This window comes from Anopheles funestus, unplaced genomic scaffold (genome assembly GCF_943734845.2).
Source record: "Anopheles funestus unplaced genomic scaffold, idAnoFuneDA-416_04 scaffold_15_ctg1, whole genome shotgun sequence".
In the NCBI taxonomy this organism is placed as follows: domain Eukaryota; kingdom Metazoa; phylum Arthropoda; class Insecta; order Diptera; family Culicidae; genus Anopheles; species Anopheles funestus.
In genome coordinates, this window is record NW_026045320.1 from 499599 (window position 1) to 571687 (window position 72089).

General features: G+C 45.9%; 3 long non-coding RNA genes across 6 annotated transcripts; all 3 read right to left on the reverse strand.

Moving 5' to 3' along the window:
- Nucleotides 1-295: 295 nt before the first annotated feature.
- On the reverse strand, nt 296-37171 carry LOC125774373 (uncharacterized). Of its 2 annotated transcripts, none has more exons than XR_007420858.1 (3): nt 36896-37171; nt 11570-11793; nt 296-1153 (listed from the first exon to the last, which is right to left on the reverse strand). It is a non-coding gene; the product is annotated as an uncharacterized LOC125774373 (long non-coding RNA). The 2 variants fall into 2 exon arrangements; XR_007420859.1 differs by lacking the exon at nt 11570-11793 and adding an exon at nt 15378-15601.
- LOC125774372 (uncharacterized) lies at nt 9350-10549 on the reverse strand. Of its 3 annotated transcripts, XR_007420856.1 has the most exons (5): nt 10349-10549; nt 10170-10283; nt 9944-10083; nt 9566-9870; nt 9350-9498 (listed from the first exon to the last, which is right to left on the reverse strand). It is a non-coding gene; the product is annotated as an uncharacterized LOC125774372 (long non-coding RNA). The 3 variants fall into 3 exon arrangements; XR_007420855.1 differs by having other exon boundaries at nt 10170-10549; XR_007420857.1 differs by having other exon boundaries at nt 9944-10110; nt 10170-10549.
- An 11560-nt stretch (nt 37172-48731) lies between the features above and the next one.
- On the reverse strand, nt 48732-59639 carry LOC125774374 (uncharacterized). Its single transcript, XR_007420860.1, has 3 exons — nt 58876-59639; nt 57854-57895; nt 48732-49229 (listed from the first exon to the last, which is right to left on the reverse strand). It is a non-coding gene; the product is annotated as an uncharacterized LOC125774374 (long non-coding RNA).
- Between the last annotated feature and the right edge of the window lie 12450 nt (nt 59640-72089).

The window sequence follows — 72089 nt, forward strand, 5'->3', positions numbered from 1 at the left end:
GACACATTAGCCAAGACACCTTAGCCAAGACACCTTAGCCAAGACACATTAGCCAAAACACATTAGCCAAGACACATTAGCCAAGACACCTTAGCCAAGACACCTTAGCCAAGACACCTTAGCCAAGACACCTTAGCCAAGACACATTAGCCAAGACACCTTAGCCAAGACACCTTAGCCAAGACACATTAGCCAAGACACATTAGCCAAAAAACATTAGCCGAGACACCTTAGCCAAGACACATTAGCCGAGACGCCTTGGCCAAGACACATTAGCCAAGACACATTAGCCAAGACACATTAGCCAAGACACCTTAGCCAAGACACCTTAGCCAAGAGACATTAGCCAAGACACCTTAGCCAAGACACATTAGCCAAGACACATTAGCCAAGACACATTAGCCAAGACACATTAGCCAAGACACATTAGCCAAAACACATTAGCCAAGACACCTTAGCCAAGACACCTTAGCCAAGACACATTAGCCAAGACACATTAGCCAAGACACCTTAGCCAAGACACCTTAGCCAAGACACATTAGCCAAGACACATTAGCCAAGACACATTAGCCAAGACACATTAACCAAGACACATTAGCCAAGACACATTAGCCAAGACACATTAGCCAAGACACATTAGCCAAGACACCTTAGCCAAGACACCTTAGCCAAGACACATTAGCCAAGACACATTAGCCAAGACACATTAGCCAAGACACATTAGCCAAGACACATTAGCCAAGACACATTAGCCAAGACACATTAGCCGAGACACCTTAGCCAAGACACATTAGCCAAGACACATTAGCCAAGACACATTAGCCAAGACACCTTAGCCAAGACACATTAGCCAAGACACATTAGCCAAGACACATTAGCCAAGACACATTAGCCAAGACACATTAGCCAAGACACATTAGCCAAGACACCTTAGCCAAGACACCTTAGCCAAGACACCTTAGCCAAGACACATTAGCCAAGACACATTAGCCGAGACACATGAGCCAAGACACATTAGCCGAGACACATAAGCCAAGACATCTTAGCCAAGACACATTAGCCAAGACACATTAGCCAAGACACATTAGCCAAGACACATTAGCCAAGACACCTTAGCCAAGACACATTAGCCAAGACACATTAGCCAAGACATCTTAGCAAAGACACATTAGCCAAGACACCTTAGCCAAGACACCTTAGCCAAGACACATTAGCCAAGACACATTAGCCAAGACACATTAGCCAAGACACATTAGCCAAGACACATTAGCCAAGACACATTAGCCGAGACACCTTAGCCAAGACACATTAGCCAAGACACATTAGCCAAGACACATTAGCCAAGACACCTTAGCCAAGACACATTAGCCAAGACACATTAGCCAAGACACATTAGCCAAGACACATTAGCCAAGACACATTAGCCAAGACACATTAGCCAAGACACCTTAGCCAAGACACCTTAGCCAAGACACCTTAGCCAAGACACATTAGCCAAGACACATTAGCCGAGACACATGAGCCAAGACACATTAGCCGAGACACATAAGCCAAGACATCTTAGCCAAGACACATTAGCCAAGACACATTAGCCAAGACACATTAGCCGAGACACATTAGCCAAGACACCTTAGCCAAGACACATTAGCCAAGACACCTTAGCCAAGACACCTTAGCCAAGACACCTTAGCCAAGACACATAAGCCAAGACACATTAGCCAAGACACATTAGCCAAGATACATTAGCCGAGACACCTTAGCCAAGACACATTAGCCAAGACACATTAGCCAAGACACCTTAGCCAAGACACCTTAGCCAAGACACATTAGCCAAGTCACATTAGCCAAGACACATTAGCCAAGACACATTAGCCAAGACACATTAGCCAAGACACCTTAGCCAAGACACCTTAGCCAAGACACATTAGCCAAGACACATTAGCCAAGACACATTAGCCAAGACACCTTAGCCAAGACACATTAGCCAAGACACATTAGCCAAGACACATTAGCCAAGACACATTAGCCAAGACACATTAGCCAAGACACCTTTGCCAAGACACCTTAGCCAAGACACCTTAGCCAAGACACATTAGCCGAAACACATTAGCCAAGACACATTAGCCAAGACACCTTAGCCAAGACACCTTAGCCAAGACACATTAGCCGAAACACATTAGCCGAAACACATTAGCCAAGACACATTAGCCAAGACACATTAGCCAAGACAACTTAGCCAAGACACCTTAGCCAAGACACCTTAGCCAAGACACCTTAGCCAAGACACATTAGCCAAGACACATTAGCCGAGACACATGAGCCAAGACACATTAGCCGAGACACATAAGCCAAGACACCTTAGCCAAGACACCTTAGCCAAGACACATTAGCCAAGACACATTAGCCAAGACACATTAGCCAAGACACCTTAGCCAAGACACCTTAGCCAAGACACATTAGCCAAGACACCTTAGCCAAGACTCCTTAGCCAAGACACATTAGCCAAGACACATTAGCCGAGACACCTTAGCCAAGACACATTAGCCGAGACACCTTAGCCAAGACACATTAGCCAAGACACATTAGCCAAGACACCTTAGCCAAGACACATTAGCCAAGACACATTAGCCAAGACACATTAGCCAAGACACATTAGCCAAGACACCTTAGCCAAGACACATAAGCCAAGACACATTAGCCAAGACACATTAGCCAAGATACATTAGCCGAGACACCTTAGCCAAGACACATTAGCCAAGACACATTAGCCAAGACACATTAGCCAAGACACCTTAGCAAAGACACATTAGCCAAGACACCTTAGCCAAGACACATTAGCCAAGACACATTAGCCAAGACACATTAGCCAAGACACATTAGCCAAGACACCTTAGCCAAGACACATTAGCCAAGACACATTAGCCAAGACACATTAGCCAAGACACATTAGCCAAGACACCTTAGCCAAGACACCTTAGCCAAGACACATTAGCCAAGACACATTAGCCAAGACACATTAGCCAAGTCACATTAGCCAAGACACATTAGCCAAGACACATTAGCCAAGACACATTAGCCAAGACACCTTAGCCAAGACACCTTAGCCAAGACACATTAGCCAAGACACATTAGCCAAGACACCTTAGCCAAGACACCTTAGCCAAGACACATTAGCCAAGACACATTAGCCAAGACACATTAGCCAAGACACCTTAGCCAAGACACCTTAGCCAAGACACCTTAGCCAAGACACCTTAGCAAAGACACCTTAGCCAAGACACCTTAGCCAAGACACATAAGCCAAGACACATTAGCCAAGACACCTTAGCCAAGACACCTTAGCCAAGACACATTAGCCAAGACCCCTTAGCCAAGACACCTTAGCCAAGACACATTAGCCAAGACACCTTAGCCAAGACACATTAGCCGAGACACCTTAGCCAAGACACATTAGCCGAGACACCTTGGCCAAGACACATTAGCCAAGACACATTAGCCAAGACACATTAGCCAAGACACATTAGCCAAGACACATTAGCCAAGACACATTAGCCAAGACACATAAGCCAAGACACCTTAGCCAAGACACCTTAGCCAAGACACATAAGCCAAGACACATTAGCCAAGACACATTAGCCAAGACACCTCAGCCAAGACACCTTAGCCAAGACACATAAGCCAAGACACATTAGCCAAGACACCTTAGCCAAGACACCTTAGCCAAGACACATTAGCCAAGACACATTAGCCAAGACACATTAGCCAAGACACATTAGCCAAGACACATTAGCCAAGACACCTTAACCAAGACACCTTAGCCAAGACACATTAGCAAAGACACATTAGCCAAGACACCTTAGCCAAGACACCTTAGCCAAAGACACCTTAGCCAAGACACATTAGCCAAGACACCTTAGCCAAGACACATTAGCCAAGACACATTTGCCGAGACACCTTAGCCAAGACACATTAGCCGAGACACCTTAGCCAAGACACATTAGCCAAGACACATTAGCCAAGACACCTTAGCCAAGACACATTAGCCAAGACACATTAGCCAAGACACATAAGCCAAGACACCTTAGCCAAGACACCTTAGCCAAGACACATAAGCCAAGACACATTAGCCAAGACACATTAGCCAAGACACCTCAGCCAAGACACCTTAGCCAAGACACATTAGCCAAGACACATTAGCCAAGACACATTAGCCGAGACACCTTAGCCAAGACACATTAGCCAAGACACATTAGCCAAGACACATTAGCCAAGACACATTAGCCAAGACACCTTAGCCAAGACACCTTAACCAAGACACCTTAGCCAAGACACATTAGCCAAGACACATTAGCCAAGACACCTTAGCCAAGACACCTTAGCCAAGACACCTTAGCCAAGACACATTAGCCAAGACACCTTAGCCAAGACACATTAGCCAAGACACCTTAGCCAAGACACCTTAGCCAAGACACCTTAGCCAAGACACATTAGCCAAGACACATTAGCCAAGACACCTCAGCCAAGACACCTTAGCCAAGACACATAAGCCAAGACACATTAGCCAAGACACCTTAGCCAAGACACCTTAGCCAAGACACCTTAGCAAAGAGACAAAAGTTGAGACACCTTAGCCAAGACACCTTAGCCAAAACACATTAGCCAAGACACCTTAGCCAAGACACCTTAGCAAAGACACAAAAGTTGAGACACCTTAGCCAAGACACCTTAGCCAAGACACATTAGCCAAGACACATTAGCCAAGACACATTAGCCAAGACACATTAGCCAAGACACATTAGCCAAGACACATTAGCCAAGACACCTTAGCCAAGACACATTAGCCAAGACACCTTAGCCAAGACACCTTAGCCAAGACACCTTAGCCAAGACACATTAGCCGAAACACATTAGCCAAGACACATTAGCCAAGACACCTTAGCCAAGACACCTTAGCCAAGACACATTAGCCGAAACACATTAGCCGAAACACATTAGCCAAGACACATTAGCCAAGACACCTTGGATAAGATACCTTAGCCAAGACAACTTAGCCAAGACACCTTAGCCAAGACACCTTAGCCAAGACACCTTAGCCAAGACACCTTAGCCAAGACACATTAGCCAAGACACATTAGCCGAGACACATGAGCCAAGACACATTAGCCGAGACACATTAGCCAAGACACCTTAGCCAAGACACATTAGCCAAGACACATTAGCCAAGACACATTAGCCGAGACACCTTAACCAAGACACCTTAGCCAAGACACCTTCGCCAAGACACATTAGCCAAGACACCTTAGCCAAGACACCTTAGCCAAGACACATTAGCCAAGACACATTAGCCAAGACACATTAGCCAAGACACATTAGCCAAGACACCTTAGCCAAGACACATTAGCCAAGACACATTAGCCGAGACACATTAGCCAAGACACATTATCCGAGACACATAAGCCAAGACACCTTAGCCAAGACACATTAGCCAAGACACATTAGCCAAGACACATTAGCCAAGACACATTAGCCAAGACACCTTAGCCAAGACACCTTAGCCAAGACACCTTAGCCAAGACACATTAGCCAAGTCACATTAGCCAAGACACATTAGCCAAGACACATTAGCCAAGACACATTAGCCAAGACACCTTAGCCAAGACACCTTAGCCAAGACACATTAGCCAAGACACATTAGCCAAGACACCTTAGCCAAGACACATTAGCCAAGACACATTAGCCAAGACACATTAGCCAAGACACATTAGCCAAGACACATTAGCCAAGACACCTTAGCCAAGACACATTAGCCAAGACACATAAGCCAAGACACATTAGCCAAGACACCTTAGCCAAGACACCTTAGCCAAGACACCTTAGCCAAGACACATAAGTCAAGTCACATTAGCCAAGACACATTAGCCAAGACACCTTAGCCAAGACACATTAGCCAAGACACCTTAGCCAAGACACCTTAGCCAAGACACATTAGCCAAGACACATTAGCCAAGACACATTAGCCAAGACACCTTAGCCAAGACACATTAGCCAAGACACCTTAGCCAAGACACATTAGCCAAGACACATTAGCCAAGACACATTAGCCAAGACACCTTAGCCAAGACACCTTAGCCAAGACACCTTAGCCAAGACACCTTAGCCAAGACACCTTAGCCAAGACACATTAGCCAAGACACCTTAGCCAAGACACCTTAGCCAAGACACATTAGCCAAGACACCTTAGCCAAGACACCTTAGCCAAGACACCTTAGCCAAGACACCTTAGCCAAGACACCTTAGCCAAGACACATTAGCCAAGACACCTTAGCCAAGACACATTAGCCAAGACACCTTAGCCAAGACACATTAGCCAAGACACATTAGCCAAGACACATTAGCCAAGACACATTAGCCAAGACACATTAGCCAAGACATATTAGCCAAGACACCTTAGCCAAGACACCTTAGCCAAGACACCTTAGCCAAGACACATTAGCCAAGACACATTAGCCAAGACACCTTAGCCAAGACACATTAGCCAAGACACCTTAGCCAAGACACCTTAGCCAAGACACATTAGCCAAGACACATTAGCCAAGACACCTTAGCCAAGACACCTTAGCCAAGACACCTTAGCCAAGACACCTTAGCCAAGACACCTTAGCCAAGACACCTTAGCCAAGACACCTTAGCCAAGACACATTAGCCAAGACACCTTAGCCAAGACACATTAGCCAAGACACCTTAGCCAAGACACCTTAGCCAAGACACATTAGCCAAGACACCTTAGCCAAGACACCTTAGCCAAGACACATTAGCCAAGACACATTAGCCAAGACACCTTAGCCAAGACACATTAGCCAAGACACCTTAGCCAAGACACATTAGCCAAGATACCTTAGGCAAGACACATTAGCCAAGACACATTAGCCAAGACACCTTAGCCAAGACACCTTAGCCAAGACACCTTAGCCAAGACACCTTAGCCAAGACACCTTAGCCAAGACACATTAGCCAAGACACCTTAGCCAAGACACATTAGCCAAGACACCTTAGCCAAGACACCTTAGCCAAGACACATTACCCAAGACACCTTAGCCAAGACACCTTAGCCAAGACACATTAGCCAAGACACATTAGCCAAGACACATTAGCCGAGACACCTTAGCCAAGACACATTAGCCGAGACACCTTAGCCAAGACTCATTAGCCAAGACACATTAGCCAAGACACCTTAGCCAAGACACATTAGCCAAGACACATTAGCCAAGACACCTTAGCCAAGACACCTTAGCCAAGACACATTAGCCAAGACACATTAGCCAAGACACATTAGCCAAGACACATTAGCCAAGACACATTAGCCAAGACACATTAGCCGAGACACATTAGCCAAGACACATTAGCCGAGACACATAAGCCAAGACACCTTAGCCAAGACACATTAGCCAAGACACATTAGCCAAGACACATTAGCCGAGACACCTTAGCCAAGACACCTTAGCCAAGACACCTTAGCCAAGACACCTTAGCCAAGACACATTAACCAAGACACATTAGCCAAGACACATTAGCCAAGACACATAAGCCAAGACACATTAGCCAAGACACATTAGCCAAGACACATTAGCCAAGACACCTTAGCCAAGACACCTTAGCCAAGACACATTAGCCAAGCCACATTAGCAAAGACACCTTAGCCAAGACACCATAGCCAAGACACATTAGCCAAGACACATTAGCCAAGACACATTAGCCAAGACACATTAGCCAAGACACATTAGCCAAGACACATTAGCAAAGACACATTAGCCAAGACACATTATCCAAGACACATAAGCCAAGACACATTAGCCAAGACACATAAGCCAAGACACATTAGCCAAGACACATAAGCCAAGACACATTAGCCAAGACACATTAGCCAAGACACATGAGCCAAGACACATTAGCAAAGACACATTAGCCAAGACACATTAGCCAAGACACATTAGCCAAGACACATTAGGCAAGACACATTAGCCAAGACACATTAGCCAAGACACATTAGCCAAGACACCTTAGCCAAGACACATTAGCCAAGACACCTTAGCCAAGACACCTTAGCCAAGACAATTTAGCCAAGACACCTTAGCCAAGACACATTAGCCAAGACACATTAGCCAAGACACCTTAGCCAAGACACCTTAGCCAAGACACATTAGCCAAGACACATTAGCCAAGACACCGTAGCCAAGACACATTAGCCAAGACACATTAGCCAATACACATTAGCCAAGACACATTAGCCGAGACACAAAAGTTGAGACACATTAGCCAAGACACATTAGCCAAGACACATTAGCCAAGACACCTTAGCCAAGACACATTAGCCAAGACACATTAACCAAGACACCTTAGCCAAGACACCTTAGCCAAGACACATTAGCCGAGACACATTAGCCAAGACACCTTAGCCAAGACACCTTAGCCAAGACACATTAGCCAAGACACCTTAGCCAAGACACCTTAGCATAGACACAAAAGTTGAGACACCTTAGCCAAGACACCTTAGCCAAAACACATTTGCCAAGACACATTAGCCGAGACACATTAGCCGAGACACATTAGCCAAGACACCTTAGCCAAGACACCTTAGCCAAGACACATTGGCCAAGACACATTACCCTGGCGGCACAAAATCGTTAAAAGTACTACGATTAGGACAATTACAAGGTATACGTTTAGGGGTACTGATAAGAAGACCTATTCGTACAATTCCAGCTGTCAAAATGCATTGCGACGGTTGTCATTATTTTTCACGGTGTATAGTTGCAATAAATGTGACAAGATATATAATTATTTTTTGAAAAAATATATATATATCTTTTTAGACATTTGTTTCACATGTATCTATTGTAGAGCTCCTTTAATGTGCTTTTGTAGAGCTCTTAGCACCGTTTCACTGGTGTGCTATTTATATCCTGTCTTATCTGAGTTGTATTTGATCCGCGGTCTTCTGAGGTAAAGATTCATGGTCCTTCGCGTACGGGCATTGGTCTGTTGTTTGATGACCAATAATTTTCTCGGTTTTAACTACTTGCAGGTGGTTTGGAAAATGAAACGCATGTCGATCGATCTGAATGATAAATCCAACAGCAAACGCTTGTTAGTTGATGGACCAAAAGCCACAAATATCATATAATCAAATAAAAGTGCAAATATCATCCGCTAATCAGCAACAAAAATCGGCATCAAATCGTTCACGCAACCTCTTGATAAGTTTACGAAAAGGACGGGAACACATTAGAACTGTAAGAGTTTACAGCATATTCTTGAGTTAATTTCTTTCACAACCTTTTGATAAATACGCTTTTTTTAAGAATATTAACAATTTTTTAATAAACGAGATATAGATGCAGGCGATCTGCTACCACAATATCTTCTATCTATTCTTAGATCTGTGTTCGCCGACGGTGCAACATTTCAAACATCCATGTTTTGCGTTGAAATACATGACACCTAAAATTAGAAATATGATTCAACAATAATTATGCTGTAAGTTAAATAAAGCAACGAAACAACTTACCTTGATAGTAAGCTCTTGCCGGGACATCGCATATAAATGCGCGCAAGGTCACACTAACTACTGTGTTGTTAATTTGGATACCATTTTCGATAACATCATTCATCTCTTTAACAAACGGTCCTAGAAATTCCTGTAGCTGAGAATGTTTAGTGATGCCGTGGAACATTGCTGCAATCATAGGCGACAGCATCGGAATCTCATGAAAGTTGATCAATATTGACCAAAATGAAGAAGGAGATCCTTTGAACAATGGCAATCAATCGATGGATACATTAATATTAATCCTTTCTGAAACTTTCACATGCCTGTAAAGGAAAACGAATGGCTATTAAATAAAAATAATTGATCGTGTAGCCGTTTATGGCAAACAAAACTCACTCAATCAGCTTGACTCAGCCAATCATAATCTTCGTCGAGATACGATGCTTCAAACGTGTTGTCGGTATAACCATCCAGTGTTTCAATAATCGGAACAACATCGATTGTTTGGTTGCCTTCTGTGTCTTCTGTATGGTTGTCTGAAACGGACGGCATGAAATTGTATTCTTTAACACAGTGAAGAGCTATGAAATCATTCGTTTCTTTCGTTCCTGTAATTTCTTACCGACATGTAAACAATCAACCGTAGAATCAGGGTCAGCATTTTCGGATTCTTGTTCAGCAGACTTTTCCAAAGCTTCCCTTCGAGCCGACATTTTGTACAGTTGACCCGTAACACCTAATTTATGAAAATGCGAAGAGTTACGTTTCATTTTCATATATTTTGTTTCAAAAAACACTAACCAAACCAGATTGTTCACAACGATTGCAGAATGTTTATTTAGTTTTGTACGCCAAATCACGCTAGGTACAAAACCACACAAGGCAGATATACGATGACAACATGTCGACAAACACACTCGTGGCGACGCACATATCCACACACGAGAAGCATAGGCTGATCAGTTTGACAGCTAGCCTATTCGTACAATCTGGTCGCCAGGGTAGCCAAGACACATTAGCCAAGACACATTAGCCAAGACACCTTAGTCAAGACACCTTAGCCAAGACACCTTAGCCAAGACACATTAGCCAAGACACCTTAGCCAAGACACCTTAGCCAAGACACATTAGCCGAAACACATTAGCCAAGACACATTAGCCAAGACACCTTAGCCAAGACACCTTAGCCAAGACACATTAGCCGAGACACATTAGCCAAGACACCTCAGCCAAGACACATTAGCCAAGACACATTAGCCAAGACACCTTAGCCAAGACACATTAGCCAAGACACCTTAGCCAAGACACCTTAGACAAGACACCTTAGCCAAGACACATAAGCCAAGACACATTAGCCAAGACACCTTAGCCAAGACACATTAGCCAAGACACCTTAGCCGAGACACAAAAGTTGAGACACATTAGCCAAGACACATTAGCCAAGACACATTAGCCAAGACACCTTAGCCAAGACACATTAGCCAAGACACCTTAGCCAAGACACCTTAGCCAAGACACCTTAGCCAAGACACAAAAGTTGAGACACCTTAGCCAAGACACCTTAGCCAAAACACATTAGCCAAGACACATTAGCCGAGACGCATTAGCCAAGACACATTAGCCAAGACACCTTAGCCAAGACACCTTAGCCAAGACACATTAGCCAAGACACATTAGCCAAGACACATTAGCCAAGACACATTAGCCAAGACACCTTAGCCAAGACACCTTAGCCAAGACACCTTAGCCAAGACACCTTTGCCAAGACACCTTAGCCAAGACACATTAGCCGAAACACATAAGCCAAGACACATTAGCCAAGACACCTTAGCCATGACACCTTAGCCAAGACACATTAGCCGAAACACATTAGCCGAAACACATTAGCCAAGACACATTAGCCAAGACACCTTGGATAAGATACCTTAGCCAAGACACCTTAGCCAAGACACCTTAGCCAAGACACATTAGCCAAGACACATTAGCCGAGACACATTAGCCAAGACACATTGGCCGAGACACATAAGCCAAGACACCTTAGCCAAGACACATTAGCCAAGACACATCAGCCAAGACACATAAGCCGAGACACCTTAGCCAAGACACCTTAGCCAAGACACCTTAGCCAAGACACATTAGCCAAGACACATTAGCCAAGACACATTAGCCAAGACACATTAGCCAAGACACATTAGCCAAGACACATTAGCCAAGACACCTTAGCCAAGACACCTTAGCCGAGACACCTTAGCCAAGACACATTAGCCAAGACACATTAGCCAAGACACCTTAGCCAAAACACCTTAGCCAAGACACCTTAGCCAAGACACATTAGCCAAGACACCTTAGCCAAGACACCTTAGCCAAGACACATTAGCCAAGACACATTAGCCAAGACACCTTAGCCAAGACACATTAGCCAAGACACATTAGCCAAGACACATTAGCCGAGACACAAAAGTTGAGACACCTTAGCCGAGACACATTAGCCAAGACACATTAGCCGAGACACATAAGCCAAGACACCTTAGCCAAGACACATTAGCCAAGACACATTAGCCAAGACACATTAGCCGAGACACCTTAGCCAAGACACCTTAGCCAAGACACCTTAGCCAAGACACCTTAGCCAAGACACATTAGCCAAGACACATTAGCCAAGACACATAAGCCAAGACACATTAGCCAAGACACATTAGCCAAGACACCTTAGCCAAGACACCTTAGCCAAGACACATTAGCCAAGACACACTAGCAAAGACACCTTAGCCAAGACACCTTAGCCAAGACACATTAGCCAAGACACAATAGCAAAGACACATTAGCCAAGACACATTAGCCAAGACACATTAGCCAAGACACATTAGCCAAGACACATTAGCCAAGACACATTAGCCAAGACACATTAGCAAAGACACATTAGCCAAGACACATTAGCCAAGACACATAAGCCAAGACACATTAGCCAAGACACATTAGCCAAGACACATTAGCCAAGACACATAAGCCAAGACACATTAGCCAAGACACATTAGCCGAGACACATTAGCCAAGACACATTAGCAAAGACACATTAGCCAAGACACATTAGCCAAGACACATTAGCCAAGACACATTAGCCAAGACACATTAGCCAAGACACATAAGCCAAGACACATTAGCCAAGACACCTTAGCCAAGACACATTAGCCAAGACACCTTAGCCAAGACACCTTAGCCAAGACAATTTAGCCAAGACACCTTAGCCAAGACACATTAGCCAAGACACATTAGCCAAGACACCTTAGCCAAGACACCTTAGCCAGGACACATTAGCCAAGACACATTAGCCAAGACACATTAGCCAAGACACATTAGCCAAGACACATTAGCCAAGACACATTAGCCGAGACACAAAAGTTGAGACACATTAGCCAAGACACATTAGCCAAGACACATTAGCCAAGACACATTAGCCAAGACACCTTAGCCAAGACACATTAGCCAAGACACCTTAGCCAAGACACCTTAGCCAAGACACCTTAGCCAAGACACATTAGCCAAGACACATTAGCCAAGACACATTAGCCAAGACACCTTAGCCAAGACACCTTAGCCAAGACACATTAGCCAAGACACCTTAGCCAAGACACCTTAGCCAAGACACCTTAGCAAAGACACAAAAGTTGAGACACCTTAGCCAAGACACCTTAGCCAAGACACCTTAGCCAAGACACCTTAGCCAAGACACATTAGCCAAGACACCTTAGCCAAGACACCTTAGCCAAGACACATTAGCCAAGACACATTAGCCAAGACACATTAGCCAAGACACATTAGCCAAGACACCTTAGCCAAGACACCTTAGCCAAGACACCTTAGCCAAGACCCCTCAGCCAAAACACCTTAGCCAAGACACATTAGCCGAAACACATTAGCCAAGACACCTTAGCCAAGACACCTTAGCCAAGACACCTTAGCCAAGACACATTAGCCAAGACACATTAGCCAAGACTCCTTAGCCAAGACACATTAGCCAAGACACATTAGCCAAGACACCTTAGCCAAGACACATTAGCCAAGACACCTTAGCCAAGACACCTTAGACAAGACACCTTAGCGAAGACACATAAGCCAAGATACATTAGCCAAGACACCTTAGCCAAGACACATTAGCCAAGACACATTAGCCGAGACACAAAAGTTGAGACACATTAGCCAAGACACATTAGCCAAGACACATTAGCCAAGACACCCTAGCCAAGACACATTAGCCAAGACACCTTAGCCAAGACACCTTAGCCAAGACACCTTAGCCGAGACACAAAAGTTGAGACACCTTAGCCAAGACACCTTAGCCAAAACACCTTAGCCAAGACACATTAGCCGAGACGCATTAGCCAAGACACATTAGCCAAGACACCTTAGCCAAGACACCTTAGCCAAGACACATTAGCCAAGACACATAAGCCAAGACGCATTAGCCAAAACACATTAGCCAAGACACCTTAGCCAAGACACCTTAGCCAAGACACCTGAGCCAAGACACATTAGCCGAAACACATTAGCCAAGACACATTAGCCAAGACACCTTAGCCAAGACACCTTAGCCAAGACACATTAGCCAAGACACATTAGCCGAAACACATTAGCCAAGACACATTAGCCAAGACACCTTGGATAAGATACCTTAGCCAAGACACCTTAGCCAAGACACCTTAGCCAAGACACCTTAGCCAAGACACCTTAGCCAAGACACATTAGCCAAGACACATTAGCCGAGACACATGAGCCAAGACACATTAGCCGAGACACATAAGCCAAGACACCTTAGCCAAGACACATTAGCCAAGACACATTAGCCAAGACACCTTAGCCAAGACACCTTAGCCGAGACACCTTAGCCAAGACACATTAGCCAAGACACCTTAGCCAAGACACCTTAGCCAAGACACCTTAGCCAAGACACCTTAGCCAAGACACATTAGCCAAGACACATTAGCCAAGACACCTTAGCCAAGACACATTAGCCAAGACACATTAGCCGAGACACATTAGCCAAGACACTTTAGCCAAGACACATTAGCCAAGACACATTAGCCAAGACACATTAGCCAAGACACATTAGCCAAGACACATTAGCCAAGACACATTAGCCAAGACACCTTAGCCAAGACACCTTAGCCAAGACACCTTAGCCAAGACACATTAGCAAAGTCACATTAGCCAAGACACATTAGCCAAGACACATTAGCCAAGACACCTTAGCCAAGACACCTTAGCCAAGACACCTTAGCCAAGACACATTAGCCAAGTCACATTAGCCAAGACACATTAGCCAAGACACATTAGCCAAGACACATTAGCCAAGACACATTAGCCAAGACACCTTAGCCAAGACATCTTAGCCAAGACACCTTAGCCAAGACACATTAGCCAAGACACATTAGCCAAGACACATTAGCCAAGACACATTAGCCAAGACACATGAGCCAAGACACCTTAGCCAAGACACATTAGCCAAGACACATTAGCCAAGACACCTTAGCCAAGACACCTTAGCCAAGACACCTTAGCCAAGACACCTTTGTCAAGACACCTTAGCCAAGACACATTAGCCGAAACACATAAGCCAAGACACCTTAGCCAAGACACCTTAGCCAAGACACCTTAGCCAAGACACATTAGCCGAAACACATTAGCCGAAACACATTAGCCAAGACACATTAGCCAAGACACCTTGGATAAGATACCTTAGCCAAGACACCTTAGCCAAGACACCTTAGCCAAGACACATTAGCCAAGACACATTAGCCGAGACACATTAGCCAAGACACATTGGCCGAGACACATAAGCCAAGACACCTTAGCCAAGACACATTAGCCAAGACACATCAGCCAAGACACATAAGCCGAGACACCTTAGCCAAGACACCTTAGCCAAGACACCTTAGCCAAGACACATTAGCCAAGACACATTAGCCAAGACACATTAGCCAAGACACATTAGCCAAGACACATTAGCCAAGACACATTAGCCAAGACACCTTAGCCAAGACACCTTAGCCGAGACACCTTAGCCAAGACACATTAGCCAAGACACATTAGCCAAGACACCTTAGCCAAGACACCTTAGCCAAGACACCTTAGCCAAGACACATTAGCCAAGACACCTTAGCCAAGACACCTTAGCCAAGACACATTAGCCAAGACACATTAGCCAAGACACCTTAGCCAAGACACATTAGCCAAGACACATTAGCCGAGACACATTAGCCAAGACACATTAGCCGAGACACATAAGCCAAGACACCTTAGCCAAGACACATTAGCCAAGACACATTAGCCAAGACACATTAGCCGAGACACCTTAGCCAAGACACCTTAGCCAAGACACATTAGCCAAGACACATTAGCCAAGACACATTAGACAAGACACATAAGCCAAGACACATTAGCCAAGACACATTAGCCAAGACACCTTAGCCAAGACACCTTAGCCAAGACACATTAGCCAAGACACACTAGCAAAGACACCTTAGCCAAGACACCTTAGCCAAGACACATTAGCCAAGACACATTAGCAAAGACACATTAGCCAAGACACATTAGCCAAGACACATTAGCCAAGACACATTAGCCAAGACACATTAGCCAAGACACATTAGCAAAGACACATTAGCCAAGACACATTAGCCAAGACACATAAGCCAAGACACATTAGCCAAGACACATTAGCCAAGACACATTAGCCAAGACACATTAGCCAAGACACATTAGCCAAGACACATTAGCCGAGACACATTAGCCAAGACACATTAGCAAAGACACATTAGCCAAGACACATTAGCCAAGACACATTAGCCAAGACACATTAGCCAAGACACATTAGCCAAGACACATAAGCCAAGACACATTAGCCAAGACACCTTAGCCAAGACACATTAGCCAAGACACCTTAGCCAAGACACCTTAGCCAAGACAATTTAGCCAAGACACCTTAGCCAAGACACATTAGCCAAGACACATTAGCCAAGACACCTTAGCCAAGACACATTAGCCAAGACACCTTAGCCAAGACACATTAGCCAAGACACCTTAGCCAAGACACCTTAGCCGAGACACAAAAGTTGAGAAACCTTAGCCAAGACACCTTAGCCAAAACACCTTAGCCCTGACACATTAGCCGAGACGCATTAGCCAAGACACATTAGCCAAGACACCTTAGCCAAGACACCTTAGCCAAGACACATTAGCCAAGACACATAAGCCAAGACGCATTAGCCAAAACACATTAGCCAAGACACCTTAGCCAAGACACCTTAGCCAAGACACCTGAGCCAAGACACATTAGCCGAAACACATTAGCCAAGACACATTAGCCAAGACACCTTAGCCAAGACACCTTAGCCAAGACACATTAGCCAAGACACATTAGCCGAAACACATTAGCCAAGACACATTAGCCAAGACTCCTTGGATAAGATACCTTAGCCAAGACACATTAGCCAAGACACCTTAGCCAAGACACCTTAGCCAAGACACATTAGCCAAGACACATTAGCCGAGACACATGAGCCAAGACACATTAGCCGAGACACATAAGCCAAGACACCTTAGCCAAGACACATTAGCCAAGACACATTAGCCAAGACACATTAGCCGAGACACGTTAGCCAAGACACCTTAGCCAAGACACATTAGCCAAGACACCTTAGCCAAGACACCTTAGCCAAGACACATTAGCCAAGACACATTAGCCAAGACACATTAGCCAAGACACATTAGCCAAGACACCTTAGCCAAGACACATTAGCCAAGACACATTAGCCGAGACACATTAGCCAAGACACATTAGCCAAGACACATTAGCCAAGACACATTAGCCAAGACACATTAGCCAAGACACATTAGCCAAGACACATTAGCCAAGACACCTTAGCCAAGACACCTTAGCCAAGACACCTTAGCCAAGACACATTAGCAAAGTCACATTAGCCAAGACACATTAGCCAAGACACATTAGCCAAGACACCTTAGCCAAGACACCTTAGCCAAGACACCTTAGCCAAGACACATTAGCCAAGTCACATTAGCCAAGACACATTAGCCAAGACACATTAGCCAAGACACATTAGCCAAGACACATTAGCCAAGACACCTTAGCCAAGACATCTTAGCCAAGACACCTTAGCCAAGACACATTAGCCAAGACACCTTAGCCAAGACACATTAGCCAAGACACATTAGCCAAGACACATGAGCCAAGACACCTTAGCCAAGACACATTAGCCAAGACACATTAGCCGAGACACATTAGCCAAGACACATTAGCCAAGACACATAAGCCAAGACACCTTAGCCAAGACACATTAGCCAAGACACATTAGCCGAGACACATTAGCCAAGACACATAAGCCGAGACACAGAAGCCAAGACACCTTAGCCAAGACACATTAGCCAAGACACATTAGCCAAGACACATTAGCCAAGACACATTAGCCAAGACACATTAGCCAAGACACCTTAGCCAAGACACCTTAGCCAAGACACCTTAGCCAAGACACATTAGCCAAGTCACATTAGCCAAGACACATTAGCCAAGACACATTAGCCAAGACACCTTAGCCAAGACACCTTAGCCAAGACACATTAGCCAAGACACATTAGCAGAGACACCTTAGCCAAGACACATTAGCCAAGACACATTAGCCAAGACACCTCAGCCAAGACACCTTAGCCAAGACACATTAGCCAAGACACATTAGCCAAGACACCTTAGCCAAGACACATTAGCCAAGACACATTAGCCAATACACATTAGCCAAGACACATTAGCCGAGACACAAAAGTTGAGACACATTAGCCAAGACACATTAGCCAAGACACCTCAGCCAAGACACATTAGCCAAGACACATTAGCCGAGACACATTAGCCAAGACACATTAGCAAAGACACATTAGCCAAGACACATTAGCCAAGACACATTAGCCAAGACAAATTAGCCAAGACACATTAGCCAAGACACATTAGCCAAGACACATTAGCCAAAACACCTTAGCCAAGACACATTAGCCAAGACACCTTAGCCAAGACACCTTAGCCAAGACAATTTAGCCAAGACACCTTAGCCAAGACACATTAGCCAAGACACATTAGCCAAGACACCTTAGCCAAGACACCTTAGCCAAGACACATTAGCCAAGACACATTAGCCAAGACACCTTAGCCAAGACACATTAGCCAAGACACATTAGCCAAGACACATTAGCCAAGACACCTTAGCCAAGACACCTTAGCCAAGACACATTAGCCAAGACGCCTTAGCCAAGACACCTTAGCCAAGACACCTTAGCAAAGACACAAAAGTTGAGACACCTTAGCCAAGACACCTTAGCCAAAACACCTTAGCCAAGACACATTAGCCGAGACGCATTAGCCAAGACACATTAGCCAAGACACCTTAGCCAAGACACATTAGCCAAGACACATTTGCCAAGACACATTAGCCGAGACACATTAGCCAAGACACCTTAGCCAAGACACCTTAGCCAAGACACATTGGCCAAGACACATTAGCCAAGACACATTAGCCAAGACACATTAGCCAAGACACCTTAGCCAAGACACCTTAGCCAAGACACCTTAGCCAAGACACCTTAGCCAAGACACATTAGCCGAAACACATTAGCCAAGACACATTAGCCAAGACACCTTAGCCAAGACACCTTAGCCAAGACACATTAGCCAAGACACCTTAGCCAAGACACCTTAGCCAAGACACATTAGCCAAGACACATTAGCCAAGACACCTTAGCCAAGACACATTAGCCAAGACACCTTAGCCAAGACACCTTAGACAAGACACCTTAGCCAAGACACATAAGCCAAGATTCATTAGCCAAGACACCTTAGCCAAGACACATTAGCCAAGGCACATTAGCCGAGACACAAAAGTTGAGACACATTAGCCAAGACACATTAGCCAAGACACATTAGCCAAGACACCTTAGCCAAGACACATTAGCCAAGACACCTTAGCCAAGACACCTTAGCCAAGACACCTTAGCCGAGACACAAAAGTTGAGACACCTTAGCCAAGACACCTTAGCCAAAACACCTTAGCCAAGACACATTAGCCGAGACGCATTAGCCAAGACACATTAGCCAAGACACCTTAGCCAAGACACCTTAGCCAAGACACATTAGCCAAGACACATTAGCCAAGACACATTAGCCAAGACACATTAGCCAAGACACCTTAGCCAAGACACCTTAGCCAAGACACCTTAGCCAAGACACCTTAGCCAAGACACCTTAGCCAAGACACATTAGCCGAAACACATTAGCCAAGACACCTTAGCCAAGACACCTTAGCCAAGACACATTAGCCAAGACACATTAGCCGAAACACATTAGCCAAGACACATTAGCCAAGACACCTTGGATAAGATACCTTAGCCAAGACAACTTAGCCAAGACACATTAGCCAAGACACCTTAGCCAAGACACCTTAGCCAAGACACATTAGCCAAGACACATTAGCCGAGACACATGAACCAAGACACATTAGCCGAGACACATAAGCCAAGACACCTTAGCCAAGACACATTAGCCAAGACACCTTAGCCAAGACACATTAGCCGAGACACCTTAGCCAAGACACCTTAGCCAAGACACATTAGCCAACACACCTTAGCCAAGACACCTTAGCCAAGACACATTAGCCAAGACACATTAGCCAAGACACATTAGCCAAGACACATTAGCCAAGACACCTTAGCCAAGACACATTAGCCAAGACACATTAGCCGAGACACATTAGCCAAGACACATTAGCCGAGACACATAAGCCAAGACACCTTAGCCAAGACACATTAGCCAAGACACATTAGCCAAGACACATTAGCCAAGACACATTAGCAAAGACACCTTAGCCAAGACACCTTAGCCAAGACACCTTAGCCAAGACACATTAGCCAAGTCACATTAGCCAAGACACATTAGCCAAGACACATTAGCCAAGACACATTAGCCAAGACACCTTAGCCAAGACACCTTAGCCGAGACACATTAGCCAAGACACATTAGCCAAGACACATTAGCCAAGACACATTAGCCAAGACACATTAGCCAAGACACCTTAGCCAAGACACATTAGCCAAGACACATTAGCCGAGACACATTAGCCAAGACACATTAGCCAAGACACATAAGCCAAGACACCTTAGCCAAGACACATTAGCCAAGACACATTAGCCGAGACACATTAGCCAAGACACATTAGCCGAGACACATAAGCCAAGACACCTTAGCCAAGACACATTAGCCAAGACACATTAGCCAAGACACATTAGCCAAGACACATTAGCCAAGACACATTAGCCAAGACACCTTAGCCAAGACACATTAGCCAAGACACATTAGCCAAGACACATTAGCCAAGACACCTTAGCCAAGACACCTTAGCCAAGACACCTTAGCCAAGACACATTAGCCATGTCACATTAGCCAAGACACATTAGCCAAGACACATTAGCCAAGACACATTAGCCAAGACACCTTAGCCAAGACACATTAGCCAAGACACATTAGCCAAGACACATTAGCCAAGACACATTAGCCAAGACACCTTAGCCAAGACACATTAGCCAAGACACATTAGCCAAGACACATTAGCCAAGACACCTTAGCCAAGACACCTTAGCCAAGACACCTTAGCCAAGACACATTGGCCAAGACACATTAGCCAAGACACATTAGCCAAGACACATTAGCCAAGACACCTTAGCCAAGACACCTTAGCCAAGACACATTAGCCAAGACACATTAGCCAAGACACCTTAGCCAAGACACCTTAGCCAAGACACCTTAGCCAAGACACCTTAGCCAAGACACCTTAGCCAAGACACCTTAGCCAAGACACATTAGCCAAGACACCTTAGCCAAGACACCTTAGCCAAGACACATTAGCCAAGACACATTAGCCAAGACACATTAGCCAAGACACCTTAGCCAAGACACATTAGCCGAGACACCTTAGCCAAGACACATTAGCCAAGACACATTAGCCAAGACACCTTAGCCAAGACACATTAGCCAAGACACATTAGCCAAGACACATTAGCCAAGACACATTAGCCAAGACACATTAGCCAAGACACATTAGCCAAGACACCTTAGCCAAGACACCTTAGCCAAGACACATAAGCCCAGACACATTAGCCAAGACACATTAGCCGAGACACCTTAGCCAAGACACATTAGCCAAGACACATTAGCCAAGACACATTAGCCAAGACACATTAGCCAAGACACCTTAGCCAAGACACATTAGCCAAGACACATTAGCCAAGACACATTAGCCAAGACACATTAGCCAAGACACATTAGCCAAGACACCTTAGCCAAGACACATTAGCCAAGACACATTAGCCAAGACACATTAGCCAAGACACATTAGCCAAGACACCTTAGCCAAGACACCTTGGATAAGATACCTTAGCCAAGACACATTAGCCAAGACACATTAGCCAAGACACATTAGCCAAGACACATTAGCCAAGACACCTTAGCCAAGACACATTAGCCAAGACACATTAGCCAAGACACATTAGCCAAGACACATTAGCCAAGACACCTTAGCCAAGACACCTTGGATAAGATACCTTAGCCAAGACAACTTAGCCAAGACACATTAGCCAAGACACCTAAGCCAAGACACCTTAGCCAAGACACCTTAGCCAAGACACATTAGCCAAGTCACATTAGCCAAGACACATTAGCCAAGACACATTAGCCAAGACACATTAGCCAAGACACATTAGCCAAGACACCTTAGCCAAGACACATTAGCCAAGACACATTAGCCAAGACACATTAGCCAAGACACATTAGCCAAGACACCTTAGCCAAGACACCTTAGCCAAGACACCTTAGCCAAGACACTTTAGCCAAGACACATTAGCCAAGACACCTTAGCCAAGACACCTTAGCCAAGACACCTTAGCCAAGACACATTAGCCAAGACACCTTAGCCAAGACACCTTAGCCAAGACACATTAGCCAAGACACATTAGCCAAAAAACATTAGCCAAAAAACATTAGCCAAGACACATTAGCCAAGACACATTAGCCAAGACACCTTAGCCAAGACACATTAGCCAAGACACATTAGCCAAGACACATTAGCCAAGACACCTTAGCCAAGACACCTTAGCCAAGACACATTAGCCAAGACACATTAGCCAAGACACATTAGCCAAGACACATTAGCCAAGACACATTAGCCAAGACACCTTAGCCAAGACACATTAGCCAAGACACATTAGCCAAGACACATTAGCCAAGACACATTAGCCAAGACACATTAGCCAAGACACCTTAGCCAAGACACCTTAGCCAAGACACCTTAGCCAAGACACATTAGCCAAGTCACATTAGCCAAGACACATTAGCCAAGACACATTAGCCAAGACACCTTAGCCAAGACACCTTAGCCAAGACACATTAGCCAAGACACCTTAGCCAAGACACCTTAGCCAAGACACCTTAGCCAAAACACCTTAGCCAAGACACCTTAGCCAAGACACCTTAGCCAAGACACCTTAGCCAAGACACATAAGCCAAGACACATTAGCCAAGACACATTAGCCGAGACACCTTAGCCAAGACACATAAGCCGAGACACCTTAGCCAAGACACATTAGCCAAGACACCTTGGATAAGATACCTTAGCCAAGACAACTTAGCCAAGACACCTTAGCCAAGACACCTTAGCCAAGACACATTAGCCAAGACACATTAGCCGAGACACATGAGCCAAGACACATTAGCCGAGACACATAAGCCAAGACACCTTAGCCAAGACACATTAGCCAAGACACATTAGCCAAGACACATTAGCCGAGACACATTAGCCAAGACACCTTAGCCAAGACACCTTAGCCAAGACACCTTAGCCAAGACACCTTAGCCAAGACACATTAGCCAAGACACATTAGCCAAGACACATTAGCCAAGACACATTAGCCAAGACACCTTAGCCAAGACACATTAGCCAAGACACATTAGCCAAGACACCTTAGCCAAGACACCTTAGCCAAGACACCTTAGCCAAGACACATTAGCCAAGTCACATTAGCCAAGACACATTAGCCAAGACACATTAGCCAAGACACATTAGCCAAGACACCTTAGCCAAGACACATTAGCCAAGACACCTTAGCCAAGACACATTAGCCAAGACACATTAGCCAAGACACATTAGCCAAGACACATTAGCCAAGACACATTAGCCAAGACACCTTAGCCAAGACACCTTAGCCAAGACACCTTAGCCAAGACACATTAGCCAAGTCACATTAGCCAAGACACATTAGCCAAGACACATTAGCCAAGACACATTAGCCAAGACACCTTAGCCAAGACACCTTAGCCAAGACACATTAGCCAAGACACCTTAGCCAAGACACATTAGCCAAGACACATTAGCCGAGACACATTAGCCAAGACACATAAGCCGAGACACATTAGCCAAGACACCTTAGCCAAGACACATTAGCCAAGACACATTAGCCAAGACACATTAGCCGAGACACCTTAGCCAAGACACATTAGCCAAGACACATTAGCCAAGACACCTTAGCAAAGACACCTTAGCCAAGACACATTAGCCAAGACACATTAGCCAAGACACATTAGCCAAGACACATTAGCCAAGACACCTTAGCCAAGACACATTAGCCAAGACACATTAGCCGAGACACATTAGCCAAGACACATTAGCCGAGACACATAAGCCAAGACACCTTAGCCAAGACACATTAGCCAAGACACATTAGCCAAGACACATTAGCCAAGACACATTAGCCAAGACACATTAGCCAAGACACCTTAGCCAAGACACCTTAGCCAAGACACATTAGCCAAGTCACATTAGCCAAGACACATTAGCCAAGACACATTAGCCAAGACACATTAGCCAAGACACCTTAGCCAAGACACCTTAGCCAAGACACATTAGCCAAGACACCTTAGCCAAGACACATTAGCCAAGACACCTTAGCCAAGACACCTTAGTTAAGACACCTTAGCCAAGACACCTTAGCCAAGATACATTAGCCAAGACACATTAGCCGAGACACATGAGCCAAGACACATTAGCCGAGACACATAAGCCAAGACACCTTAGCCAAGACACATTAGCCAAGACACATTAGCCAAGACACATTAGCCGAGACACCTTAGCCAAGACACCTTAGCCAAGACACATTAGCCAAGACACATTAGCCAAGACACCTTAGCCAAGACACCTTAGCCAAGACACATTAGCCAAGACACATTAGCCAAGACACATTAGCCAAGACACATTAGCCAAGACACATTAGCCGAGACACATTAGCCAAGACACATTAGCCGAGACACATAAGCCAAGACACCTTAGCCAAGACACATTAGCCAAGACACATTAGCCAAGACACATTAGCCAAGACACATTAGCCAAGACACATTAGCCAAGACACCTTAGCCAAGACACCTTAGCCAAGACACCTTAGCCAAGACACTTTAGCCAAGACACCTTAGCCAAGACACCTTAGCTTAGACACCTTAGCCAAGAGACATTAGCCAAGACACATTAGCCAAGACACATTAGCCGAGACACATTAGCCAAGACACATTAGCCAAGACACATTAGCCGAGACACCTTAGCCAAGACACCTTAGCCAAGACACATTAGCCAAGACACCTTAGCCAAGACACCTTAGCCAAGACACCTTAGCCAAGACACATTAGCCAAGACACATTCGCCAAGACACATTAGCCAAGACACATTAGCCAAGACACATTAGCCAAGACACATTACCCAAGACACATTAGCCAAGACACCTTAGCCAAGACACCTTAGCCAAGACACCTTAGCCAAGACACATTAGCCAAGTCACATTAGCCAAGACACATTAGCCAAGACACATTAGCCAAGACACATTAGCCAATACACCTTAGCCAAGACACCTTAGCCAAGACACATTAGCCAAGACACATTAGCCAAGACACCTTAGCCAAGACACCTTAGCCAAGACACCTTAGCCAAGACACCTTAGCCAAGACACCTTAGCTTAGACACCTTAGCCAAGAGACATTAGCCAAGACACCTTAGCCAAGACACATTAGCCAAGACACATTAGCCAAGACACATTAGCCAAGACACCTTAGCCAAGACACCTTAGCCAAGACACATTAGCCAAGACACATTAGCCAAGACACATTAGCCAAGACACATTAGCCAAGACACATTAGCCAAGACACCTTAGCCAAGACACATTAGCCAAGACACATTAGCCAAGACACATTAGCCAAGACACATTAGCCAAGACACATTAGCCAAGACACCTTAGCCAAGACACCTTAGCCAAGACACCTTAGCCAAGACACATTAGCCAAGTCACATTAGCCAAGACACATTAGCCAAGACACATTAGCCAAGACACCTTAGCCAAGACACCTTAGCCAAGACACATTAGCCAAGACACCTTAGCCAAGACACCTTAGCCAAGACACCTTAGCCAAAACACCTTAGCCAAGACACCTTAGCCAAGACACCTTAGCCAAGACACCTTAGCCAAGACACATAAGCCAAGACACATTAGCCAAGACACATTAGCCAAGACACATTAGCCGAGACACCTTAGCCAAGACACATAAGCCGAGACACCTTAGCCAAGACACATTAGCCAAGACACCTTGGATAAGATACCTTAGCCAAGACAACTTAGCCAAGACACCTTAGCCAAGACACCTTAGCCAAGACACATTAGCCAAGACACATTAGCCGAGACACATAAGCCAAGACACCTTAGCCAAGACACATTAGCCAAGACACATTAGCCAAGACACATTAGCCGAGACACGTTAGCCAAGACATCTTAGCCAAGACACCTTAGCCAAGACACATTAGCCAAGACACCTTAGCCAAGACACATTAGCCAAGACACATTAGCCAAGACACATGAGCCAAGACACATTAGCCAAGACACATTAGCCAAGACACCTTAGCCAAGACACATTAGCCAAGACACATTAGCCGAGACACATAAGCCAAGACACCTTAGCCAAGACACATTAGCCAAGACACATTAGCCAAGACACATTAGCCAAGACACATTAGCCAAGACACATTAGCCAAGACACATTAGCCAAGACACATTAGCCAAGACACATTAGCCAAGACACATTAGCCAAGACACATTAGCCAAGACACATTAGCCAAGACACCTTAGCCAAGACACATTAGCCAAGACACATTAGCCAAGACACATTAGCCAAGACACCTTAGCCAAGACATCTTAGCCAAGACACCTTAGCCAAGACACATTAGCCAAGACACCTTAGCCAAGACACATTAGCCAAGACACATTAGCCAAGACACATGAGCCAAGACACCTTAGCCAAGACACATTAGCCAAGACACATTAGCCGAGACACATTAGCCAAGACACATTAGCCAAGACACATAAGCCAAGACACATTAGCCAAGACACATTAGCAGAGACACATTAGCCGAGACACATTAGCCAAGACACATTAGCCAAGACACATTAGCCGAGACACCTTAGCCAAGACACATTAGCCAAGACACATTAGCCAAGACACCTTAGCCAAGACACATTAGCCAAGACACATTAGCCAATACACATTAGCCAAGACACATTAGCCGAGACACAAAAGTTGAGACACATTAGCCAAGACACCTTAGCCAAGACACATTAGCCGAAACACATTAGCCAAGACACCTTAGCCAAGACACCTTAGCCAAGACACATTAGCCAAGACACATTAGCCGAAACACATTAGCCAAGACACATTAGCCAAGACACCTTGGATAAGATACCTTAGCCAAGACAACTTAGCCAAGACACATTAGCCAAGACACCTTAGCCAAGACACCTTAGCCAAGACACATTAGCCAAGACACATTAGCCGAGACACATGAACCAAGACACATTAGCCGAGACACATAAGCCAAGACACCTTAGCCAAGACACATTAGCCAAGACACCTTAGCCAAGACACATTAGCCGAGACACCTTAGCCAAGACACCTTAGCCAAGACACATTAGCCAAGACACCTTAGCCAAGACACCTTAGCCAAGACACATTAGCCAAGACACATTAGCCAAGACACATTAGCCAAGACACATTAGCCAAGACACCTTAGCCAAGACACATTAGCCAAGACACATTAGCCGAGACACATTAGCCAAGACACATTAGCCGAGACACATAAGCCAAGACACCTTAGCCAAGACACATTAGCCAAGACACATTAGCCAAGACACATTAGCCAAGACACATTAGCCAAGACACATTAGCAAAGACACCTTAGCCAAGACACCTTAGCCAAGACACCTTAGCCAAGACACATTAGCCAAGTCACATTAGCCAAGACACATTAGCCAAGACACATTAGCCAATACACATTAGCCAAGACACCTTAGCCAAGACACCTTAGCCGAGACACATTAGCCAAGACACATTAGCCAAGACACATTAGCCAAGACACATTAGCCAAGACACATTAGCCAAGACACCTTAGCCAAGACACATTAGCCAAGACACATTAGCCGAGACACATTAGCCAAGACACATTAGCCAAGACACATAAGCCAAGACACCTTAGCCAAGACACATTAGCCAAGACACATTAGCCGAGACACATTAGCCAAGACACATTAGCCGAGACACATAAGCCAAGACACCTTAGCCAAGACACATTAGCCAAGACACATTAGCCAAGACACATTAGCCAAGACACATTAGCCAAGACACATTAGCCAAGACACCTTAGCCAAGACACATTAGCCAAGACACATTAGCCAAGACACATTAGCCAAGACACCTTAGCCAAGACACCTTAGCCAAGACACCTTAGCCAAGACACATTAGCCATGTCACATTAGCCAAGACACATTAGCCAAGACACATTAGCCAAGACACATTAGCCAAGACACCTTAGCCAAGACACATTAGCCAAGACACATTAGCCAAGACACATTAGCCAAGACACATTAGCCAAGACACCTTAGCCAAGACACATTAGCCAAGACACATTAGCCAAGACACATTAGCCAAGACACCTTAGCCAAGACACCTTAGCCAAGACACCTTAGCCAAGACACCTTAGCCAAGACACATTGGCCAAGACACATTAGCCAAGACACATTAGCCAAGACACATTAGCCAAGACACCTTAGCCAAGACACCTTAGCCAAGACACATTAGCCAAGACACATTAGCCAAGACACCTTAGCCAAGACACCTTAGCCAAGACACCTTAGCCAAGACACCTTAGCCAAGACACCTTAGCCAAGACACCTTAGCCAAGACACATTAGCCAAGACACCTTAGCCAAGACACCTTAGCCAAGACACATTAGCCAAGACACATTAGCCAAGACACATTAGCCAAGACACCTTAGCCAAGACACATTAGCCGAGACACCTTAGCCAAGACACATTAGCCAAGACACATTAGCCAAGACACCTTAGCCAAGACACATTAGCCAAGACACATTAGCCAAGACACATTAGCCAAGACACATTAGCCAAGACACATTAGCCAAGACACATTAGCCAAGACACCTTAGCCAAGACACCTTAGCCAAGACACATAAGCCAAGACACATTAGCCAAGACACATTAGCCGAGACACCTTAGCCAAGACACATTAGCCAAGACACATTAGCCAAGACACATTAGCCAAGACACATTAGCCAAGACACCTTAGCCAAGACACATTAGCCAAGACACATTAGCCAAGACACATTAGCCAAGACACATTAGCCAAGACACATTAGCCAAGACACCTTAGCCAAGACACATTAGCCAAGACACATTAGCCAAGACACATTAGCCAAGACACATTAGCCAAGACACCTTAGCCAAGACACCTTGGATAAGATACCTTAGCCAAGACACATTAGCCAAGACACATTAGCCAAGACACATTAGCCAAGACACATTAGCCAAGACACCTTAGCCAAGACACATTAGCCAAGACACATTAGCCAAGACACATTAGCCAAGACACATTAGCCAAGACACCTTAGCCAAGACACCTTGGATAAGATACCTTAGCCAAGACAACTTAGCCAAGACACATTAGCCAAGACACCTAAGCCAAGACACCTTAGCCAAGACACCTTAGCCAAGACACATTAGCCAAGTCACATTAGCCAAGACACATTAGCCAAGACACATTAGCCAAGACACATTAGCCAAGACACATTAGCCAAGACACCTTAGCCAAGACACATTAGCCAAGACACATTAGCCAAGACACATTAGCCAAGACACATTAGCCAAGACACCTTAGCCAAGACACCTTAGCCAAGACACCTTAGCCAAGACACTTTAGCCAAGACACATTAGCCAAGACACCTTAGCCAAGACACCTTAGCCAAGACACCTTAGCCAAGACACATTAGCCAAGACACCTTAGCCAAGACACCTTAGCCAAGACACATTAGCCAAGACACATTAGCCAAAAAACATTAGCCAAAAAACATTAGCCAAGACACATTAGCCAAGACACATTAGCCAAGACACCTTAGCCAAGACACATTAGCCAAGACACATTAGCCAAGACACATTAGCCAAGACACCTTAGCCAAGACACCTTAGCCAAGACACATTAGCCAAGACACATTAGCCAAGACACATTAGCCAAGACACATTAGCCAAGACACATTAGCCAAGACACCTTAGCCAAGACACATTAGCCAAGACACATTAGCCAAGACACATTAGCCAAGACACATTAGCCAAGACACATTAGCCAAGACACCTTAGCCAAGACACCTTAGCCAAGACACCTTAGCCAAGACACATTAGCCAAGTCACATTAGCCAAGACACATTAGCCAAGACACATTAGCCAAGACACCTTAGCCAAGACACCTTAGCCAAGACACATTAGCCAAGACACCTTAGCCAAGACACCTTAGCCAAGACACCTTAGCCAAAACACCTTAGCCAAGACACCTTAGCCAAGACACCTTAGCCAAGACACCTTAGCCAAGACACATAAGCCAAGACACATTAGCCAAGACACATTAGCCAAGACACATTAGCCGAGACACCTTAGCCAAGACACATAAGCCGAGACACCTTAGCCAAGACACATTAGCCAAGACACCTTGGATAAGATACCTTAGCCAAGACAACTTAGCCAAGACACCTTAGCCAAGACACCTTAGCCAAGACACATTAGCCAAGACACATTAGCCGAGACACATGAGCCAAGACACATTAGCCGAGACACATAAGCCAAGACACCTTAGCCAAGACACATTAGCCAAGACACATTAGCCAAGACACATTAGCCGAGACACATTAGCCAAGACACCTTAGCCAAGACACCTTAGCCAAGACACCTTAGCCAAGACACCTTAGCCAAGACACATTAGCCAAGACACATTAGCCAAGACACATTAGCCAAGACACATTAGCCAAGACACCTTAGCCAAGACACATTAGCCAAGACACATTAGCCAAGACACCTTAGCCAAGACACCTTAGCCAAGACACCTTAGCCAAGACACATTAGCCAAGTCACATTAGCCAAGACACATTAGCCAAGACACATTAGCCAAGACACATTAGCCAAGACACCTTAGCCAAGACACATTAGCCAAGACACCTTAGCCAAGACACATTAGCCAAGACACATTAGCCAAGACACATTAGCCAAGACACATTAGCCAAGACACATTAGCCAAGACACCTTAGCCAAGACACCTTAGCCAAGACACCTTAGCCAAGACACATTAGCCAAGTCACATTAGCCAAGACACATTAGCCAAGACACATTAGCCAAGACACATTAGCCAAGACACCTTAGCCAAGACACCTTAGCCAAGACACATTAGCCAAGACACCTTAGCCAAGACACATTAGCCAAGACACATTAGCCGAGACACATTAGCCAAGACACATAAGCCGAGACACATAAGCCAAGACACCTTAGCCAAGACACATTAGCCAAGACACATTAGCCAAGACACATTAGCCGAGACACCTTAGCCAAGACACATTAGCCAAGACACATTAGCCAAGACACCTTAGCAAAGACACCTTAGCCAAGACACATTAGCCAAGACACATTAGCCAAGACACATTAGCCAAGACACATTAGCCAAGACACCTTAGCCAAGACACATTAGCCAAGACACATTAGCCGAGACACATTAGCCAAGACACATTAGCCGAGACACATAAGCCAAGACACCTTAGCCAAGACACATTAGCCAAGACACATTAGCCAAGACACATTAGCCAAGACACATTAGCCAAGACACCTTAGCCAAGACACCTTAGCCAAGACACATTAGCCAAGTCACATTAGCCAAGACACATTAGCCAAGACACATTAGCCAAGACACATTAGCCAAGACACCTTAGCCAAGACACCTTAGCCAAGACACATTAGCCAAGACACCTTAGCCAAGACACATTAGCCAAGACACCTTAGCCAAGACACCTTAGTTAAGACACCTTAGCCAAGACACCTTAGCCAAGATACATTAGCCAAGACACATTAGCCGAGACACATGAGCCAAGACACATTAGCCGAGACACATAAGCCAAGACACCTTAGCCAAGACACATTAGCCAAGACACATTAGCCAAGACACATTAGCCGAGACACCTTAGCCAAGACACCTTAGCCAAGACACATTAGCCAAGACACATTAGCCAAGACACCTTAGCCAAGACACCTTAGCCAAGACACATTAGCCAAGACACATTAGCCAAGACACATTAGCCAAGACACATTAGCCAAGACACATTAGCCGAGACACATTAGCCAAGACACATTAGCCGAGACACATAAGCCAAGACACCTTAGCCAAGACACATTAGCCAAGACACATTAGCCAAGACACATTAGCCAAGACACATTAGCCAAGACACATTAGCCAAGACACCTTAGCCAAGACACCTTAGCCAAGACACCTTAGCCAAGACACTTTAGCCAAGACACCTTAGCCAAGACACCTTAGCTTAGACACCTTAGCCAAGAGACATTAGCCAAGACACATTAGCCAAGACACATTAGCCGAGACACATTAGCCAAGACACATTAGTCAAGACACATTAGCCGAGACACCTTAGCCAAGACACCTTAGCCAAGACACATTAGCCAAGACACCTTAGCCAAGACACCTTAGCCAAGACACCTTAGCCAAGACACATTAGCCAAGACACATTCGCCAAGACACATTAGCCAAGACACATTAGCCAAGACACATTAGCCAAGACACATTACCCAAGACACATTAGCCAAGACACCTTAGCCAAGACACCTTAGCCAAGACACCTTAGCCAAGACACATTAGCCAAGTCACATTAGCCAAGACACATTAGCCAAGACACATTAGCCAAGACACATTAGCCAATACACCTTAGCCAAGACACCTTAGCCAAGACACATTAGCCAAGACACATTAGCCAAGACACCTTAGCCAAGACACCTTAGCCAAGACACCTTAGCCAAGACACCTTAGCCAAGACACCTTAGCTTAGACACCTTAGCCAAGAGACATTAGCCAAGACACCTTAGCCAAGACACATTAGCCAAGACACCTTAGCCAAGACACCTTAGCCAAGACACATTAGCCAAGACACCTTAGCCAAGACACATTAGCCAAGACACATTAGCCAAGACACATTAGCCGAGACACCTTAGCCAAGACACATTAGCCGAGACACCTTAGCCAAGACACATTAGCCAAGACACATTAGCCAAGACACCTTAGCCAAGACACATTAGCCAAGACACATTAGCCAAGACACCTTAGCCAAGACACATTAGCCAAGACACATTAGCCAAGACACATTAGCCAAGACACCTTAGCCAAGACACCTTAGCCAAGACACATAAGCCAAGACACATTAGTCAAGACACATTAGCCAAGACACATTAGCCGAGGCACCTTAGCCAAGACACATTAGCCAAGACACATTAGCCGAGACACATAAGCCAAGACACCTTAGCCAAGACACATTAGCCAAGACACATTAGCCAAGACACCTTAGCCAAGACACATTAGCCAAGACACATTAGCCAAGACACCTTAGCCAAGACACCTTAGCCAAGACACATTAGCCAAGACACCTTAGCCAAGACACCTTAGCCAAGACACCTTAGCCAAGACACCTTAGCCAAGACACATTATCCAAGACACCTCAGCCAAGACACCTTAGCCAAGACACATTAGCCAAGACACATTAGCCGAGACACCTTAGCCAAGACACATTAGCCAAGACACATTAGCCAAGACACATTAGCCAAGACACATTAGCCAAGACACATTAGCCAAGACACATTAGCCAAGACACCTTAGCCAAGACACATTAGCCAAGACACATTAGCCAAGACACCTTAGCCAAGACACCTTAGCCAAGACACATTAGCCAAGACACCTTAGCCAAGACACCTTAGCCAAGACACATTAGCCAAGACACATTAGCCAAGACACCTTAGCCAAGACACATTAGCCAAGACACATTAGCCAAGACACCTTAGCCAAGACACCTTAGCCAAGACACCTTAGCCAAGACACATTAGCCAAGACACATTAGCCAAGACACCTTAGCCAAGACACCTTAGCCAAGACACATTAGCCAAGACACATCAGCCAAGACACATTAGCCAAGACACCTTAGCCAAGACACATTAGCCAAGACACATTAGCCGAGACACATTAGCCAATACACATTAGCCGAGACACATAAGCCAAGACACCTTAGCCAAGACACATTAGCCAAGACACATTAGCCAAGACACATTAGCCGAGACACCTTAGCCAAGACACCTTAGCCAAGACACCTTAGGCAAGACACCTAAGCCATGACACATTAGCCAAGACACATTAGCCAAGACACATTAGCCAAGACACATTAGCCAAGACACCTTAGCCAAGACACATTAGCCAAGACACATTAGCCAAGACACCTTAGCCAAGACACATTAGCCAAGACACATTAGCCAAGACACCTTAGCCAAGACACCTTAGCCAAGACACATTAGCCAAGACACCTTAGCCAAGACACATTAGCCAAGACACCTTAGCCAAGACACCTTAGCCAAGACACATTAGCCAAGACACCTTAGCCAAGACACATTAGCCAAGACACATTAGCCAAGACACATTAGCCGAGACACCTTAGCCAAGACACATTAGCCGAGACACCTTAGCCAAGACACATTAGCCAAGACACATTAGCCAAGACACCTTAGCCAAGACACCTTAGCTTAGACACCTTAGCCAAGAGACATTAGCCAAGACACATTAGCCAAGACACATTAGCCAAGACACATTAGCCAAGACACCTAAGCCAAGACACCTTAGCCAAGACACATTAGCCAAGACACCTTAGCCAAGACACCTTAGCCAAGACACATTAGCAAAGACACATTAGCCAAGACACATTAGCCAAGACACCTTAGCCAAGACACCTTAGCCAAGACACATTAGCCAAGACACATTAGCCAAGACACATTAGCCAAGCCACATTAGCCAAGACACATTAGCCAAGACACCTTAGCCGAGACACATTAGCCAAGACACCTTAGCCAAGACACCTTAGCCAAGACACATTAGCCAAGACACATTAGCCAAGACACCTTAGCCAAGACACCTAAGCCATGACACATTAGCCAAGACACATTCGCCAAGACACATTAGCCAAGACACATTAGCCAAGACACATTAGCCAAGACACCTAAGCCAAGACACCTTAGCCAAGACACCTTAGCCAAGACACCTTAGCCAAGACACCTTAGCCAAGACACATTAGCCAAGACACATTAGCCAAGACACATTAGCCAAGACACCTTAGCCAAGACACCTTAGCCAAGACACATTAGCCAAGACACATTAGCCAAGACACCTTAGCCAAGACACCTTAGCCAAGACACCTTAGCCAAGACACCTTGGCCAAGACACCTTAGCCAAGACACATTAGCCAAGACACATTAGCCAAGACACCTTAGCCGAGACACATTAGCCAAGACACCTTAGCCAAGACACATTAGCCAAGACACATTAGCCGAGACACATTAGCCAAGACACATTAGCCGAGACACATTAGCCAAGACACATTAGCCAAGACACATAAGTCAAGACACCTTAGCCAAGACACATTAGCCAAGGCACATTAGCCAAGACACATTAGCCGAGACACCTTAGCCAAGACACCTTAGCCAAGACACCTTAGCCAAGACACCTTAGCCAAGACACATTAGCCAAGACACATTAGCCAAGACACCTTAGCCAAGACACCTTAGCCAAGACACATTAGCCAAGACACCTTAGCCAAGACACCTTAGCCAAGACACATTAGCCAAGACACATTAGCCAAGACACATTAGCCAAGACACATTAGCCAAGACACATTAGCCAAGACACATTAGCCAAGACACATTAGCCAAGACACATTAGCCAAGACACCTTAGCCGAGACACCTTAGCCAAGACACCTTAGCCAAGACACATTAGCCAAGACACCTTAGCCGAGACAAATTAGCCAAGACACCTTAGCCAGGCCACCTTAGCCAAGACACCCTTGCCAAGACACATTAGCCAAGACACATTAGCCAAGACACCTTAGCCAAGACACATTAGCCAAGACACATTAGCCAAGACACCTTAGCCGAGACACCTTAGCCAAGACACATTAGCCAAGACACATTAGCCAAGACACATTATCCGAGACACATTAGCCGAGACACCTTAGCCAAGACACCTTAGCCAAGACACCTTAGCCAAGACACATTAGCCAAGACACCTTAGCCAAGACACATTAGCCAAGACACCTTAGCCAAGACACATTAGCCAAGACACCTTAGCCAAGACACCTTAGCCAAGACACCTTAGCCAAGACACATTAGCCAAGACACATTTGCCAAGACACATTAGCCAAGACTCATTAGCCGAGACACATTAGCCAAGACACATTAGCCGAGACACATTAGCCGAGACACATTAGCCAAGACACCTTAGCCAAGACACATTAGCCAAGACACCTTAGCCAAGACACCTTAGCCAAGACACATTAGCCAAGACACATTAGCCAAGACACCTTAGCCAAGACACATTAGCCAAGACACCTTAGCCAAGACACCTTAGCCAAGACACCTTAGCCAAGACACATTAGCCAAGACACCTTAGCCAAGACACCTTAGCCAAGACACATTAGCCAAGACACATTAGCCAAGACACCTTAGCAAAGACACCTTAGCCAAGACACCTTAGCCAAGACACCTTAGCCAAGACACATTAGCCAAGACACATTAGCCAAGACACCTTAGCCAAGACACATTAGCCAAGACACATTAGTCAAGACACCTTAGCCAAGACACATTAGCCAAGACACCTTAGCCAAGACACCTTAGCCAAGACACATTAGCCAAGACACCTTAGCCAAGACACCTTAGCCAAGACACATTAGCCAAGACACATTAGCCAAGACACCTTAGCCAAGACACCTTAGCCAAGACACCTTAGCCAAGACACATTAGCCAAGACACATTAGCCAAGACACCTTAGACAAGACACATTAGCCAAGACACATTAGCCGAGACACATTAGCCAAGACACATTAGCCGAGACACATAAGCCAAGACACCTTAGCCAAGACACATTAGCCAAGACACATTAGCCGAGACACATTAGCCGAGACACCTTAGCCAAGACACCTTAGCCAAGACACATTAGCCAAGACACATTAGCCAAGACACCTTAGCCAAGACACCTTAGCCAAGACACCTTAGCCAAGACACATTAGCCAAGACACCTTAGCCAAGACACCTTAGCCAAGACACCTTAGCCAAGACACATTAGCCAAGACACATTAGCCAAGACACATTAGCCAAGACACCTTAGCCAAGACACATTAGCCAAGACACATTAGCCGAGACACATAAGACAAGACACCTTAGCCAAGACACATTAGCCAAGACACATTAGCCAAGACACCTTAGCCGAGACACCTTAGCCAAGACACCTTAGCCAAGACACCTTAGCCAAGACACCTTAGCCAAGACACATTAGCCAAGACACATTAGCCAAGACACATTAGCCAAGACACATTAGCCAAGACACCTTAGCCAAGACACCTTAGCCAAGACACCTTAGCCAAGACACTTTAGCCAAGACACCTTAGCCAAGACACATTAGCCGAGTCACATTAGCCAAGACACCTTAGCCAAGACACATTAGCCAAGACACCTTAGCCAAGACACCTTAGCCAAGACACCTTAGCCAAGACACCTTAGCCAAGACACATTAGCCAAGACACATTAGCCGAGACACATTAGCCGAGACACCTTAGCCAAGACACCTTAGCCAAGACACCTTAGCCAAGACACATTAGCCAAGACACCTTAGCCAAGACACATTAGCCAAGACACATTAGCCAAGACACATTAGCCGAGACACATTAGCCAAGACACCTTAGCCAAGACACCTTAGCCAAGACACCTTAGCCAAGACATCTTTGCCAAGACACATTAGCCAAGACACCTTAGCCAAGACACATTAGCCAAGACACATTAGCCAAGACACATTAGCCAAGACACATTAGCCAAGACACCTTAGCCAAGACACCTTAGCCAAGACACCTTAGCCAAGACACATTAGCCAAGACACCTTAGCCAAGACACCTTAGCCAAGACACATTAGCCAAGACACATTAGCCAAGACACCTTAGCCAAGACACCTTAGCCAAGACACCTTAGCCAAGACACCTTAGCCAAGACACATTAGCCAAGACACATTAGCCAAGACACCTTAGCCAAGACACATTAGCCAAGACACATTAGCCAAGACACCTTAGCCAAGACACATTAGCCAAGACACCTTAGCCAAGACACCTTAGCCAAGACACCTTAGCCAAGACACCTTAGCCAAGACACCTTAGCCAAGACACATTAGCCAAGACACATTAGCCAAGACACCTTAGCCAAGACACCTTAGCCAAGACACCTTAGCCAAGACACATTAGCCAAGACACCTTAAACAAGACACATTAGCCAAGACACATTAGCCGAGACACATTAGCCAAGACACATTAGCCGAGACACATAAGCCAAGACACCTTAGCCAAGACACATTAGCCAAGACACATTAGCCGAGACACATTAGCCGAGACACCTTAGCCAAGACACCTTAGCCAAGACACATTAGCCAAGACACATTAGCCAAGACACCTTAGCCAAGACACCTTAGCCAAGACACCTTAGCCAAGACACATTAGCCAAGACACATTAGCCAAGACACCTTAGCCAAGACACATTAGCCAAGACACCTTAGCCAAGACACCTTAGCCAAGACACCTTAGCCAAGACACATTAGCCAAGACACCTTAGCCAAGACACCTTAGCCAAGACACATTAGCCAAGACACATTAGCCAAGACACCTTAGCCAAGACACCTTAGCCAAGACACCTTAGCCAAGACACCTTAGCCAAGACACATTAACCAAGACACATTAGCCAAGACACCTTAGCCAAGACACATTAGCCAAGACACATTAGCCAAGACACCTTAGCCAAGACACATTAGCCAAGACACCTTAGCCAAGACACCTTAGCCAAGACACCTTAGCCAAGACACCTTAGCCAAGACACCTTAGCCAAGACACATTAGCCAAGACACATTAGCCAAGACACCTTAGCCAAGACACCTTAGCCAAGACACCTTAGCCAAGACACATTAGCCAAGACACATTAGCCAAGACACCTTAGACAAGACACATTAGCCAAGACACATTAGCCGAGACACATTAGCCAAGACACATTAGCCGAGACACATAAGCCAAGACACCTTAGCCAAGACACATTAGCCGAGACACCTTAGCCAAGACACCTTAGCCAAGACACCTTAGCCAAGACACCTTAGCCAAGACACATTAGCCAAGACACATTAGCCAAGACACATTAGCCAAGACACCTTAGCCAAGACACATTAGCCAAGACACCTTAGCCAAGACACCTTAGCCAAGACACATTAGCCAAGACACATTAGCCAAGACACATTAGCCAAGACACATTAGCCAAGACACATTAGCCAAGACACATTAGCCGAGACACATTAGCCAAGACACATTAGCCAAGACACCTTAGCCGAGACACCTTAGCCAAGACACCTTAGCCAAGACACATTAGCCAAGACACCTTAGCCGAGACAAATTAGCCGAGACACCTTAGCCAGGCCACCTTAGCCAAGACACCCTTGCCAAGACACATTAGCCAAGACACATTAGCCAAGACACCTTAGCCAAGACACATTAGCCAAGACACATTAGCCAAGACACATTAGCCAAGACACCTTAGCCGAGACACCTTAGCCAAGACACATTAGCCAAGACACATTAGCCAAGACACATTAGCCGAGACACATTAGCCGAGACACCTTAGCCAAGACACCTTAGCCAAGACACCTTAGCCAAGACACATTAGCCAAGACACCTTAGCCAAGACACATTAGCCAAGACACATTAGCCAAGACACATTAGCCGAGACACCTTAGCCAAGACACCTTAGCCAAGACACCTTAGCCAAGACACATTAGCCAAGACACATTTGCCAAGACACATTAGCCAAGACTCATTAGCCGAGACACATTAGCCAAGACACATTAGCCGAGACACATTAGCCGAGACACATTAGCCAAGACACCTTAGCCAAGACACATTAGCCAAGACACATTAGCCAAGACACCTTAGCCAAGACACCTTAGCCAAGACACATTAGCCAAGACACATTAGCCAAGACACCTTAGCCAAGACACATTAGCCAAGACACCTTAGCCAAGACACCTTAGCCAAGACACCTTAGCCAAGACACATTAGCCAAGACACCTTAGCCAAGACACCTTAGCCAAGACACATTAGCCAAGACACATTAGCCAAGACACCTTAGCCAAGACACCTTAGCCAAGACACCTTAGCCAAGACACCTTAGCCAAGACACATTAGCCAAGACACATTAGCCAAGACACCTTAGCCAAGACACATTAGCCAAGACACATTAGCCAAGACACATTAGCCAAGACACATTAGCCAAGACACCTTAGCCAAGACACCTTAGCCAAGACACCTTAGTCAAGACACCTTAGCCAAGACACCTTAGCCAAGACACATTAGCCAAGACACATTAGCCAAGACACCTTAGCCAAGACACCTTAGCCAAGACACCTTAGCCAAGACACATTAGCCAAGACACATTAGCCAAGACACCTTAGACAAGACACATTAGCCAAGACACATTAGCCGAGACACATTAGCCAAGACACATTAGCCGAGACACATAAGCCAAGACACCTTAGCCAAGACACATTAGCCAAGACACATTAGCCGAGACACATTAGCCGAGACACCTTAGCCAAGACACCTTAGCCAAGACACATTAGCCAAGACACATTAGCCAAGACACCTTAGCCAAGACACCTTAGCCAAGACACCTTAGCCAAGACACATTAGCCAAGACACCTTAGCCAAGACACCTTAGCCAAGACACCTTAGCCAAGACACCTTAGCCAAGACACATTAGCCAAGACACATTAGCAAAGACACATTAGCCAAGACACCTTAGCCAAGACACATTAGCCAAGACACATTAGCCGAGACACATAAGACAAGACACCTTAGCCAAGACACATTAGCCAAGACACATTAGCCAAGACACCTTAGCCGAGACACCTTAGCCAAGACACCTTAGCCAAGACACCTTAGCCAAGACACCTTAGCCAAGACACATTAGCCAAGACACATTAGCCAAGACACATTAGCCAAGACACATTAGCCAAGACACCTTAGCCAAGACACCTTAGCCAAGACACCTTAGCCAAGACACTTTAGCCAAGACACCTTAGCCAAGACACATTAGCCGAGTCACATTAGCCAAGACACCTTAGCCAAGACACATTAGCAAAGACACCTTAGCCAAGACACCTTAGCCAAGACATCTTAGCCAAGACACCTTAGCCAAGACACATTAGCCAAGACACATTAGCCGAGACACATTAGCCGAGACACCTTAGCCAAGACACCTTAGCCAAGACACCTTAGCCAAGACACATTAGCCAAGACACCTTAGCCAAGACACATTAGCCAAGACACATTAGCCAAGACACATAAGCCGAGACACATTAGCCAAGACACCTTAGCCAAGACACCTTAGCCAAGACACCTTAGCCAAGACATCTTTGCCAAGACACATTAGCCAAGACACCTTAGCCAAGACACATTAGCCAAGACACATTAGCCGAGACACATAAGCCAAGACATCTTAGCCAAGACACATTAGCCAAGACACATTAGCCAAGACACATTAGCCAAGACACCTTAGCCAAGACACATTAGCCAAGACACATTAGCCAAGACACCTTAGCCAAGACACCTTAGCCAAGACACATTAGCCAAGACACCTTAGCCAAGACACCTTAGCCAAGACACCTTAGCCAAGACACATTAGCCAAGACACCTTAGCCAAGACACATTAGCCAAGACACCTTAGCCAAGACACCTTAGCCAAGACACATTAGCCAAGACACATTAGCCAAGACACATTAGCCAAGACACCTTAGCCAAGACACCTTAGCCAAGACACATTAGCCAAGACACATTAGCCAAGACACATTAGCCAAGACACCTTAGCCAAGACACATTAGCCAAGACACATTAGCCAAGACACCTTAGCCAAGACACCTTAGCCAAGACACATTAGCCAAGACACCTTAGCCAAGACACCTTAGCCAAGACACATAAGCCAAGACACCTTAGCCAAGACACCTTAGCCAAGACACATTAGCCAAGACACCTTAGCCAAGACACCTTAGCCAAGACACCTTAGCCAAGACATCTTAGCCAAGACACATTAGCCAAGACACCTTAGCCAAGACACCTTAGCCAAGACACCTTAGCCAAGACACATTAGCCAAGACACATTAGCCAAGACACATTAGCCAAGACACCTTAGCCAAGACACTTTAGCCAAGACACATTAGCCGAGACACATTAGCCAAGACACATTAGCCGAGACACATAAGCCAAGACACCTTAGCCAAGACACATTAGCCAAGACACATTAGCCAAGACACATTAGCCGAGACACCTTAGCCAAGACACCTTAGCCAAGACACCTTAGCCAAGACACCTTAGCCAAGACACCTTAGCCATGACACATTAGCCAAGACACATTAGCCAAGACACATTAGCCAAGACACATTAGCCAAGACACCTTAGCCAAGACACCTTAGCCAAGACACCTTAGCCAAGACACATTAGCCAAGACACCTTAGCCAAGACACATTAGCCAAGACACATTAGCCAAGACACCTTAGCCAAGACACCTTAGCCAAGACACATTAGCCAAGACACATTAGCCAAGACACCTTAGCCAAGACACATTAGCCAAGACACCTTTGCCAAGACACCTTAGCCAAGACACCTTAGCCAAGACACATTAGCCAAGACACCTTAGCCAAGACACCTTAGCCAAGACACATTAGCCAAGACACATTAGCCAAGACACCTTAGCCAAGACACCTTAGCCAAGACACCTTAGCCAAGACACCTTAGCCAAGACACATTAGCCAAGACACATTAGCCAAGACACCTTAGCCAAGACACATTAGCCAAGACACATTAGCCAAGACACCTTAGCCAAGACACATTAGCCAAGACACCTTAGCCAAGACACCTTAGCCAAGACACCTTAGCCAAGACACCTTAGCCAAGACACATTAGCCAAGACACATTAGCCAAGACACCTTAGCCAAGACACCTTAGCCAAGACACCTTAGCCAAGACACATTAGCCAAGACACATTAGCCAAGACACCTTAGACAAGACACATTAGCCAAGACACATTAGCCGAGACACATTAGCCAAGACACATTAGCCGAGACACATAAGCCAAGACACCTTAGCCAAGACACATTAGTCAAGACACATTAGCCGAGACACATTAGCCGAGACACCTTAGCCAAGACACCTTAGCCAAGACACATTAGCCAAGACACATTAGCCAAGACACCTTAGCCAAGACACCTTAGCCAAGACACCTTAGCCAAGACACATTAGCCAAGACACCTTAGCCAAGACACCTTAGCCAAGACACCTTAGCCAAGACACCTTAGCCAAGACATCTTAGCCAAGACACATTAGCCAAGACACATTAGCCAAGACACATTAGCCAAGACACATTAGCCGAGACACATAAGACAAGACACCTTAGCCAAGACACATTAGCCAAGACACATTAGCCAAGACACCTTAGCCGAGACACCTTAGCCAAGACACCTTAGCCAAGACACCTTAGCCAAGACACATTAGCCAAGACACATTAGCCAAGACACATTAGCCAAGACACATTAGCCAAGACACCTTAGCCAAGACACTTTAGCCAAGACACCTTAGCCAAGACACATTAGCCGAGTCACATTAGCCAAGACACCTTAGCCAAGACACATTAGCCAAGACACCTTAGCCAAGACACCTTAGCCAAGACACCTTAGCCAAGACACATTAGCCAAGACACATTAGCCGAGACACATTAGCCGAGACACCTTAGCCAAGACACCTTAGCCAAGACACATTAGCCAAGACACCTTAGCCAAGACACATTAGCCGAGACACATTAGCCAAGACACCTTAGCCAAGACACCTTAGCCAAGACACCTTAGCCAAGACATCTTTGCCAAGACACATTAGCCAAGACACCTTAGCCAAGACACATTAGCCAAGACACATTAGCCGAGACACATAAGCCAAGACATCTTAGCCAAGACACATTAGCCAAGACACATTAGCCAAGACACATTAGCCAAGACACCTTAGCCAAGACACATTAGCCAAGACACATTAGCCAAGACACCTTAGCCAAGACACCTTAGCCAAGACACATTAGCCAAGACACCTTAGCCAAGACACCTTAGCCAAGACACCTTAGCCAAGACACATTAGCCAAGACACCTTAGCCAAGACACATTAGCCAAGACACCTTAGCCAAGACACCTTAGCCAAGAGACGTTAGCCAAGACACATTAGCCAAGACACATTAGCCAAGACACCTTAGCCAAGACACCTTAGCCAAGACACATTAGCCAAGACACATTAGCCAAGACACCTTAGCCAAGACACATTAGCCAAGACACATTAGCCAAGACACCTTAGCCAAGACACCTTAGCCAAGACACATTAGCCAAGACACCTTAGCCAAGACACCTTAGCCAAGACACATTAGCCAAGACACCTTAGCCAAGACACCTTAGCCAAGACACATTAGCCAAGACACCTTAGCCAAGACACCTTAGCCAAGACACCTTAGCCAAGACATCTTAGCCAAGACACATTAGCCAAGACACCTTAGCCAAGACACCTTAGCCAAGACACCTTAGCCAAGACACATTAGCCAAGACACATTAGCCAAGACACATTAGCCAAGACACCTTAGCCAAGACACTTTAGCCAAGACACATTAGCCGAGACACATTAGCCAAGACACATTAGCCGAGACACATAAGCCAAGACACCTTAGCCAAGACACATTAGCCAAGACACATTAGCCAAGACACATTAGCCGAGACACCTTAGCCAAGACACCTTAGCCAAGACACCTTAGCCAAGACACCTTAGCCAAGACACCTTAGCCATGACACATTAGCCAAGACACATTAGCCAAGACACATTATCCAAGACACATTAGCCAAGACACCTTAGCCAAGACACCTTAGCCAAGACACCTTAGCCAAGACACATTAGCCAAGACACATTAGCCAAGACACATTAGCCAAGACACCTTAGCCAAGACACATTAGCAAAGACACATTAGCCAAGACACCTTAGCCGAGACACCTTAGCCAAGACACCTTAGACAAGACACATTAGCCAAGACACATTAGCCGAGACACATTAGCCAAGACGCATTAGCCGAGACACATAAGCCAAGACACCTTAGCCAAGACACATTAGCCAAGACACATTAGCCGAGACACATTAGCCGAGACACCTTAGCCAAGACACCTTAGCCGAGACACCTTAGCCAAGACACATTAGAGAAGACACATTAGCCAAGACACATTAGCCAAGACACATTAGAAAAGACACATTAGCCAAGACACCTTAGCCAAGACACCTTAGCCAAGACACATTAGCCAAGACACATTAGCCAAGACACATTAGCCAAGACACATTAGCCAAGACACATTAGCCAAGACACATGAGCCAAGACACATTAGCCAAGACACCTTAGCCAAGACACCTTAGCCAAGATACATTAGCCAAGACACATTAGCCAAGACACATTAGCCAAGACACATTAGCCAAGACACATTAGCCAAGACACCTTAGCCAAGACACCTTAGCCAAGACACCTTAGCCGAGACACATAAGCCAAGACACCTTAGCCAAGACACATTAGCCAAGACACATTAGCCAAGACACATTAGCCAAGACACCTTAGCCAAGACACATTAGCCAAGACACCTTAGCCAAGACACCTTAGCCAAGACGCATTAGCCAAGACACATTAGCCAAGACACCTTAGCCAAGACGCCTTAGCCAAGACACCTTAGCCAAGACACATTAGCCAAAACTTTTTAGCCAAGACACATTAGCCAAGACACATTATCCGAGACACCTTAGCCAAGACACCTTAGCCAAGACACCTTTGCCAAGACACATTAGCAAAGACACATTAGCCAAGACACCTTAGCCAAGACACCTTAGCCAAGACACCTTAGCCAAGACACATTAGCCAAGACACCTTAGCCAAGACACATTAGCCAAGACACATTAGCCAAGACACCTTAGCCGAGACACATAAGCCAAGACACCTTAGCCAAGACACATTAGCCAAGACACATTAGCCGAGACACATTAGCCAAGACACCTTAGCCAAGACACATTAGCCAAGACACATTAGCCAAGACACATTAGCCAAGACACATTAGCCAAGACACATTAGCCAAGACACATTAGCCAAGACACATTAGCCAAGACACCTTAGCCAAGACACCTTAGCCAAGACACCTTAGCCAAGACACCTTAGCCAAGACACATTAGCCAAGACACCTTAGCCAAGACACCTTAGACAAGACACCTTAGCCAAGACACATTAGCCAAGACACCTTAGCCAAGACACCTTAGCCAAGACACCTTAGCCAAGACATCTTAGCCAAGACACATTAGCCAAGACACCTTAGACAAGACACCTTAGCCAAGACACATTAGCCAAGACACCTTAGCCAAGACACCTTAGCCAAGACACCTTAGCCGAGACACATTAGCCAAGACACCTTAGCCAAGACACCTTAGCCAAGACACCTTAGCCAAGACATCTTTGCCAAGACACATTAGCCAAGACACCTTAGCCAAGACACATTAGCCAAGACACATTAGCCGAGACACATAAGCCAAGACATCTTAGCCAAGACACATTAGCCAAGACACATTAGCCAAGACACATTAGCCAAGACACCTTAGCCAAGACACATTAGCCAAGACACATTAGCCAAGACACCTTAGCCAAGACACCTTAGCCAAGACACATTAGCCAAGACACCTTAGCCAAGACACCTTAGCCAAGACACCTTAGCCAAGACACATTAGCCAAGACACCTTAGCCAAGACACCTTAGCCAAGACACCTTAGCCAAGACATCTTAGCCAAGACACATGAGCCAAGACACATTAGCCAAGACACCTTAGCCAAGACACCTTAGCCAAGATACATTAGCCAAGACACATTAGCCAAGACACATTAGCCAAGACACATTAGCCAAGACACATTAGCCAAGACACCTTAGCCAAGACACCTTAGCCAAGACACCTTAGCCGAGACACATAAGCCAAGACACCTTAGCCAAGACACATTAGCCAAGACACATTAGCCAAGACACATTAGCCAAGACACCTTAGCCAAGACACATTAGCCAAGACACCTTAGCCAAGACACCTTAGCCAAGACGCATTAGCCAAGACACATTAGCCAAGACACCTTAGCCAAGACGCCTTAGCCAAGACACCTTAGCCAAGACACATTAGCCAAAACTTTTTAGCCAAGACACATTAGCCAAGACACATTATCCGAGACACCTTAGCCAAGACACCTTAGCCAAGACACCTTTGCCAAGACACATTAGCAAAGACACATTAGCCAAGACACCTTAGCCAAGACACCTTAGCCAAGACACCTTAGCCAAGACACATTAGCCAAGACACCTTAGCCAAGACACATTAGCCAAGACACATTAGCCAAGACACCTTAGCCGAGACACATAAGCCAAGACACCTTAGCCAAGACACATTAGCCAAGACACATTAGCCGAGACACATTAGCCAAGACACCTTAGCCAAGACACATTAGCCAAGACACATTAGCCAAGACACATTAGCCAAGACACATTAGCCAAGACACATTAGCCAAGACACATTAGCCAAGACACATTAGCCAAGACACCTTAGCCAAGACACCTTAGCCAAGACACCTTAGCCAAGACACCTTAGCCAAGACACATTAGCCAAGACACCTTAGCCAAGACACCTTAGACAAGACACCTTAGCCAAGACACATTAGCCAAGACACCTTAGCCAAGACACCTTAGCCAAGACACCTTAGCCAAGACATCTTAGCCAAGACACATTAGCCAAGACACCTTAGACAAGACACCTTAGCCAAGACACATTAGCCAAGACACCTTAGCCAAGACACCTTAGCCAAGACACCTTAGCCGAGACACATTAGCCAAGACACCTTAGCCAAGACACCTTAGCCAAGACACCTTAGCCAAGACATCTTTGCCAAGACACATTAGCCAAGACACCTTAGCCAAGACACATTAGCCAAGACACATTAGCCGAGACACATAAGCCAAGACATCTTAGCCAAGACACATTAGCCAAGACACATTAGCCAAGACACATTAGCCAAGACACCTTAGCCAAGACACATTAGCCAAGACACATTAGCCAAGACACCTTAGCCAAGACACCTTAGCCAAGACACATTAGCCAAGACACCTTAGCCAAGACACCTTAGCCAAGACACCTTAGCCAAGACACATTAGCCAAGACACCTTAGCCAAGACACATTAGCCAAGACACCTTAGCCAAGACACCTTAGCCAAGAGACGTTAGCCAAGACACATTAGCCAAGACACATTAGCCAAGACACCTTAGCCAAGACACCTTAGCCAAGACACATTAGCCAAGACACATTAGCCAAGACACCTTAGCCAAGACACATTAGCCAAGACACATTAGCCAAGACACCTTAGCCAAGACACCTTAGCCAAGACACATTAGCCAAGACACCTTAGCCAAGACACCTTAGCCAAGACACATTAGCCAAGACACCTTAGCCAAGACACCTTAGCCAAGACACATTAGCCAAGACACCTTAGCCAAGACACCTTAGCCAAGACACCTTAGCCAAGACATCTTAGCCAAGACACATTAGCCAAGACACCTTAGCCAAGACACCTTAGCCAAGACACCTTAGCCAAGACACATTAGCCAAGACACATTAGCCAAGACACATTAGCCAAGACACCTTAGCCAAGACACTTTAGCCAAGACACATTAGCCAAGACACATTAGCCAAGACACATTAGCCGAGACACATAAGCCAAGACACCTTAGCCAAGACACATTAGCCAAGACACATTAGCCAAGACACATTAGCCGAGACACCTTAGCCAAGACACCTTAGCCAAGACACCTTAGCCAAGACACCTTAGCCAAGACACCTTAGCCATGACACATTAGCCAAGACACATTAGCCAAGACACATTATCCAAGACACATTAGCCAAGACACCTTAGCCAAGACACCTTAGCCAAGACACCTTAGCCAAGACACATTAGCCAAGACACATTAGCCAAGACACATTAGCCAAGACACCTTAGCCAAGACACATTAGCAAAGACACATTAGCCAAGACACCTTAGCCGAGACACCTTAGCCAAGACACCTTAGACAAGACACATTAGCCAAGACACATTAGCCGAGACACATTAGCCAAGACGCATTTGCCGAGACACATAAGCCAAGACACCTTAGCCAAGACACATTAGCCAAGACACATTAGCCGAGACACATTAGCCGAGACACCTTAGCCAAGACACCTTAGCCGAGACACCTTAGCCAAGACACATTAGAGAAGACACATTAGCCAAGACACATTAGCCAAGACACATTAGAAAAGACACATTAGCCAAGACACCTTAGCCAAGACACCTTAGCCAAGACACATTAGCCAAGACACATTAGCCAAGACACATTAGCCAAGACACATTAGCCAAGACACATGAGCCAAGACACATTAGCCAAGACACCTTAGCCAAGACACCTTAGCCAAGATACATTAGCCAAGACACATTAGCCAAGACACATTAGCCAAGACACATTAGCCAAGACACATTAGCCAAGACACCTTAGCCAAGACACCTTAGCCAAGACACATTAGCCGAGACACATAAGCCAAGACACCTTAGCCAAGACACATTAGCCAAGACACATTAGCCAAGACACATTAGCCAAGACACCTTAGCCAAGACACATTAGCCAAGACACCTTAGCCAAGACACCTTAGCCAAGACGCATTAGCCAAGACACATTAGCCAAGACACCTTAGCCAAGACGCCTTAGCCAAGACACCTTAGCCAAGACACATTAGCCAAAACTTTTTAGCCAAGACACATTAGCCAAGACACATTATCCGAGACACCTTAGCCAAGACACCTTAGCCAAGACACCTTAGCCAAGACACCTTTGCCAAGACACATTAGCAAAGACACATTAGCCAAGACACCTTAGCCAAGACACCTTAGCCAAGACACCTTAGCCAAGACACATTAGCCAAGACACCTTAGCCAAGACACATTAGCCAAGACACATTAGCCAAGACACCTTAGCCGAGACACATAAGCCAAGACACCTTAGCCAAGACACATTAGCCAAGACACATTAGCCGAGACACATTAGCCAAGACACCTTAGCCAAGACACATTAGCCAAGACACATTAGCCAAGACACATTAGCCAAGACACATTAGCCAAGACACATTAGCCAAGACACATTAGCCAAGACACATTAGCCAAGACACCTTAGCCAAGACACCTTAGCCAAGACACCTTAGCCAAGACACCTTAGCCAAGACACATTAGCCAAGACACCTTAGCCAAGACACCTTAGACAAGACACCTTAGCCAAGACACATTAGCCAAGACACCTTAGCCAAGACACCTTAGCCAAGACACCTTAGCCAAGACATCTTAGCCAAGACACATTAGCCAAGACACATTAGCCAAGACACCTTAGCCAAGACACATTAGCCAAGACACATTAGCCGAGACACATTTGCCAAGACACATTAGCCGAGACACATAAGACAAGACACCTTAGCCAAGACACATTAGCCGAGACACATTAGCCAAGACACATTAGCCGAGACACCTTAGCCAAGACACATTAGCCAAGACACCTTAGCCAAGACACCTTAGCCAAGACACATTAGCCAAGACACATTAGCCAAGACACATTAGCCAAGACACCTTAGCCAAGACACCTTAGCCAAGACACCTTAGCCAAGACACCTTAGCCAAGACACATTAGCCAAGACACCTTAGCCAAGACACCTTAGCCAAGACACCTTAGCCAAGACACATTAGCCAAGACACCTTAGCCAAGACACCTTAGCCAAGACACATTAGCCGAGTCACATTAGCCAAGACACCTTAGCCAAGACACATTAGCCAAGACACATTAGCCAAGACACATTAGCCAAGACACATTAGCCAAGACACCTTAGCCAAGACACCTTAGCCAAGACACCTTAGCCAAGACACATTAGCCAAGACACCTTAGCCAAGACACCTTAGACAAGACACCTTAGCCAAGACACATTAGCCAAGACACCTTAGCCAAGACACCTTAGCCAAGACACCTTAGCCAAGACATCTTAGCCAAGACACATTAGCCAAGACACATTAGCCAAGACACCTTAGCCAAGACACATTAGCCAAGACACATTAGCCGAGACACATTTGCCAAGACACATTAGCCGAGACACATAAGACAAGACACCTTAGCCAAGACACATTAGCCGAGACACATTAGCCAAGACACATTAGCCGAGACACCTTAGCCAAGACACATTAGCCAAGACACCTTAGCCAAGACACCTTAGCCAAGACACATTAGCCAAGACACATTAGCCAAGACACATTAGCCAAGACACCTTAGCCAAGACACCTTAGCCAAGACACCTTAGCCAAGACACCTTAGCCAAGACACATTAGCCAAGACACCTTAGCCAAGACACCTTAGCCAAGACACCTTAGCCAAGACACATTAGCCAAGACACCTTAGCCAAGACACCTTAGCCAAGACACATTAGCCGAGTCACATTAGCCAAGACACCTTAGCCAAGACACATTAGCCAAGACACATTAGCCAAGACACATTAGCCAAGACACATTAGCCAAGACACCTTAGCCAAGACACCTTAGCCAAGACACATTAGCCAAGACACCTTAGCCAAGACACCTTAGCCAAGACACCTTAGCCAAGACACCTTAGCCAAGACACCTTAGCCGAGTCACATTAGCCAAGACACCTTAGCCAAGACACATTAGCCAAGACACATTAGCCAAGACACATTAGCCAAGACACCTTAGCCAAGACACGTTAGCCAAGACACCTTAGCCGAGACACCTTAGCCAAGACACCTTAGCCAAGACACCTTAGCCAAGACACCTTAGCCAAGACACCTGAGCCAAGACACATTAGCCAAGACACCTTAGCCAAGACACCTTAGACAAGACACCTTAGCCAAGACACATTAGCCAAGACACCTTAGCCAAGACACCTTAGCCAAGACACCTTAGCCAAGACATCTTAGCCAAGACACATTAGCCAAGACACATTAGCCAAGACACCTTAGCCAAGACACATTAGCCAAGACACCTTAGCCGAGACACATAAGCCAAGACACCTTAGCCAAGACACATTAGCCAAGACACATTAGCCGAGACACATTAGCCAAGACACCTTAGCCAAGACACATTAGCCAAGACACATTAGCCAAGACACATTAGCCAAGACACATTAGCCAAGACACATTAGCCAAGACACATTAGCCAAGACACCTTAGCCAAGACACCTTAGCCAAGACACCTTAGCCAAGACACCTTAGCCAAGACACATTAGCCAAGACACCTTAGCCAAGACACCTTAGACAAGACACCTTAGCCAAGACACATTAGCCAAGACACCTTAGCCAAGACACCTTAGCCAAGACACCTTAGCCAAGACACCTTAGCCAAGACACATTAGCCAAGACACATTAGCCAAGACACCTTAGCCAAGACACATTAGCCAAGACACATTAGCCGAGACACATTTGCCAAGACACATTAGCCGAGACACATAAGACAAGACACCTTAGCCAAGACACATTAGCCGAGACACATTAGCCAAGACACATTAGCCGAGACACCTTAGCCAAGACACATTAGCCAAGACACCTTAGCCAAGACACCTTAGCCAAGACACATTAGCCAAGACACATTAGCCAAGACACATTAGCCAAGACACCTTAGCCAAGACACCTTAGCCAAGACACCTTAGCCAAGACACCTTAGCCAAGACACATTAGCCAAGACACCTTAGCCAAGACACCTTAGCCAAGACACCTTAGCCAAGACACATTAGCCAAGACACCTTAGCCAAGACACCTTAGCCAAGACACATTAGCCGAGTCACATTAGCCAAGACACCTTAGCCAAGACACATTAGCCAAGACACATTAGCCAAGACACATTAGCCAAGACACATTAGCCAAGACACCTTAGCCAAGACACCTTAGCCAAGACACCTTAGCCAAGACACCTGAGCCAAGACACATTAGCCAAGACACCTTAGCCAAGACACCTTAGACAAGACACCTTAGCCAAGACACATTAGCCAAGACACCTTAGCCAAGACACCTTAGCCAAGACACCTTAGCCAAGACATCTTAGCCAAGACACATTAGCCAAGACACATTAGCCAAGACACCTTAGCCAAGACACATTAGCCAAGACACCTTAGCCGAGACACATAAGCCAAGACACCTTAGCCAAGACACATTAGCCAAGACACATTAGCCGAGACACATTAGCCAAGACACCTTAGCCAAGACACATTAGCCAAGACACATTAGCCAAGACACATTAGCCAAGACACATTAGCCAAGACACATTAGCCAAGACACATTAGCCAAGACACCTTAGCCAAGACACCTTAGCCAAGACACCTTAGCCAAGACACCTTAGCCAAGACACATTAGCCAAGACACCTTAGCCAAGACACCTTAGACAAGACACCTTAGCCAAGACACATTAGCCAAGACACCTTAGCCAAGACACGTTAGCCAAGACACCTTAGCCGAGACACCTTAGCCAAGACACCTTAGCCAAGACACCTTAGCCAAGACACCTTAGCCAAGACACCTGAGCCAAGACACATTAGCCAAGACACCTTAGCCAAGACACCTTAGACAAGACACCTTAGCCAAGACACATTAGCCAAGACACCTTAGCCAAGACACCTTAGCCAAGACACCTTAGCCAAGACACCTTAGCCAAGACACATTAGCCAAGACACATTAGCCAAGACACCTTAGCCAAGACACATTAGCCAAGACACCTTAGCCGAGACACATAAGCCAAGACACCTTAGCCAAGACACATTAGCCAAGACACATTAGCCGAGACACATTAGCCAAGACACCTTAGCCAAGACACATTAGCCAAGACACATTAGCCAAGACACATTAGCCAAGACACATTAGCCAAGACACATTAGCCAAGACACATTAGCCAAGACACCTTAGCCAAGACACCTTAGCCAAGACACCTTAGCCAAGACACCTTAGCCAAGACACATTAGCCAAGACACCTTAGCCAAGACACCTTAGACAAGACACCTTAGCCAAGACACATTAGCCAAGACACCTTAGCCAAGACACCTTAGCCAAGACACCTTAGCCAAGACACCTTAGCCAAGACACATTAGCCAAGACACATTAGCCAAGACACCTTAGCCAAGACACATTAGCCAAGACACATTAGCCGAGACACATTTGCCAAGACACATTAGCCGAGACACATAAGACAAGACACCTTAGCCAAGACACATTAGCCGAGACACATTAGCCAAGACACATTAGCCGAGACACCTTAGCCAAGACACATTAGCCAAGACACCTTAGCCAAGACACCTTAGCCAAGACACATTAGCCAAGACACATTAGCCAAGACACATTAGCCAAGACACCTTAGCCAAGACACCTTAGCCAAGACACCTTAGCCAAGACACCTTAGCCAAGACACATTAGCCAAGACACCTTAGCCAAGACACCTTAGCCAAGACACCTTAGCCAAGACACATTAGCCAAGACACCTTAGCCAAGACACCTTAGCCAAGACACATTAGCCGAGTCACATTAGCCAAGACACCTTAGCCAAGACACATTAGCCAAGACACATTAGCCAAGACACATTAGCCAAGACACATTAGCCAAGACACCTTAGCCAAGACACCTTAGCCAAGACACCTTAGCCAAGACACATTAGCCAAGACACCTTAGCCAAGACACCTTAGACAAGACACCTTAGCCAAGACACATTAGCCAAGACACCTTAGCCAAGACACCTTAGCCAAGACACCTTAGCCAAGACACATTAGCAAAGACACATTAGCCAAGACACCTTAGCCAAGACACCTTAGCCAAGACACCTTAGCCAAGACACATTAGCCAAGACACATTAGCCAAGACACATTAGCCAAGACACCTTAGCCAAGACACCTTAGCCAAGACACCTTAGCCAAGACACCTTAGCCAAGACACATTAGCCAAGACACCTTAGCCAAGACACCTTAGCCAAGACACCTTAGCCAAGACACATTAGCCAAGACACCTTAGCCAAGACACCTTAGCCAAGACACATTAGCCGAGTCACATTAGCCAAGACACCTTAGCCAAGACACATTAGCCAAGACACATTAGCCAAGACACATTAGCCAAGACACATTAGCCAAGACACCTTAGCCAAGACACCTTAGCCAAGACACATTAGCCAAGACACCTTAGCCAAGACACCTTAGCCAAGACACCTTAGCCAAGACACCTTAGCCAAGACACCTTAGCCGAGTCACATTAGCCAAGACACCTTAGCCAAGACACATTAGCCAAGACACATTAGCCAAGACACATTAGCCAAGACACCTTAGCCAAGACACGTTAGCCAAGACACCTTAGCCGAGACACCTTAGCGAAGACACCTTAGCCAAGACACCTTAGCCAAGACACCTTAGCCAAGACACCTGAGCCAAGACACATTAGCCAAGACACCTTAGCCAAGACACATTAGCCAAGACACCTTAGCCAAGACACATTAGCCAAGACACCTTAGCCAAGACACATTAGCTAAGACACCTTAGCCAAGACACCTTAGCCAAGACACTTTAGCCAAGACACCTTAGCCAAGACACCTTAGCCAAGACACCTTAGCCAAGACACATTAGCCAAGACGCATTAGCCAAGACACATTAGCCAAGACACCTTAGCCAAGACACCTTAGCCAAGACACCTTAGCCAAGACACCTTAGCCAAGACACATTAGCCGAGACACCTTAGCCAAGACACATTATCCGAGACACCTTAGCCAAGACACATTAGCCAAGACACATTAGCCAAGACACATTAGCCAAGATACATTAGCCAAGACACATTAGCCAAGACACCTTAGCCAAGACACCTTAGCCAAGACACATTAGCCAAGACACATTAGTCAAGACACCTTAGCCAAAACACCTTAGCCAAGACACCTTAGCCAAGACACATTAGCCAAGACACATTAGCCGAGACACATTAGCCGAGACACCTTTGCCAAGACACCTTAGCCAAGACACCTTAGCCAAGATACATTAGCCGAGACACCTTAGCCAAGACACCTTAGCCAAGACACCTTAGCCAAGACACATTAGCCAAGACACATTAGCCGAGACACCTTAGCCAAGACACCTTAGCCAAGACACATTAGCCAAGACACCTTAGCCGAGACACATTAGCCAAGACACCTTAGCCAAGACACCTTAGCCAAGACACATTAGCCAAGACACCTTAGCCAAGACACATTAGCCAAGACACATTAGCCAAGACACATTAGCCGAGACACATTAGCCAAGACACCTTAGCCAAGACACCTTAGATAAGACACTTTAGCCAAGACATCTTTGCCAAGACACCTTAGCCAAGACACATTAGCCGAGACACCTTAGCCAAGACACATTAGCCAAGACACATTAGCCGAGACACAAAAGCCAAGACACCTTAGCCAAGACACATTACCCAAGACACATTAGCCAAGACACCTTAGCCAAGACACATTAGCCAAGACACCTTAGCCAAGACACCTTAGCCAAGACACCTTAGCCAAGACATATTAGCCAAGACACCTTAGCCAAAACACCTTAGCCAAGACACATTAGCCAAAACACCTTAGCCAAGACACCTTAGCCAAGACACATTAGCCGAGACACCTTAGCCAAGACACATTAGCCAAGACACATTAGCCAAGACACATTAGCCAAGACACATTAGCCAAGACACATTAGCCAAGACACCTTAGCCAAGACACATTAGCCAAGACACATTAGCCAAGACACCTTAGCCGAGACACCTTAGCCAAGACACATTAGCCAAGACACATTAGCCAAGACACATTAGCCGAGACACATTAGCCGAGACACCTTAGCCAAGACACCTTAGCCAAGACACCATAGCCAAGACACATTAGCCAAGACACCTTAGCCAAGACACATTAGCCAAGACACATTAGCCAAGACACATTAGCCGAGACACATTAGCCAAGACACCTTAGCCAAGACACCTTAGATAAGACACCTTAGCCAAGACATCTTTGCCACGACACATTAGCCAAGACACATTAGCCGAGACACCTTAGCCAAGACACATTAGCCAAGACACCTTAGCCAAGACACATTAGCCATGACACCTTAGCCAAGACACATTAGCCAAGACACCTTAGCCAAGACACCTTAGCCAAGACACCTTAGCCAAGACACCTTAGCCAAGACACATTAGCCAAGACACCTTAGCCAAGACACCTTAGCCAAGACACCTTAGCCAAGACACATTAGCCAAAACACCTTAGCCAAGACACCTTAGCCAAGACACCTTAGCCAAGACACATTAGCCAAGACACCTTAGCCAAGACACATTATCCAAGACACCTTACCCAAGACACCTTAGCCAAGACACATTAGCCAAGACACCTTAGCCAAGACACCTTAGCCAAGACACCTTAGCCAAGACACATTAGCCAAGACACCTTAGCCAAGACACCTAAGCCAAGACACCTAAGCCAAGACACATTAGCCAAAACACCTTAGCCAAGACACCTTAGCCAAGACACCTTAGCCAAGACACCTTAGCCAAGACACATTATCCAAGACACCTTAGCCAAGACACCTTAGCCAAGACACCTTAGCCAAGACACCTTAGCCAAGACACATTAGCCAAGACACATTAGCCAAGACACCTTAGCCAAGACACCTTAGCCAAGACACATTTGCCAAGACACCTTAGCCAAGACACCTTAGCCAAAACACCTTAGCCAAGACACCTTAGCCAAGACACATTAGCCAAGACACATTAGCCAAGACACATTATCCAAGACACCTTAGCCAAGACACCTTAGCCAAGACACCTTAGCCAAGACACCTTAGCCAAGACACATTAGCCAAGACACATTAGCCAAGACACATTAGCCAAGACACATTAGCCAAGACACATTAGCCAAGACACCTTAGCCAAGACACATTAGCCAAGACACATTATCCAAGACACCTTAGCCAAGACACCTTAGCCAAGACACCTTAGCCAAGATACCTTAGCCGAGACACCTTAGCCAAGACACATTAGCCAAGACACCTTAGCCAAGACACATTAGCCATGACACCTTAGCCAAGACACCTTAGCCAAGACACCTCAGCCAAGACACATTAGCCAAGACACCTTAGCCAAGACACATTAGCCAAAACACATTAGCCAAGACACATTAGCCAAGACACATTAGCCAAGACACCTTAGCCAAGACACCTTAGCCAAGACACCTCAGCCAAGACACATTAGCCAAGACACCTTAGCCAAGACACATTAGCCAAAACACATTAGCCAAGACACATTAGCCAAGACACATTAGCCAAGACACATTAGACAAGACACCTTAGCCAAGACACCTTAGCCAAGGCACATTAGCCAAGACACCTTAGCCAAGACACCTCAGCCAAGACACATTAGCCAAGACACCTTAGCCAAGACACCTTAGCCAAGACACCTTAGACAAGACACATTAGCCAAGACACATTAGCCAAGACACCTTAGCCAAGACACATTAGCCAAGACACATTAGCCAAAACACATTAGCCAAGACACCTTAGCCAAGACACCTTAGCCAAGACACCTTAGCCAAGACACATTAGCCAAGACACCTTAGCCAAGACACATTAGCCAAGACACCTTAGCCAAGACACATTAGCCAAGACACATTAGCCAAGACACATTAGCCAAGACACCTTAGCCAAGACACATTAGCCAAGACACATTAGCCAAGACACATTAGCCAAGACACCTTAGCCAAGACACATTAGCCAAGACACATTAGCCAAGACACCTTAGCCAAGACACATTAGCCAAGACACCTTAGACAAGACACATTAGCCAAGACACATTAGCCAAGACACATTAGCCAAGACACATTAGCCAAGACACCTTAGCCAAGACACATTAGCCAAGACACATTAGCCAAGACACCTTAGCCAAGACACATTAGCCAAGACACAGTAGCCAAGACACATTAGCCGAGACAGCTTAGCCAAGACACATTAGCCAAGACACCTTAGCCAAGACACATTAGCCAAGACACCTTAGCCAAGACACATTAGCCAAGACACATTAGTCAAGACACATTTGCCAAGACACATTACCCAAGACACCTTAGCCAAGACACCTTAGCCAAGACACCTTAGCCAAGACACATAAGTCAAGACACCTTAGCCAAAACACCTAAGCCAAGACACCTTAGCCAAGACACCTAAGCCAAGACACCTTAGCCAAGACACCTTAGCCAAGACACATTAGCCAAGACACATTAGCCAAGACACCTTAGCCAAGAAACTTTAGCCAAGACACATTAGCCAAGACACCTTAGCCAAGGCACCTTAGCCAAGACACATTAGCCAAGACACCTTAGCCAAGACACATTTGCCGAGACACATTAGCCAAGACACATTAGCCAAGACACATTAGCCAAGACACATTAGCCAAGACACCTTAGCCAAGACACATTAGCCAAGACACCTTAGCCAAGACACCTTAGCCAAGACACATTAGCCAAGACACATTAGCCAAGACACCTTAGCCAAGACACCTTAGCCAAGACACCTTAGCCAAGACACCTTAGCCAAGACACATTAGCCAAGACACATTAGCCAAGACACCTTAGCCAAGACACCTTAGCCAAGACACCTTAGCCAAGACACCTTAGCTAAGACACATTAGCCAAGACACATTAGCAGAGACACCTTAGCCAAGACACCTTAGCCAAGACACCTTAGCCAAGACACCTTAGCCAAGACACATAAGCCAAGACACATTAGCCAAGACACATTAGCCAAGACACATTAGCCAAGACACCTAAGCCAAGACACCTTAGCCAAGACACATTAGCCAAGACACCTTAGCCAAGACACATTAGCCAAGACACATTAGCCAAGTCACCTTAGCCAAGACACATTAGCCAAGACACATTAGCCAAGACACATTAGACAAGACACATTAGCCATGACACATAAGCCAAGACACCTTAGCCAAGACATATGAGACGAGACACTTTTGCCAAGACACTTTAGCCGAGACACATTAGCCAATACACATTAGCCAAGTCACCTTAGCCAAGACACATTCGCCAAGACACATTAGCCAAGACACATTAGCCAAGACACATTAGTCAAGACACATTAGCCAAGACACATTAGCTAAGACACCTTAGCCAAGACACATTAGCCAAGACACCTTAGCCAAGACACCTTAGCCAAGACACCTTAGCCAAGACACATTAGCCATGACACCTTAGCCAAGACACTTTAGCCAAGACACATTAGCCGAGACACATTAGCCAAGACACCTTAGCCAAGACACCTTAGCCAAGACACCTTAGCCAAGACACCTTAGCCAAGACACCTTAGCCAAGACACATTAGCCAAGACACATTAGCCAAGACACCTTAGCCAAGACTCCTTAGCCAAGACACCTTAGCCAAGACACATTAGCCAAGACACATTAGCCAAGACACATTAGCCAAGACACCTTAGCCAAGACACATTAGCCAAGACACCTTAGCCAAGACACCTAAGCCAAGACACCTTAGCCAAGACACCTTAGCCAAGACACCTTAGCCAAGACACATTAGCCAAGACACCTTAGCCAAGACACATTAGCCAAGACACCTTAGCCAAGACACATTAGCCAAGACACCTTAGCCAAGACACCTTAGCCAAGACACATTAGCCAAGACACCTTAGCCAAGACACCTTAGCCAAGACACATTAGCCAAGACACCTTAGCCAAGACACATTAGCCTAGACACATTAGCCAAGACACCTTAGTCAAGACACCTTAGCCAAGACACATTAGCCAAGACACATTAGCCAAGACACATTAGCCAAAACACATTAGCCAAGACACATAAGAAAAAAGACACATTAGTTAAGACACCTTAGCCAAGACACCTTAGCCAAGACACATTAGCCAAGACACATTAGCCAAGACACATTAGCCAAGACACATTAGCCAAGACACATTAGCCAAGACACCTTAGCCAAGACACCTTAGCCAAGACACATTAGCCAAGACACCTTAGCCAAGACACATTAGCCTAGACACATTAGCCAAGACACCTTAGCCAAGACACATTAGCCAAGACACATTAGCCAAGACACATTAGCCAAGACACCTTAGCCAAGACACCTTAGCCAAGACACCTTAGCCAAGACACCTTAGCCAAAACACATAAGAAAAAAGACACATTAGTTAAGACACCTTAGCCAAGACACCTTAGCCAAGACACATTAGCCAAGACACCTTAGCCAAGACACATTAGCCAAGACACATTAGCCAAGACACATGAGCTAAGACACCTTAGCCAAGACACATTAGCAGAGACACCTTAGCCAAGACACCTTAGCCAAGACACCTTAGCCAAGCCACCTTAGCCAAGACACATTAGCCAAGACACATTAGCCAAGACACCTTAGCCAAGACACCTTAGCCAAGACACATTAGCCGAGACACATTAGCCAAGACACATTAGCCAAGACACATTAGCCAAGACACATTAGCCAAGACACATTAGCCAAGACACATTAGCCAAGACACCTTAGCCAAGACACCTTAGCCAAGACACCTTATTAAAGACACCTTAGCCAAGACACATTAGCCAAGACACCTTAGCCAAGACACATTAGCCTAGACACATTAGCCAAGACACCTTAGCCAAGACACCTTAGCCAAGACACATTAGCCAAGACACATTAGCCAAGACACATTAGCCAAGACACCTTAGCCAAGACACATTAGCCAAGACACATTAGCCGAGACACCTTAGCCAAGACACATTAGCCAAGACACATTAGCCAAGACACATTAGCCAAGACACCTTAGCCAAGACACCTTAGCCAAGACACCTTAGCCAAGACACCTTAGCCAAAACACATAAGAAAAAAGACACATTAGTTAAGACACCTTAGCCAAGACACCTTAGCCAAGACACATTAGCCAAGACACATTAGCCAAGACACATTAGCCAAGACACATGAGCTAAGACACCTTAGCCAAGACACATTAGCAGAGACACCTTAGCCAAGACACCTTAGCCAAGACACCTTAGCCAAGCCACCTTAGCCATGACACATTAGCCAAGACACATTAACCAAGACACCTTAGCCAAGACACATTAGCCGAGACACATTAGCCAAGACACATTAGCCAAGACACATTAGCCAAGACACATTAGCCAAGACACATTAGCCAAGACACATTAGCCAAGACACATTAGCCAAGACACCTTAGCCAAGACACCTTAGCCACGACACCTTAGCCAAGACACCTTAGCCAAGACACCTTAGCCAAGACACATTAACCAAGACACATTAGCCAAGACACATTAGCCAAGACACCTTAGCCAAGACACATTAGCCAAGACACATTAGCCAAGACACCTTAGCCAAGACACCTTAGCCGAGACACATTAGCCAAGACACCTTAGCCAAGACACCTTAGCCAATACACTTTAGCGAAGATACCTTAGCGAAGACACCTTAGCCAAGACACCTTAGCCAAGACACCTTAGCCAAGACACCTTAGCCAAGACACCTTAGAAAAGACACCTTAGCCAAGACACCTTAGCCAAGACACCTTAGCCAAGACACATGAGCCGAGACACATAAGCCAAGACACATTAGCCAAGACACATTAGCCAAGACACATGAGCAAAGACACCTTAGCTAAGACACATTAGCCAAGACGCATTAGCCAAGACACCTTAGCCAAGACACATTAGCCAAGACACATTAGCCAAGATACATTAGCCAAGACACATGAGCTGAGACACATTAGCCAAGACACATTAGCCAAGACACCTTAGCCAAGACACCTTAGCCAAGACACATTAGCCAAGACACCTTAGCCAAGACACCTTAGCCAAGACACATTAGCCGAGACACATTAGCCAAGACACATTAGCCAAGACACATTAGCCAAGACACCTTAGCCAAGACACATTAGCCAAGACACATTAGCCAAGACACATTAGCCAAGACACATTAGCCAAGACACCTTAGCCAAGACAGCTTAGCCAAGACACCTTAGCCAAGACACCTTAGCCAAGACACATTAGCCGAGACACATTAGCCAAGACACATTAGTCAAGACACCTCAGCCAAGACACATTAACCAAGACACATTAGCCAAGACACATTAGCCAAGACACATTAGCCAAGACACATGAGCTAAGACACCTTAGCCAAGACACATTAGCCAAGACACATTAGTCAAGACACATTAGCCGAGACACATTAGCCAAGACACATTAGCCAAGACACATTAGCCGAGACACATTAGCCAAGACACCTTAGCCAAGACACCTTAGCCAAGACACCTTAGCCAAGACACATTAGCCAAGACACATTAGCCAAGACACATGAGCTGAGACACCTTAGCCAAGACACATTAGCCAAGACACCTTAGCCAAGACACCTTAGCCAAGACACATTAGCCAAGACACATTAGCCAAGACACCTTAGCCAAGACACCTTAGCCAAGACACAATAGCCAAGACACATTAGCCAAGACACCTTAGCCAAGACACATTAGCCAAGACACATTAGCAAAGACACCTTAGCCAAGACACATTAGCCGAGACACCTTAGCCAAGACATCTTAGAAAAGACACCTTAGCCAAGACACCTTAGCCAAGACACCTTAGCCAAGACACATTAGCCAAGACACATTAGCCAAGACACCTTAGCCAAGACACCTTAGCCAAGACACATTAGCCAAGACACCTTAGCCAAGCCACCTTAGCCAAGACACATTAGCCAAGACACATTAGCCAAGACACCTTAGCCAAGACACCTTAGCCAAGACACATTAGCCGAGACACATTAGCCAAGACACATTAGCCAAGACACCTTAGCCAAGACACATTAGCCGAGACACATTAGCCAAGACACATTAGCCAAGACACATTAGCCAAGACACATTAGCCAAGACACCTTAGCCAAGACACCTTAGAAAAGACACCTTAGCCAAGACACAATAGCCAAGACACATTAGCCGAGACACATTAGCCAAGACACCTTAGCCAAGACACATTAGCCAAGAACCCTTAGCCAAGACACCTTAGCCAAGACACATTAGCCAAGACACATTAGCCAAGACACCTTAGCCAAGACACCTTAGCCAAGACACATTAGCCGAGACACATTAGCCAAGACACATTAGCCAAGACACATTAGCCGAGACACAGTAGCCAAGACGCATTAGCCAAGACACCTTAGCCAAGACACATTAGCCAAGACACATTAGCCAAGACACATTAGCCAAGACACATTAGCCAAGACACATGAGCTGAGACACCTTAGCCAAGACACATTAGCCAAGACACCTTAGCCAAGACACCTTAGCCAAGACACATTAGCCAAGTTACATTAGCCAAGACACCTTAGCCAAGATACCTTAGCCAAGACACAATAGCCAAGACACATTAGCCAAGACACCTTAGCCAAGACACATTAGCCAAGACACATTAGCCAAGACACCTTAGCCAAGACACATTAGCCGAGACACCTTAGCCAAGACACCTTAGAAAAGACACCTTATCCAAGACACCTTAGCCAAGACACATTAGCCAAGACACATTAGCCAAGACACCTTAGCCAAGACACCTTAGCCAAGACACCTTAGCCAAGACAGATTAGCCAAGCCACCTTAGCCAAGACACCTTAGCCAAGACACATTAGCCGAGACACATTAGCCAAGACACATTAGCCAAGACACATAAGCTGAGACACCTTAGCCAAGACACATTAGCCAAGACACCTTAGCCAAGACACCTTAGCCAAGACACATTAGCCAAGACACATTAGCCAAGACACATTAGCCAAGACACATTAGTCAAGACACATTAGCCAAGACACATTAGCCAAGACACATGAGCTGAGACACCTTTGCCAAAACACCTTAGCCAAGACACCTTAGCCAAGACACATTAGCCAAGACACCTTAGCCAAGACACCTTAGCCAAGACACCTTAGCCAAGACACATTAGCCTAGACACATTAGCCGAGACACATTAGCCAAGACACAGTAGCCAAGACATATTAGCCAAGACACATTAGCCAAGACACATTAGCTGAGACACCTTAGCCAAGACACATTAGCCAAGACACCTTAGCCAAGACACCTTAGCCAAGACACCTTAGCCAAGACACATTAGCCAAGACACATTAGCCAAGACACATTAGCCAAGACACATGAGCTAAGACACCTTAGCCAAGACACATTAGCCAAGACACCTTAGCCAAGACACCTTAGCCAAGACACATTAGCCAAGACACATTAGCCAAGACACCTTAGCCAAGACACCTTAGCCAAGACACCTTAGCCAAGACACCTTAGCCAAGACACATTAGCCAAGACACCTTAGCCAAGACACATTAGCCAAGACACCTTAGCCAAGACACATTAGCCAAGACACCTTAGCCAAGACACATTAGCCAAGACACCTTAGCCAAGACATATTAGCCAAGACACATAAGCTGAGACACCTTAGCCAAGACACATTAGCCAAGACACCTTAGCCAAGACACCTTAGCCAAGACACATTAGCCAAGACACATTAGCCAAGACACATTAGCCAAGACACCTTAGCCAAGACACCTTAGCCAAGACACATTAGCCAAGCCACCTTAGCCAAGACACCTTAGCCAAGACACATTAGCCGAGACACATTAGCCAAGACACATTAGCCAAGACACATAAGCTGAGACACCTTAGCCAAGACACATTAGCCAAGACACCTTAGCCAAGACACCTTAGCCAAGACACATTAGCCAAGACACATTAGCCAAGACACATTAGCCAAGACACATTAGTCAAGACACATTAGCCAAGACACATTAGCCAAGACACATGAGCTGAGACACCTTTGCCAAGACACATTAGCCAAGACACCTTAGCCAAGACACATTAGCCAAGACACATTAGCCAAGACACCTTAGCCAAGACACCTTAGCCAAGACACCTTAGCCAAGACACATTAGCCTAGACACATTAGCCGAGACACATTAGCCAAGACACAGTAGCCAAGACACATTAGCCAAGACACATTAGCCAAGACACCTTAGCCAAAACACCTTAGCCAAAACACATTAGCCGAGACACATTAGCCAAGACACATTAGCCAAGACACATAAGCTGAGACACCTTAGCCAAGACACATTAGCCGAGACACATTAGCCAAGACACATAAGCCAAGACACATTAGCCAAGACACATTAGCCAAGACGCATTAGCCAAGACACATTAGCCAAGACACATTAGCCGAGACACCTTAGCCAAGACACATTAGCCAAGACACAATAGTCAAGACACATTAGCCGAGACACATTAGCCAAGACACATTAGCCAAGACACATTAGCCGAGACACATTAGCCAAGACACCTTAGCCAAGACACCTTAGCCAAGACACCTTAGCCAAGACACATTAGCCAAGACACATGAGCTGAGACACCTTAGCCAAGACACATTAGCCAAGACACCTTAGCCAAGACACCTTAGCCACGACACATTAGCAAAGACACATTAGCCAAGACACCTTAGCCAAGACACCTTAGCCAAGACACAATAGCCAAGACACATTAGCCAAGACACCTTAGCCAAGACACATTAGCCAAGACACATTAGCCAAGACACCTTAGCCAAGACACATTAGCCGAGACACCTTAGCCAAGACACCTTAGAAAAGACACCTTAGCCAAGACACCTTAGCCAAGACACCTTAGCCAAGACACATTAGCCAAGACACATTAGCCAAGACACCTTAGCCAAGACACCTTAGCCAAGACACATTAGCCGAGACACATTAGCCAAGACACGTTAGCCAAGACACATTAGCCAAGACACCTTAGCCAAGACACATTAGCCAAGACACATTAGCCAAGACACATTAGCCAAGACACCTTAGCCAAGACAGCTTAGCCAAGACACCTTAGCCAAGACACCTTAGCCAAGACACATTAGCCGAGACACATTAGCCAAGACACATTAGCCAAGACACATTAGCCAAGACACCTTAGCCAAGACACCTTAGCCAAGACACATTAGCCGAGACACATTAGCCAACACACATTAGCCAAGACACATTAGCCAAGACACCTTAGCCAAGACACATTAGCCAAGACACATTAGCCAAGACACATTAGCCAAGACACCTTAGCCAAGACAGCTTAGCCAAGACACCTTAGCCAAGACACCTTAGCCAAGACACATTAGCCGAGACACATTAGCCAAGACACATTAGCCAAGACACATTAGCCAAGACACCTTAGCCAAGACACCTTAGCCAAGACACCTTAGAAAAGACACCTTAGCCAAGACACCTTAGCCAAGACACATTAGCCGAGTCACATTAGCCAAGACACAGTAGCCAAGACACATTAGCCAAGACACATTAGCCAAGACACATTAGCCAATACACCTTAGCCAAGACACATTAGCCAAGACACCTTAGCCAAGACACCTTAGCCAAGACACCTTAGCCAAGACACATTAGCCAAGACACATTAGCCAAGACACATTAGCCAAGACACATTAGCCAAGACACATGAGCTGAGACACCTTAGCCAAGACACATTAGCCAAGACACCTTAGCCAAGACACCTTAGCCAAGACACATTAGCCAAGACACATTAGCCAAGACACATTAGCCAAGACAACTTAGCCAAGACACCTTAGCCAAGACACCTTAGCCAAGACACCTTAGCCAAGACACCTTAGCCAAGACACATTAGCCGAGACACATTAGCCGAGACACATTAGCCAAGACACATTAGCCAAGACACATTAGCCAAGACACTTTAGCCAAGACACCTTAGAAAAGACACCTTAGCCAAGACACCTTAGCCAAGACACCTTAGCCAAGACACCTTAGCCAAGTTACATTAGCCGAGACACATAAGCCAAGACACATTAGCCAAGACGCATTAGCCAAGACACCTTAGCCAAGACACATTAGCCAAGACACATTAGCCGAGACACATAAGCCAAGACACATTAACCAAGACACCTTAGCCAAGACACATTAGCCAAGACACCTTAGCCAAGACACCTTAGCCAAGACATATTAGCCGAGACACATTAGCCAAGACACATTAGCCAAGACACATTAGCCAAGACACCTTAGCCAAGACATATTAGCCAAAACACATTAGCCAAGACACCTTAGCCAAGACACCTTAGCCAAGACACATTAGCCAAGACACATTAGCCAAGACACATTAGCCAAGACACCTTAGCCAAGACACATTAGCCAAGACACCTTAGCCAAGACACCTTAGCCAAGACACCTTAGCCAAGACACATTAGCCAAGACACCTTAGCCAAGACACCTTAGCCAAGAGACATTAGCCAAGACACCTTAGCCAAGACACCTTAGCCAAGACACATTAGCCAAGACACATTAGCCAAGACACATTAGCCAAGACACCTTAGCCAAAACACATTAGCCAAGACACATTAGCCGAGACACCTTAGCCAAGACACATTAGCCAAGACACATTAGCCAAGACACCTTAGCCAAGACACCTTAGCCAAGACACCTTAGCCAAGACACCTTAGCCAAAACACATAAGACAAAAAACACATTAGTTAAGACACCTTAGCCAAGACACCTTAGCCAAGACACATTAGCCAAGACACATTAGCCAAGACACATTAGCCAAGACACATGAGCTAAGACACCTTAGCCAAGACACATTAGCAGAGACACCTTAGCCAAGACACCTTAGCCAAGACACCTTAGCCAAGCCACCTTAGCCAAGACACATTAGCCAAGACACATTAGCCAAGACACCTTAGCCAAGACACCTTAGCCAAGACACATTAGCCGAGACACATTAGCCAAGACACATTAGCCAAGACACATTAGCCAAGACACATTAGCCAAGACACATTAGCCAAGACACATTAGCCAAGACACATTAGCCAAGACACCTTAGCCAAGACACATTAGCCAAGACACCTTAGCCAAGACACCTTAGCCAAGACACATTAACCAAGACACATTAGCCAAGACACATTAGCCAAGACACCTTAGCCAAGACACATTAGCCAAGACACATTAGCCAAGACACCTTAGCCAAGACACCTTAGCCGAGACACATTAGCCAAGACACCTTAGCCAAGACACCTTAGCCAATACACTTTAGCGAAGACACCTTAGCGAAGACACCTTAGCCAAGACACCTTAGCCAAGACACCTTAGCCAAGACACCTTAGAAAAGACACCTTAGCCAAGACACCTTAGCCAAGACACCTTAGCCAAGACACCTTAGCCAAGACACATTAGCCAAGACACATTAGCCAAGACACATTAGCCAAGACACATGAGCAAAGACACCTTAGCTAAGACACATTAGCCAAGACGCATTAGCCAAGACACCTTAGCCAAGACACATTAGCCAAGACACATTAGCCAAGACACATTAGCCAAGACACATGAGCTGAGACACATTAGCCAAGACACCTTAGCCAAGACACCTTAGCCAAGACACCTTAGCCAAGACACATTAGCCAAGACACCTTAGCCAAGACACCTTAGCCAAGACACATTAGCCGAGACACATTAGCCAAGACACATTAGCCAAGACACATTAGCCAAGACACCTTAGCCAAGACACATTAGCCAAGACACATTAGCCAAGACACATTAGCCAAGACACCTTAGCCAAGACAGCTTAGCCAAGACACCTTAGCCAAGACACCTTAGCCAAGACACATTAGCCGAGACACATTAGCCAAGACACATTAGCCAAGACACATTAGCCAAGACACCTTAGCCAAGACACATTAGCCAAGACACATTAGCCAAGACACCTTAGCCAAGACACCTTAGCCAAGACACATTAGCCAAGACACATTAGCCAAGACACCTTAGCCAAGACACCTTAGCCAAGACACAATAGCCAAGACACATTAGCCAAGACACCTTAGCCAAGACACATTAGCCAAGGCACATTAGCCAAGACACCTTAGCCAAGACACATTAGCCGAGACACCTTAGCCAAGACACCTTAGAAAAGACACCTTAGCCAAGACACCTTAGCCAAGACACCTTAGCCAAGACACATTAGCCAAGACACATTAGCCAAGACACCTTAGCCAAGACACCTTAGCCAAGACACATTAGCCAAGACACCTTAGCCAAGCCACCTTAGCCAAGACACATTAGCCAAGACACATTAGCCAAGACACCTTAGCCAAGACACCTTAGCCAAGACACATTAGCCGAGACACATTAGCCAAGACACATTAGCCAAGACACATTAGCCAAGACACCTTAGCCAAGACACATTAGCCGAGACACATTAGCCAAGACACATTAGCCAAGACACATTAGCCAAGACACATTAGCCAAGACACCTTAGCCAAGACACCTTAGAAAAGACACCTTAGCCAAGACACCTTAGCCAAGACACATTAGCCGAGACACATTAGCCAAGACACCTTAGCCAAGACACATTAGCCAAGACACCTTAGCCAAGACACCTTAGCCAAGACACATTAGCCAAGACACATTAGCCAAGACACCTTAGCCAAGACACCTTAGCCAAGACACATTAGCCGAGACACATTAGCCAAGACACATTAGCCAAGACACATTAGCCAAGACAACTTAGCCAAGACACCTTAGCCAAGACACCTTAGCCAAGACACCTTAGCCAAGACACCTTAGCCAAGACACATTAGCCGAGACACATTAGCCGAGACACATTAGCCAAGACACATTAGCCAAGACACATTAGCCAAGACACTTTAGCCAAGACACCTTAGAAAAGACACCTTAGCCAAGACACCTTAGCCAAGACACCTTAGCCAAGACACCTTAGCCAAGTTACATTAGCCGAGACACATAAGCCAAGACACATTAGCCAAGACGCATTAGCCAAGACACCTTAGCCAAGACACATTAGCCAAGACACATTAGCCAAGACACATAAGTCAAGACACATTAGCCAAGACACCTTAGCCAAGACACATTAGCCAAGACACCTTAGCCAAGACACCTTAGCCAAGACATATTAGCCGAGACACATTAGCCAAGACACATTAGCCAAGACACATTAGCCAAGACACCTTAGCCAAGACATATTAGCCAAAACACATTAGCCAAGACACCTTAGCCAAGACACCTTAGCCAAGACACATTAGCCAAGACACATTAGCCAAGACACATTAGCCAAGACACCTTAGCCAAGACACATTAGCCAAGACACCTTAGCCAAGACACCTTAGCCAAGACACATTAGCCAAGACACATTAGCCAAGACACCTTAGCCAAGACACCTTAGCCAAGAGACATTAGCCAAGACACCTTAGCCAAGACACCTTAGCCAAGACACATTAGCCAAGACACATTAGCCAAGACACATTAGCCAAGACACCTTAGCCAAAACACATTAGCCAAGACACATTAGCCGAGACACCTTAGCCAAGACACATTAGCCAAGACACATTAGCCAAGACACATTAGCCAAGACACCTTAGCCAAGACACCTTAGCCAAGACACCTTAGCCAAGACACCTTA